The sequence below is a fragment of the Diadema antillarum genome, unplaced genomic scaffold (assembly GCF_040938485.1).
Source record: "Diadema antillarum isolate AM-2024a unplaced genomic scaffold, OU_Dant_1.0 seq00000182_RagTag, whole genome shotgun sequence".
Taxonomy (NCBI): Eukaryota; Metazoa; Echinodermata; class Echinoidea; order Diadematoida; family Diadematidae; genus Diadema; species Diadema antillarum.
Window position 1 is genome coordinate 1,423,156 of NW_027271249.1, and position 61,052 is coordinate 1,484,207.

The 61,052-nt window shown below is 39.2% G+C and overlaps 2 protein-coding genes across 2 annotated transcripts; one reads left to right on the top strand and one right to left on the bottom strand.

The window, feature by feature from the left end:
* The first annotated feature begins 19,170 nt into the window (after nucleotides 1-19,170).
* On the top strand, nucleotides 19,171-47,240 carry LOC139728520 (caspase-3-like). Its single transcript, XM_071639457.1, has 6 exons — nucleotides 19,171-19,324; nucleotides 25,307-25,595; nucleotides 27,970-28,241; nucleotides 28,963-29,138; nucleotides 43,541-43,685; nucleotides 47,005-47,240. The coding sequence occupies exons 1-6, from the start codon at nucleotides 19,171-19,173 to the stop codon at nucleotides 47,238-47,240; spliced, it is 1,272 nt and encodes a 423-aa protein (XP_071495558.1).
* A 6,020-nt stretch (nucleotides 47,241-53,260) lies between these two features.
* LOC139728521 (cationic amino acid transporter 4-like) lies at nucleotides 53,261-58,247 on the bottom strand. The gene is made up of 3 exons (XM_071639458.1): nucleotides 56,586-58,247; nucleotides 54,363-54,471; nucleotides 53,261-53,427 (listed from the first exon to the last, which is right to left on the bottom strand). The coding sequence occupies exons 1-3, from the start codon at nucleotides 58,245-58,247 to the stop codon at nucleotides 53,261-53,263; spliced, it is 1,938 nt and encodes a 645-aa protein (XP_071495559.1).
* Nucleotides 58,248-61,052: the final 2,805 nt, after the last annotated feature.

The following is a 61,052-nucleotide window of genomic DNA, read 5'->3' on the forward strand; positions in this document are numbered from 1 at the left end:
TCTGTGGGAGCATTCCATAACCGACTAACGGTTGATCACAGTGGCTAGTCTTGGTCTTCATATTTGTTATGTGCTTGTAAATAACTGTAAATGAACTGTATCATAATGTAGATAATACAGTCTGCAAGAATCTACAGACCGTCAAAATCGTCAGTAAAACATAAGTTTGTGACTATTCTGCCGCTTATACTGACGGTTCCTCCATGATTGTGCAGTGCATCTGCAATGCTTCGATTCACATTGCTGTGAATTCTGTGTGCTATTATACCTGTTTAATATTTTATATTTTTATATCCAAGCCGGTGTGCGCTAATTATGGTTTCCGAATGTACCCCAGTGGGCGGGGAATGAAGATAGATTTGATCCCCCCCCCCCCCCCACGATAAAGGGTCTTATAAAACCTATTATAGTATGAGGGAGGGGCAGGTGGAAGAGAAGGGACGGTATTTATTCCACATTTCTTTTTTCTTTTTTATGGACAGACCTGACACAAGAGAAAGTGTCTGTTTTCTTGCTCGGAACATTTTACAACCTAAATGATACTGGATACTGTACACAAATTCAAATGGTGCTTTTATTTTGATTTTATTGTCATGGGTAACAATTGCCAACTTATCTTATTCAGTTTTATCCTCTTTTTTTCTTCACAAGCCATATGAGTTGAGCCACATCGGCTGATAAAGTGGTTGGAATCATTAATTTCTTTGCAGTGTGCATGTCCTTTCACGAGAATTGCCATGTCTACTGAGGCATTCACATTGAGCGTGGGTGAATTCGCTATTGTCTGCACCGTTTTGTTTTCCTTTATATGACATGGAGTGTCGAATTGCAATTTCTTTATCAGGTGTCGCATATCCCTGAAAGAGAAAATTGATAATGTATCATGAACATTTAGAATTCACCATTCGCTTGGTGTCAGTCACACACTACCGATCACCTCTCGTTTTTACGGAGCACGCAGTAGTGAATAAGTATATAGCACTTGCTGAAAACTCATGAAATTCATGAGCGTCATCATTCTAATACTGCGATAGTTTTATCCCCCTATAAAAAAAAGAAAATAGATTAGAAGCACACTATTGCTGCTCCTACGTAAAATCATCATAAGAATACGAGCTCATTCCGGCAAGATATGCTTTCAAAATACGTAACCATGCACCCTCCCCCCCGGGAAGTTTACCAAAAAAAAAAAAAAAAAAACCACACACACAAAAACACACAAAAAACAGAAATGGATGGACGTTGCAGCCATTTCCTGGGGTAGTAAGCCCCGTCATATATATATATATATATATATATACATAAAGGGTTGGAGGCATTGATATTGGAGACTGCATCGTGCACTTGTTGCCGAAGTGATCTTTGAAAAACAATTTGTAAATCAATTGGGTGCACGAAGATGGGATGCCACCACGGCAGTCGGTAGTAGGTGGTATTCATGCTTTCAGGAATCGGTAACATGGTCCCAACCAGCACGACCAGTTTAAAAAATCCCCAAACACAACAAACACTTCAGTAGACCCTTCAATCCGTGTCTGGTTTTTTTCTCTCTTAGATCATGTTAAAAAGTAAAATAATAATGATAATAACAATAATAATGAATAAATATATCTTAAAAAATGAAAACGAAAACAAAAAGCATATTCAATAACACAAACGTTCAAATGTGGAAAAATGCAAAATGAGACTACAAAAGAGCGCATTAGTATTTGTTATTTTGTGCTCATGGTTACATGTATTGAAACAATGTCTTTCGATATGAATTTTCTTCAATTTTGTCTACTTCTGTACAAATGGATTTTTCTAAGATGCCAGCTTCTGATCTACACAATATGTGAAAAAGGGAACGAGCAAAAATCGGACCTGTCATCTACTGCCATTCGAGCAGCGACACCACCACCAGGCTATCCACTGGTTGCCGGCAGTGACACGATGAACTTGGTGTATAATGCGTTCCGGGAATGAGCTGGACTTTGTAAAGTATTTCGGGAATGAAAGTACCACGAACTGTTCAGGTTGTACCGTGGCCGGAAGAGTGTTCCTTTCTCTATACCTACGGTACAGTGCAGGTGAGTGTGACAAGTGGTGACTGGTTGTTAGATTTGTGGTATTATAAGTGTACTGTAAGGAATGTGCGAAGCTGGTATACGGAACTGTGATGGTGGAGCTGGTCGTATTTTTTTTTTCACAAGAAACAAAAGTGAATTTCCGTTTTAAAAGATTTTGACATTCGATCTTTAGGCCTGACCTGAAGGAGAGCGAGATTGTTACATTGATTGACTTCAGACTAGGCACTTTCTAAATTCCAAAACTCATTTCATAGCAAAAAAAGAAGAAGAAGAAGAAGAAGAAGAAGAAGAAGAAGAAGAAGAAGAAAGGAAATGTTTGGGAGAATTTCAGAATTTACAGATTCGCACTGTCACAATATCGAGGATGTACCTCCCTCCCCTCTCTGCCACCTCTCTCTCTCTCTCTCTCTCTCTCTCTCTCTCTCTCTCTTCTATCACTCTCATGTAGGGACATATTGTTGAAATAGAAATTATTCAAAACAACTAATCTGACAAAGTGGCTCGTTGCAATTTTGATGGAGCTCGCCAAAAATATACATTATTTTCTTTTCAGAAAGTAACTACAACAATAAAGAGGGCAAATTTTGTGTACAAATGCGTCATTGATGCCCTTGACGGTACTAGAAATGAATTCAGTCGTGTTATTTGTGTTTTGTCGTTCTACTCAATCAATTAGAAAAGCTTTGTGGGAGCGCAGACCTCCGCCAAGCAGCTACTTTCCACCAATGATCTTGCTGGTGATTTCCACCCATTCTACATTATAAAAAAATGAACTTATGATACCATAATTCTTATATCTGCATTACATCGATATTTTAAAAAACGACCCTGAGACAAATTATAACAAGGCTTTCTCTTTATTGTTCACCCGACCCGTTCATAGGTTGAATCACCACATTAATGACAGTCAACGTTCCAGAGATACTTGCTATAATAGCACAGTAAGAACTGAATTGGTCCATCGCCTAGAAACCCATAAAAATTGAAAGTCTCGTCGAGTAAAAACCATAGTGTAGCAATTTGAGATACATGAATTATCATGCGCTCCCAGGTATCATCAGATAAATTACTCAGCGATATATACAGTGGATTAATATGGAATAATTATTCTAATACAAAATAGAAAGCCCCAAAGAACTGATCATGTGTTCAAAGTAAGTGCTAGATCTTTTATTATTGATTTATATGCTATTCATTAATGCACATTACTAGTATACAAATAATGACTGCTATGAGGGGCACAGTTAAAATTATGGGCCCAAGGTGATGTGAAAACCATAACTATGCCCGAAGCGAAGCTGAGGGCATTGTTATGGTTTTCACATCACCGACGGCCAACATAATTTTAACTGTGCCCCGAATATCAAGCTGTCATTGTCTGTTTTGTATACCGAAAATATAGATTCCGAAATATAGATACCGTAGCATTCGTAATCAACGCTGATCGACAGCGCGGCGGTCGTATCATTGATGCGTACATGTGATCTATGTGTACGGGGCCGGGGTTGCGACTGTCTGTCTCCCAACGTATTTACAGGGCACAGTAAATCAACTGTGCCCCGGGCACAGTAACTCATGACGTCATTTTGATCAACAAAGGGGCACAGCTATTTTCATGACTCTCCTTTTAACCAATCAGATGAGAGGATTCTCTATATGAGGTAATACTCTATCTACATGTATAGTGAGGTGCCCGCACCTCGTCAGGGACCCGAATACCGTCACCCCGCTTAAAATTGTTTTAAGCGCACTAAGCATAAATTTATGCCCGGGACTGTGTTCAGTACGCTTGAAACTTGGCAGGGCTACCACAACCAAGCAAATTGTGGTGAAAACCGAACAGTTTTTCGCGAAAATCTGAAATTTTAATCGGAATACGTGTTATATGTATCACCACTGTCCCCGCACGCATCCTTTACGTGTACGTCTATATGAGCATCACGGTCACCCGCACACGTCTTTTAAGTGCTTTGTCTATGGAAGCGCGGGTGACGTGTTAACTTTTTCTCATCGTTCGCGTTTGACGACGAGAGCTGCAAATTTTCAATATCGATCAGTGAACTTGTGATTCCATTGGAATTTTCAGCATTTTTCCTGTATGTAAGTTGATAATAATACAGTCTGCAAGAATCTTCAGCTTACTGAAGGAGGCAGACTTAATCAGAAGAAGAAGAAGACAGACAGACAGACAAACAAACAAACATGAAAACATAACCTCCTCCCTTAGGTAATGTAGGGAATTTTGACAGAGGGGGAAACGGTGTAGTGGTAGCAATGTCAGCTCCTACGAACGAGAAACCTCTCAATGGCGTGATGAAAAAATGACATCACCAGAGCCCTATATCATGAGATATGGAATCAACTCTTGCTGGAATGTCAATTGTCATGGTAACGACAAGAATCAAAGTTGCTGATTGGCTGTTGCTATTAAAAACTTGTCATTCCAGCAAGAATTGCTACCATAACATCTTTTATGAAATTGGACCAAGACCAAGATGTCATCTCTTCTGCTCCTCTCAGGATGACTTTTACCGCTGTTATATTGAAGCAGTATTGAAGTAATATCATTGGAAAGTTTCGATGCCGTCATTGCTTGAGAAGAAGACAACTTATAATGTCATGCCTAAGCAGCAATGTAAAATACACTCAGCAAAAAAAGAAGAAGAAAGTAAACACTTTTTCAAGTTCATTTCTCATGGAATATTACTTTGATAAAATTCAGTGTATCATAGAACATATTGAAGATAATTTGATTGGCTATGAAAGTAGTAGCTTAGTACGAAGTGATATTGTACGTATGAGTGAACTCATTTGGTTGTTTTTTCCTCAAACGCACAAGTAAATATTGCAGAATTTGATATTTTGTCAATCATTTGACAATGCTCTTCAAGATAGCAAAACACCAATTTAGCATAATAAGACGCATGAATGAAACAGCAAAAATAAGTTTTCATTCTTTTGAGTATATCCTTATGTCCCCTAACAAAAACAAAGTGGAAAACTAATGGGGCAAATAAGAATTTTTTTGTCAACTTGAACTTAAAATGAGATTGGGAGTATTAAGCCGCAAAGGTGATAAAATGAGCAGTATTTCTTTATTTAATTCTTTTGATTTACAGGTATACGAATTCAAGAATTCATGTGACAAATTCGAGAACCAAATACTATTTTTAATTTTCCTACGAAATTTGAAATAACATTTAAAAGATCTTCTATTTTTGATGATATTGGTTCTTCTCTAATGAGTATCATCATTATTAATATCATTATTATTGTTACTACAATCATCGTTATTGTTTATTTGACTATACAATTGCTATATACCGCACAATGTCATGTCATTTGAATTTGAATTTGATTGAAGATTCTTAATTTTTCCTTATTGCTTTAGTCTTTTGTTATCTTCATTGGCTACAGAGACATCATAGTGATCATAGAATTATTTTTGCAAATTAATTCGTGTGTGTTAATGTGTTTAATTTGTCGTTTGTTCTCATTGTTATATGGAAACACACTAACGTTTCGATGAAAACTTTTCACTTTTGTACCTTGGAAGAGAAAAACTAATGTGTTCAGGCATGCGTAAATTCACCCTCTTTATTGCTCTATAAGGCTGATAGCCAATAAAATTACCTTAAACATGGTATACAAAACATTAATATTTAGCCAAACATTTCATGAATAATAAGAACTTTAAAAAGTTCGCCAATAACGGCGTGAAACATTAAAGGTTCATGACTTTTGAATGGATTGTCCAATCTTGTCTAATGACGAGTAATGATTCAAGGTTTTCAAAACGATAACGTATGGATAATGTTAGTCTAGACTCTTTTTACGCGTAGCCTTCATTCAGTGTACTCGACAAACCGTATGAGGGCGTGACACCCGAGGATTGCGATACTCCGAGAACTGCGATACCCGAGATGGGCGCGCAGTCCACAGAACTCTAGAGTTCTGTGGCGCAGTCTCACGATTATCGCAATCAGAAATTTGCGCCCTCTCTTGGTTTCTCGCACCAAGGAAAAGGGGACAGATGCCAGACTGGGATAATGTCTGCTAATCGGTTCAATTTGATTGATTATATAAGCTACGAATTATGTGAATACTCGTCCTTACCAACATCTTACCTTCGAACAGTTTCTAATATAAAGCTTCCGTATTCCAACCCTAATCCAACTCTTTTGATATGTTGTATAGCAATGGTATGAATACAAAAGTATGTTTTCTTTCCCTGTTTATCTTTCACTTGTCAATGCTAGTCACTGTATCAAATTAAAACAAGTGGAAGTTTATCTTCAAGACACCACACACCGAGTTAGGACCATGTTTCTGGATTTCATCTTCTTTTTGCATTACTTTGGCTGTTTTCTTTTGTTTGGGGGTTTGATTTTCTTGTTTTGATTTTTGTTGGGTTTTTTTTTTTCTTGTCTCCTTTATTTGATTTTTTTCTTATTTGTTCTTTTCTTTTTATCATTTTATTCTTAGGTTTCTTTCTATGTTTTGTTTTGTTACTTGCATTTTAGATATTTTGAAACTGTTGATTACAGTAGTGGTCATCATTTAACCTGTGTTCCCCTGCAGCAAACCAAAACGTGCCCGAAATCCTCTTTAGAATAGCCTTAAAAGGCCAATGTTTGTATATTTTGTTTGTTTTATTTGGTTTTGTTTGTTGGATTACTTTGGTTTGGGGTGTTTCTTCTGTAGGGCTTTGAAGGTTGCAAGAAACAGTAAACACGTTCGACATTTGAATTTACCACTGCCTTAGATCCATTTCCACAAGACACTTGTAAACCTGAAGAGACAATACAGAATGGATACATGAAAACGAGGTGCGTTTATGCAATCAATGAATATATTATGTATACATAATTACAACGCTCTATAGTCACCTGATGTATTCATATTATGTAATAAGAAGAAAAAGCACTGCATTGCAAGTATTACTACACTGCAATACAATATCCTCGAAAGGTTGTTGACTCGTATAATTATTATCATCCATTCCGTTTGTCCTAAACGCTGTAGAATTGTTGTGCATCATGGAGCAGATGGCGCTGTACTGATTACTGATTCTCTCAGCTTGAATGTCATTTCATATCCAGTAATACCACGCCAGAACTCGACGTGTTTGAAGGCACACACCTATACACACACACGCGCGCACACATGCACACACACACGCACACACACACGCACACACATACACACCATCACACACACACACACCATCACACACACACACACACACACACACACACACACACCCTCACACAAACAGCATGAGTCCACTATACCTATGATTCACTCATCATGTTTTGTAGACGCAGAAATATAATTCAAATTCAGACTTAATTTTCTTCTTTTTTTCAACAGAATGTAAAAAGAAATTAGAAAAATCTGACATACGTGTCGTTGAGAATTGACATAGCCAGCCTGGGATGAAAATATGCTCTTGTCTACATGATCGGTACCCAAAAAAAATGCAATCATATTTATACACTCTGTGAAAAAAAAAAAAAGTGGAGTTGCCCACTCAAAAAGCTATGCTTGTATTATGTGGGTACCAGGGAACAGAAAATAGGGAGAAGAGGGAGAGAGAGAGAAAAAAAAATACCTAAATCAGTTTGATGGATACACCAAGGTCCAATCATGAATATGATTATTAGATATATTGGAAAGTATAAAGATAAACACCAGCAAGACTTATTTATTTAAGTGGGCATGTATGGTTGTCATGATTATGGACATGCGGTTGTGTATACATTGTACTTAAACTTTCTAGACAATATCAGCCCTGTTCTACCTATATTTAATTTGTCAGAAAATAGAAGGAAGAGAAGCAATGGAAGAACACAAAGGAAAAGACGCCTTAAAAAGTGACAAGAACAAGAAGAAATTGATGATAATGCCGAATGAGTCTGCCCTGCTCATCCGCCATTTGATCATGTTATCATCGCCGATATCTTACATGAACGAGTAAAGATGTTAAACGGGAGGAAACGTGCGCAGATGGGTATAAAAGGAAAACAACAAAAGAAAAAAAAAACAAAAGCAAGAATCAAACAAAGCAGTAATGATGAAAGAGGACGAACAGAAGGAAACATGCACAGAGGGAGGCTGGTTTCCCGGGATACTTCAGACAGTCAATCTTGGATCTGTGTCATTAAAAATGGGCACGCGAATGAAAACACGCTTTCGCATAGGTTGATAAAAAGGATGATGTCTGTTGTGCGGCTCAATCTGCATAATTGTAAGACTAGATCATTAAATGTAATGTTATATGTAAGATTTAAAGAAGCACCCAGTCCACTCTCGTGCACACAGTCAGTCCATAGGTTTGTACATTATAACTGCTATGCGTAATCAGTTCTATGCATTCAGCTTAAAGGAGAAATTGCATGCTCACAATTACCTTGTTATGAAGACACGACAACTTGAGGAAACAATTTGTGTCTCAAGTACATCTTAGCCTATTTAACTGCATGCATGCTTACTGCTGACATTGCTTATCTACACAATATCTCCCGAATCTGGATCCAGAGTTTATGTGAATATTATGAAGACCTGAATATAAAAACGACCCAAGTCCAATTTTTGGCCAGTTCAGTCTGACATGGAAAATGAATGAATGAAATCTTGTATGAAATGTAAAAATGACCCAAGTCCAGGACTTGGGTCATTTTTTACATTCATATCATAGCGCCCTCTCTCATCATTCCTTGTCCAGGCCTATTCTTTTATACACACAATGAACATGACTTGCTGGACAGTGATGAGGGGTTAGGTTGGGAAAAACAAAGGAATGAGTTAGAATGGAAGTAAAATAAGAGCAAATGGCTTTAGAGCAATAAGGGAAAGGTACAAAAATTGCAAAAGAACCAGATTCCTGCCAATTGAATATCATTAAATCATTGGAGAATCATGTGGAGTAGTTCATGTTTTCAATGCGCATGTTACTATAATAGGCCTATGTATGGTCTGAATTTACGAGTGACTAGAAATGTGGCAATCAAGCCATTTTAGAAGATGGAGAAACTAGTGAAATGACAGCATTTTTACCTTACCTTTGAAGAAATGGCAAAAAAAAAAAGATTCAGAGAATTAATGTCTGGTAATACATGTGTGTATGAAACTTTATGAAGATACCTTCCTACACTGCAGAGACACGGTCGAGGAAAATTGTAACATTTTACAATTTAAACTTGACCAGTGACCTTTGACCGTCGACCTTGGGTATCTGCAAACATACGTTGATGAGGAGAGCTTTATTTACTTATTAATGCACGTGCAAAGTTTTAATTGGGTACACCTAGCGGTTCCTTAGTTACATCGTCCCACATATAATTGCTTATAAGAGACAGATGGAAGACATTTCCCCGCATTTGTGTTTAACACATGCACACACTGTATGCACATTGTACCTCCATGTACACACACAGACATGAACACACACAGATACACACACATGATGATTTAGTAAAGTGATTAGGGACATTATGCTATGGTAAACAACTACATTTTTGTAGGCCATATGGACTAAAAGCTGAAAAAAATGTAACAAAACTCTCTTATCTATAGCTTTTACCATACCATTGATATAGCAGCTTATCCTGTACGATTCAAACGACCCAAGTCCATCAAACAAAATGACCTCTCCACAATGAATGTAAATCTTAATTAAGATAATAATACATGTATTATTTTGTATCATGTTGCCTTCCCATCATAGTTAAATTGAATTTTATTGGACAAACAGAAAAGATATGATTTTTTTTAAGTTTACTCGAAATGACATCCCATGGACTTGGGTCGTTGTTGTATTCAGATACTTACCATACATACACACACATACACCCTAAACCTTATACATATACGCCAACACGCATCAAGTACAAATACACGTATACGAATTCCGCATGACTCTCCCATCGATCCCCTGTTAATCTTTCACATTGACTGTTTTAGCTCGGATTTGATGGTGTATCTCTCTGGACAATTAAACTTCCAAAATGATCCATCGAGAAAGGGTAATCATCTTTCCACCCCGTTACAACTATTCTAATCCGCTAGAATAACGACCAAGATTACGATAATGATGCTCCCAATTCTTTGATGTACCCTGTGTCAGTATCCTATGAAGAGCTTATTATGAAGTGGGGGGGGGGGGGTGTCAGGGTAAAGGAAACCTAATCCCGAATCATCGGGCGTCATGTAGGAAATGATGTAGAGCGCCTGGTTTGATTGCTTTAAAGGGAACGGCCAGGCTATTTGGAAGACTTAGGTTTTTCTGCATGGTTTTTCTGTTAAACATCGCATTATGGGCAAATGCTTTTTTGTTGTTGTTGATAATGATGATGATGATGATACTCAACCCACTTCTTGTTAAGGAAACTGCGAGTGGATTGGCTGGGGTGCTAAGCCAGAAACATGTAAATGCTAAACAAACAGTTAAAGCATCAACATAATTCATTCAAAAACTTTGTTTATTGGGAAGCATGTAGTGCTCTGCATGTATATGCCAATGTATTCGACTATCATTTGTAAAATAATGGTTCCTGTAATGGTTTATTGCATAGCTCATATTTCTATTTTTGCTTTGTATATTATACTTCAGTGAATATCTTCAGTTGCTATTACCAATTGCCTTTAGTTTCGACGTTGGCATGGTTTGGTGTTTCGGTAACTTATTTCAGTACAGACAATAAGTGGCGTGCACTTATTAATTCAACAATGATATCATGAGGGGCTGTTGTAACGCAAGGTGCCCGCAGATTATCGATACTGAGGTCTCTGATAACAAACATTATTGTTTCCTTCCTCCGGCTACGTATACAACGAGTCATAACGTAGTAATATCAAATGTAAAAATGATAATAAATCATAGATATCATCATTCTATGGAAATTTCAATTTCAATTTCAATTTCAATTTCAATTTCAATCAAGAAGGAAAAATACGTTATAAAAGTCGTCCGATAATTCACCTACTCCTTGCACCTCAGCCTTTAGCAACGCCTATTAACACAATGCATCTATATTATGATACTAAACAACAAAAATCAATTTACCCTGATCTGATCCCCACAAGCAAAGATTGAGTAATCAAAATTAATGCTTGGCCTTGAAAACGGCTCTGGAATTCCGTTACACATCTCACGCGGTTGCCATGGCAACCCACCTCATCGGCATAACAGCGAGGGAGTGGTGATAGGAGGCAATGAGACGAGGTTAAACTGATTTTCATCTCAATGATCCAAACGTACTGATGTGAAAACAAGCTGCCTAATGCCTCTGGTGCTATCGTTTGCGTGAGAAAAGAAGGGATTATCGTCACGTATATCATATGATGATATAATATATATATATATATGTATTAACACCTGTTTTACTGTTTTATATATATATATATATATATATATATATATTTATATATATATACATATATTTGGAGAGGAAGAGAGAACGAGAAAGAGAGTTTATATAATTATATACAAGTAATATATATACTTATATATGTATATATATCTATATATATATATGTATACATATGTATATATATATATGTATGTATTAACACCTGTTTTACTGTTATATATATATATATATATATATATATATATATATATACTCCTAGATGGGTCATTTGGAAGACATTTCCATTTGTTTTATATGCAAATTTTAAAATACATGTTCAATGGCAATTTACGCAATGGAGACACGAAAATTGTCTCCTTAATGACCAGTTGTCTCCCTAATGAAGACACTTCCCCCCAATATGTCTCCCTAAGGTGCCAACTAGGGATATATATATATATATATATATATATATATATATATATATATATACATATATTTGGAGAGGAAGAGAGAACGAGAAAGAGAGTTTATATAATTATATACAAGTAATATATATACTTATATATGTATATATATACATATATATATATATATTTGGAGAGCGAAGAGAGAACGAGAAAGGTTAAACTTTCATCTCAATGATCCAAACGTACTGAAGTGAAAAGAAGCTGCCTAATGCCTCTGGTGCTAATGCGTGAGAAAAGAAGGGATTATAGTCACGTATATCATATGATGATATATATATATATATATATGGCTGTCCATCGATTTCGATGATGACTGAGACAATCTATGTGTAAGGATGCGAGTCAGTTCTTGTTATGCTTCCTGACATGGCTCCACAGACCAATTCTACTTGTACTGCGGAAGTTGCAGGCAGTGCATGCATAGGGTTTGTCTGTTTCTTGTAAGCAAGAAGCATTGGCGTGTCTTACTGCTTTCTTCTCCTCTGCTGCCTGATGTCGCTCTCTCTCAGCAGAATTTGTTTGATCCCTTACTAGATTCCTCCAGTATGTCCGATTTACGGCAACCTTCTCCAGACTATCTGGTGGGATCTTGGCCAGCAAAAGCTGTCTTTTCAAGGTGTCTTTGAAGCGGAGGAGGGGACGGCCAACGGGTCTTCTGCCTGTTTTCATTTCTCCATAGAGGGTTTGCCTTGGCAGACGATTACTATCCATGCGCAAAACATGACCTGTCCATCGGAGTTGTGACCGCATGATAGTGGATTCCAAGCTCATCATACCTGCTCTTTGCAGCACTTCCTCATTAGAGATATGGTCACACCAGCGTATGCCCATGATGCTGCGCAGCTGTCTCTGTAGAACCTTGGATAGCCGCTTTATGTGACGTTGGTAAAGGACGTAGGTCTCTGACGAATACAGCAGTGATGGTAAGACAATTGCCCGATACACAGCTATCTTGGTAGACAGTTTTACACCATGTCTATGCCAAAGTTTGTCTCTCAGCCTGGCAAAGGAGGAGTAAGCTGATTGAATCCGCTTACTTATCTCGTTGTCAAGGCTGGTGTCGTGAGTTACAGTGCTGCCTAGGTATGTGAAACTCTTAGTAGTTGGTAGGGGGCGACCATTGAAGTTTATGGTTGGGTTATGGTATTCAGCTCTAGGAGGAGGTTGGAACATCACTTCTGTCTTGGAGGCGTTGATAGTGAGGCCAAAGTCTGCAGCTGCTGTAGAGAAACAGTTGAATGTTCGCTGGAGCTCTGCTTCAGAGTGAGCAACAAAGGCTGAGTCATCAGCATAAAGCATTTCCTGTACACACACCTCCTCTACTTTGGTTTTGGCAGACAGACGGCGCAGGTTGAAAAGGTTGCCATCTTGTCTGGTGCGCAGCCATACTCCTCCAGCTGGTTGGTCTTTTTTGGCTACCTCCAACACTGCAGCAAGATAAAGAGCGAAGAGTGTGGGTGCCAGGGTGCAGCCTTGCTTGACACCATTGGTCACAGGAAAAGTGTCAGAAAGTTCTCCACTAATCATGACTTGGGCTTCCATGCCTTCGTGGAAGAGCTTGATGATGTTGATGAACTTGTCAGGACAGCCATACCTGCCGAGGACTCTCCACAACATGTCTCGGGGGACGCTGTCAAAGGCTTTGCGGAAGTCAACAAAGCAGATGTATAGTGGTAGATTCTGCTCACGGCACTTCTCTGTATATATATATATATATATATATATATATATATATATATATATACAAGTAATTTTATATATATATATATATATATATATATATATATATATATATATATATATATTTGGAGAGCGAAGAGAGAACGAGAAAGAGAGTTTAAAAATAGTGTTTTGTGTGTGATAATGTGGGTGTATCTAAAATGAATTTCTATATTTCTATTCTCTTCACATACTATCATTTGAATATCGAGGCTTATAGCGGAGTACAGAGAATATATTCAAATGACTCTGTTAGAAGGTCCTAACATGCCCTCGAGCATTTTGCTAACATGAGTGTGTGCAATGCGTTTGCCAGTAGGAACATTTTTTTCAGAGCTGGAAATACAGGAAGTTGAATTGAAGACGAAAAAAAAAAACATCAGTTACTGCACTAAAATTGGGGGAAAGAAGCATATACAGGTGGCGCAGCACTTATGACCTTGAAAGAGCATGAATCAACAGAACACCAATCACATAATGACTCCTGTTGGTGGAGCGTTATGAAAAGATGAAGAAAAACAAATCTATCTATCCATCAACACTCCTGTCTGATATGGATGATAATGATGGTATATCCCATGAAAGACCGCAGTATGATGCGGACATGAATAAGTCATGGTAGGCAGTGGAATTAGGGATGAACGAATCACTCGCATCCATGTGTTTTACATTCATCTCACTTCCCAGACTCTATAAGGGATCCCAGAATGAATGCGTTCCATCTCCTCTGAGTCATCATCGCGTTGGTCGACCCCACCCTCACCTCTCGGGGTTTTTTTTACCACCTTATCTAAGTCATCCTGATTAAATGCCCACTGTGTTGAAATGGACACTCTCTCACTGTCATTTGCAAAGATTTCATTTAATTGCTCTTTCAAGTTTGACTGAAATAAAACAAAAAACCAACGAAACGAGAAAAACACAAGACATTTTGCATAATTTTGATAATAAATTTCCCAAAAATTACATCTAAAAATAATTAATCTGTGTCATTGTGATTATGATAATGTCTTTTCGGGGCGTGTGCAGTATTTCATAGGTTTGTCTTCGTCTTCTTCTACTTCTTCTTGTTCTTCTTCTTCTTCTTCTTCTTCTTCTTCTTCTTCTTCTTCTTTGTCTTTTTATCTTCTTCCTCCTCTTCTTCTCCTTCCTATTTTCTTGAACTACCTCTTCTTTGAGAAAATCCTCTGCTATTGATGAGGTCATTAATTTTCTCCAATCAAAAGGTGAGAATAGAGCAGTCGCGACAGTCAATAACGAGGGACGTGTCGCGTACCTGGCTTTACTTGACACACACGTCAGCAAGCCCCTTTCTCTGTCTGTTCTCTTCTCCATTTTTCACCACTTCTACCCCTCCCCTCCCATCCCATCCCCTCAACTCCCTTCCCCCTTTCCCTCCCCGCCAGAGACGAGATGACAAAACCGTTTTCCATTATGTATAAGCACTCCAGGACAAAAAACAACAACAACAACAACGAAGTCGAAACCTGCAATGCATCGATCCCCAGGTGCGCATACCTCTGACCACTTTTCACATCAAGGTGTGCAGTGCATGAGTCACACTAATTTGCAATGGGTTTAAAGGTCGAACTACAACTGTACGGCAAATTGGCAACCACTACGGCTGAAAGGTGAGAAAAACAGCGCTCCATCAAGAAGTCAGCTTGAGAATCAATAGACACCTGTTACTCACAGGTCATGAAAACATCTAACAAATCAACTAACACACAATGGGAATGCTGTTTGTTGTTGTACACGAAATGAAATGAAGTCCCAGTGGCAAAGCCATTGATCTTAATGATAGGAAAGATATAGCTACAGGGCTAACATATACATTGTTTTTACATGATGACCATGGCATGTTAGATTCTGAAAAAAAAAGAATAATAATAATGCTCAGACATGCGAAAATCTGAAAATCAACAGAGGAAAAAATTATTACAAATAGTTAGTAGTAAGGTTAGAGTAAAGATTAGGGTTATGGTTAGGTTTAGGGTTAGGCGTTTGGGTTAGGGTTATGATTAGGGTCAGGGGAAGGGTCCGGGGGGATTGCCCAGGGGGTGATTGCCCTAGACTCATTATTTTTTTCCTGCTGCTTTCCCTCTTCAAGTCGGAATAACTTTTATGATATGTGCATGCTGCAGCTCTAGGAGTTTAAAAAAAAAAATCGATTTGCGTATCACGAATTTAACCCTTTGTGTACGTTGAGTTCCAGTTGGCACAGAAAACCCCACAGCCTTGTACACACTGTCTAAAGTCCGTGGTACAGAAAGGGTTAAAAGGTAATCCCTTCCTTACCAGTACTTCTTCCCTTACTTCTATTCAGTACAACAGCAATAACAACTTTAATGTAGGCCTACCTCTATTATACTCTTACGCCTTTTACATTCTCATTGATTCTGTTTCTTTATTGCTTTAGCTGCTGTATCCACTTTTGCTCATTAAGCCTTTTTAAAATGTACAATGATTATTACAGTAGTTTACATGATTTCTGTCTTTACATATTTGGATTTTCTGATTATTTTCTGCCATCCGAGCTGTTTCTGATTCAACCGTGAGAAATCGACTGTCTGTATGTACCGTAGATAGAAATCTGTTTAAAATATATGCTTTCTTTTTTTTGTATATGCTTTCAAAACAGCTTTATGAATTGGTTTCATAAAAGATACATCATGCTTTGTTTATAGATCATCTTGCTGATGGACTAATACAAAAACATCCGTAAGTTTGATATGTCTTTGCTTTAATAAGATTTAAATATAGAGAGGTTTTTTTTCTGATTCAATTGGAAACTTTAAGGAGAGGTACCTCAGATGGCCCTCTTTCCTCCGTAAATATCCGATGACATCCCATCAGCACTGAGGGGGGATCAAGCGAGCGAGCACTCACCGAACGCGGTGGTGATTTTTTTCCTTGCTGTCCCTATCTGGGCGGCGAGTGACTCATTGCACAAGGTGTTTCGCGGTGTTCCCCGCTCTACTTGAGTGTCTGTCCCAGTTTTTTATTTTGTTTTGTTTTTAATAGTCCTCGTCCATGCATCTTCTCCTTCTTCTCAAACGGTGATAATTTGTACGGAGTGAATTTTTGGCCTCCCGAGGTGTATAGACAGAGACAAAAAAAAACCTAACAAAGTTCCTTGCCAATGTGTATGAGGTTTTTGCTTTGCGTCTAATGGATACGTGACTAACAAGCAATACTCTAAGGGAATGTTCGTCTGTAGCGATGACTTGCAGACACCCGTCTCCCTGCTGCCTAAAAGTGGCCGGAGAGTAATTTTGATACGATCGCATTGTCGCGCACACGCAATTTCAAAATTGTATAAAATTGCAATCTCAATTATTTAACCTTTCGTGATTATTATCACGAGGCGGAGTTTTTTTTTTCAAATTCTTTCTTCTTCTTCTTCTTTTTTTTTTGGGGGGGTGGGGGTGGGGGAGTCGTTTGTTCGTTGTTTGTTTGTTTATGTTGTTTTGGTTTTTTTTTTCTTCATGAAGTTAGCTCCGCAAAAAGCAATAGTTTATTATGATCACTTCGCCGAATACATAATCAGAGAAACCACTGAGGGCAGTTGATACAAACACGTTTTCTTTTTAATCAAGAGACACAAATGTAGATTTTGTATGTATATACTGTAGTGTTTGTATATTTGTGTGTATATATATATATATATATATATATATATATATATATATATATACATACATACAATGTGTGTTTATGTGTGTGTGTGTGTGTGTGTGTGTGTGTGTGTGTGTTCGCGAGTGCGTGCTTGTGTATGTGTTTCTGTCATAGCAGTCACAACTCAATAGAGTGTAGTGATTGGAGGTGGCGTTGTGCACTGTACCAAGAAAAATATTTTATTTCACATTTCAATTCCGATCGCTTTTGTCACTGCTTTTCACTTTGAGCCATGTATTGCCTTGGTGGCTTTCTGTCTTCATAATTATACATAGAAAGTGCTTGTAGTAGATCACAGTTACTTTGCAATTTTAACAAATGCACGGCCAAAAATACACCAAGTCGGTTGTTTATTTATGAATACGTGCTGTTGCCCAGTAAAACCTACTACAGTGTATGCTTTATAGTAGTGCACTTTATGGTGACTGAGAGGAGTCATTTTTCCCGTTTTTTTTTTGTTTGTCTCGTCGTAAGTGCAAGTATCCAGAAATTAATGAATTATACATATCGCGCACTAACACAATTTCATGGGTATTTTTATTTATGTAAGTGCATTTGTCGATTATACAACATAAGCTTTATATTTTTTAGCCGCATCAGCTTCACGAATCTAATTCCGATAATTGTTGTGAATAAATGGATTCACACCTATACGCTGCTCATACAAATATACAGTACTATATAGGCCGTTAGGGGTAAACTATACCTGTTGGGTTATCATTACGCAGTAAGATCAGTGAAAGGCTGATATGAACTTTTCGAGTTTTCCTGCGAGGGGAAAATTCAGGATGACGTGCCGCCTGAATTTGTAGACTATACCTGATCTTGCTGATGGTATATCGCTCCAAATCTGAATTCTACAGGAAACGAAACATTAATAGTGTGAGTCACAGAAGAATACATTTGATATACTGAGATATTGATTTTGAATCTAGTCAAAGGACTGAAAAACGAAAAAAGCAAACTAGAAGTGTAATCATTTTGTGCTTGGGGTCACGGAACTCATGCCTGATATACTGTCACTGATGTTATCTTGTATCCTCAAATATTTTTCATTTCGCTGTCTTTCATCAGCGGAAATTTTCATTCATGCATGCAGGAGGCGTCTGTATCAAATAGTCGTGATTCAATCATTATTTTTTGAGACATTTTCATTTGGCAAATCCAGCAGAATGGAACCGATCATACACGACTTATACCCAAGATACATACACACATACATACATACGTGTACGGGGGTACGTATTCAACATACACAAACACCATGGCATGATAACAATAATATTTTGTGTTTTTTGTAGATGTTGGCTTCAAGTATCAAAGTGTATATGCAAAGATTATTTTAGTTGTTGTCTATTTTCACTTTAACAAAGTTTAGACTCTAGCAGTTATCCTACCCCGGTGCCACTAACCATCAGCCGCCGCCCCCTCCCCCCAGCACCAGCATTGGCAGGTAGGGTTCCATATAGCACCTGTTTCTCGGATGAGTATCATCATTATGCGCATGCGCCGCCAAAGCAGCGCTGTCTTTCGAGCGCGAGTGTATCATCGCGAGATAGACTGCAAATGACATGAGCAAAGCGTGTGAAGAATGTAAGTTAGTCGCTGTTTGTGTGAGGGAACGCGATGCAGTATAATGCCTGAAGTTGACTACTATATTAGTATACAAATTGTTTAGTCGTTGGGTGTCCGTCAGCTTTTCAGCAACTGCTCACAGTGTGTCTGCGTTTCTACACGTGTGTGTATAGTTCTACTACTCTTTGGCGTTTATCAGTCCGGCGTAACAATATTTGCCTTCGTGTTTGTTCTTAGTATACAGGCATATATTTCCTGTTCTGTGGTCGGTGTTGAGGTTGGATGATAATCTTCCGTGTACCGAACATGGGGTCGAAAGTGTCATCAAGCCAGCACTTGGTGGAAGCTGAGCCGGACAGCGGGGAGGACAAATTGCAGAGATCTTTGACGATGTCGTCTGCTACAGACCTCCTAGACGAGAGGGGTCAAAAGGACGATGGAGATGGCGACATAGCGGACGGTAAGCTGTAAATAATAACGGCGTTCCAGTTTGAATTATTCATCGGACTTTATGGCCTGCATCAATCTGAGGTGGTATTTTACGCTTCTTTTTCGGCCACTAGTAGACACTATGTTCACATCAAGGCTAGATGTAAAAATGTGAGCACACATACACACACACACACACACACACACACACATAAGTATATATATATATATATATATATATATATATATATATATATATATAATGTGTGTATGTGTGTGCGTGTGTCTGTCTGCCTATCTGTCTGTATTAGTGCATGTTCGCGTATCAGAGACTGATATATAATTGAACACATTTTAAGAGACTTTCTGTGCGATCGGCATCATTCTGACCTTGAAATAACAAGAGCACAATTTTTATAGCCACATGAAATCAAACAATAAAATAGTTATTGTTTTACCTATGTTCGTTGTTGTATGTAAACATTTACAGTTAGGCCTATATCACATTTTGTTAGCTGACATTTTATGAACAGAATTCCAATTGGACCAATCAAATCGGTTTGTCGCTTCACCCGAATAAGAAACATACTTTACGACATAGTGTAATATAAAGTGTGTTCCACTGACTAAAATGGGGCAATGTTGTTGTATAGCGTGGCTGTCAGTTTATCGAACGCAAATATAGTTTATATCTCCCTCCTTGGCCAATACAGTGGGCATCTTGCGTTAGTCTCCATTGCACCGTAACTCTTTTAAAAAATTTATGTTAAAACCAACGACCAGGAGGGAGGAGAAAACAGCGTGCTAAAGGAGGCGTGTCGCCAATTTTCATGAAAGCTTTACGAACATTAAGCCGCAGCGTGCCACCACGGACTGGGGCGCGGAAAGTGATATTGGCTTCGCTAAAAGGATTGAGGCTATACGTGGAGATGCATGCCACTTGAACTTGCCGTTTGTTGCGTGTGTGTGTGGGTGTGTGTGTGGGTGTGTGTGTGTGTGCGTGCGTGCATGCGTGCGTGTGCGGGTTTGTGTTTATATATGTGTGTGTGTATGTGTGTGTGCTTAATCATGTACGATGCGTGTATGTGTAATAAGTACCACTTCATACACCACCTTTAACGGAGAAACAAACACAATATGCTATTAGTCATCACAATGAAATGATACCTTCTTATTCTGTTTAACACCTGGATAGCATTTTTCTCTTTATTCTTCTTCAAAGCTGATTTCAAACGAAAAATCAAAATTCTTTATGTAGTCATTCCATGTCATCGTAATCATGACGCCGTATATAAGATCACAACCCCAATTGTGACGTAACATTCAGGGAAGAGACAGACCAACTAAATGTTCTAACAAAAATAGTGTCGCGTCATTATCTGATATTGTTTCAGAGGCTAAAACAGCAGGCTAATGGGGTTTTAGGGTAATTCACCAGAATTCAATTGTATCGGCATGTCAGTAGGAGGCGAAACTGTTGATCATCTTCGCTTTGTTATCTTTTGCGCCGCGTGCTGCACAAAAACCTCACGAGGAATCTTGTCTACAGCAAAATGTTCACACTCGTACGGGATTTCCCGAATTTGATGAGCTTGCTTCAACTTGCAGTGTTGGGGGGGGGGGGGGGGAGGACATTGGCAGAATGAGAAAATATGTGGCGCCTTTACAAAGTTCATCAGGGTCAAGTCTCTTGCAGTGCCATTAGTGTTCTGACAAACCCAACGCCCGCATGTACAATCCATCCTCGTCGTGTCGTTGTGTCCGCTCGCTTTCATCGCTTTACGTACATTATCCTGTCAACAACAACGACAACAACAACAAGTTCTGGCTGAAGTATTATCTCTGTGGTGTAAACGCATAAATAAAATGGACACACACAGCACACCACACACACGCACACACCCTCAAGTTCTTCATACGCGACGTTGAGGGCGACATTTGAATACAAAGTACAACGCTGTTACAGGAACGTAAATGTACTGTAACACAGCGATTTCGCTTTATACGGTCAATTAGGAATCGAAATTCTCCGGCAATTTTCCCGCCTGGCGCCGCCATAGATCACGAAAAATTACGCTGCTGTGCAGATCGCGTATAAGAGTGTCCTCGGTTGCTTAGCAACCACTTCAGCGCGGGGAACTCGAGAGTCCACAATTATCCACCTCCCTCATTTCTAAGCCCGCAGATGAAACTGCTTGGGTTGGTCCAACCCTCTCTTTATGTGCCTGCGACTCTCCTCCTCACCTCGATCACAACTGCAAAAGACAAGTTAAAAATCACCAGTATTCTTCGCTTCATTTTAATGATATCATCATCTTATATCCTAGATCCAAGACGTGTATTTATACAAATATCTAATGTATGTATGTTTGCATGTATGTATGGATAGATAAATGAATGAATATATATATATATATATATATATATATATATATATATATATATAAATAAATATGTATACAGTATGCATATATCTAAGAGAAGAGAGAGAGAGGTGCAATAAGCAAAGTTGATTATTTACTTTCGCATACTCACGCATGCTTATTCTTATAAGACACTTGTGTTTTGTTTGCTAAAGAGTAGATCTTCTTTTTCACAATCTCTTATTGAGGGCAGGTTATGCTATGATTGACATTCATTAAGATGTACATTTCCCTAGTGATGGTCCTTTTGACCGCACTGCCCAATATCATTTTTGTTTTGTTTGTTTGTTTCTCTGGGGGTCATTTCTTTTCAAAAGTTCTCAGTCAGGTGTCTGTGGTCCCTATTTAACTTTTGTGTTTGTTCTAACGTAACAAAATATGCAATCTAGACAACTGACTTTGTTATATCTTGTCAATACCAGGTATACTACCACTGTGCTAGGGGCTACATAAAAGTAAGTTTGTTAAGCTGCAGGTCCCGTTCGAAAAATGGATGATGGGAGATAAGGGGAAATGGTTAAGCATTTGTTCACCGAAAAAAAAAAATCAAAAGATAAAAAGGACGGTTGAAGACGTATAGTCTTAGGTGGCGATGTATTAGGCCATTTCTCGTGCACTGAACCTCTGACCGCTAACTTCGGACCAGTTGCCGATAATTGGCTCGAGCAATAATTTCATTGTCCCTCTATGGTGTCATGAATCTGTAAAGGGATAACGATGGCGATGTTTTGGTATATGTGTATATACGTGCAGCCCGTGCCTCTGTCGGCCTGTGGTAAGGGGTGTCTCGGCTGTACAAGCCCTTTTTTGTTTAGGTGGCGGAGAAAGCCTTTAACCGAGACTATGTTTGACCGAGCAAATGCACACAGAGCGAGGCGAATTTGATGTCTATTGCAATCAGCTCTCTCTCTCTCTCTCTCTCTCTCTCTCTCTCTCTCTCTCTGTCTCTCTCTCTCCCTCATTCTCTCTCCATCATACACGTAAACACACACACAAACTCTTCCAACTCTCTAAATTTTAATGTCTCTCTCTCGCACTCAAACACACACATATCGAATTAGACTGCATGCAACTTGCCTGCTTTCTTCTCCATTCAGTGGAGATAATACAAGGAAATTGTAAAGCAAAAAGAAAAAGATGATTTGAATTCCGATGGAAAAGCAAGAACCGATGAAAATAAAGACAAAAATATCATTTGACTTTTGGCTTTCGTTTTCAAAAATATGTATATACTGTACGATAGATGAATAGTAAAAATTTACATACATACATACGTACATACATACATACGTACATACATACATATAGATAAATAATATACTAGTAATACATACATACATATGTACATAACTCATACGTACGATCACACGACATAAAATGTTTTTATATTCTACTGGACTGCATGTTCTGAAAGTTTAAGAAAAATACATACTTTAATATACGCATTCACATTGCAGTAAGATATATTGAAAACTAATCTTCATCAAACTCGGCATCAAGATATTTCCTTTTATTCAATCTGCCAATTTTTATTTTATCATTTAGGCGTACGATGAACTTTTATGTAGCCCTATACGTAATGAGTTTTGCGATGGCTCTGCTGACATACACATTTGCTTCATGACCGACGCCCATGATGTATCAAGTTACAAGTTCTAGTTAGAACAAGAACGAGGATTTCGTTAAAACAAATTACATTCCATCGTTACGACATTGCCATCAACTCGCGTCTACTTTCGTATGATCATTCTGTTATTTCAGCGGCAAAGTTGTGTGTTTAATATGAGACAATTATTACTTATAATGTATTAAAATGCCGACAAAATAACAGAGGGCACTGAGGGAATGGTCTTGCCTTGACACCGTATGTGTTTGCAACTCATATATTGACGATATTAATTCTTCTCACATCTCTTAATGATCTGTAGAATATTTCCCTGTATCAAATCTTATATTATCGTGCCTGGGCCAAACAGCAAGACATGAATATCAAATCTGCGTGTACAGGATACATTACTTAAATTGTCAAAGCCTGTCATAGTGAGCATGCGGGTTGAAAGCGTAATGAATACTCGCAAGAGACGGGACATATTTCGGCTCTGCATGGCTATATACTGCTGGCGGCGCCAAAATCGACACTCGTTTAATTTGAAGGAAGCTTCACTGGAATTCAAAAACATCCAACACACCCTGAGCATCTGATTACGAAAACGACATAAGCTTCGCTATGGTGAATGCCTATTCTATACATAGGACTTGGGTTTATCTGTCTCCTCTTCTATAATTATTGTGTGACTATAGTACAGATATATCTGTGTACCTTGTCAAGCTATAACACAAGGGATCCATTGGACATTGTAGGAGTAGATGAGATTTACGTCTATTGGTGGGCTAAGGTCTGGACATTGCCGAGGGTTGAACTCTTCAGAATCTTTACCTCTTGCGCTTTCTTCAATCATTTCATCATTTCCCTCCTATGTGCGTACATGCAGGAGAGTATACCATGTACATGATGTATAAAATTCTGCTGTATATTTGACTCCGTAGGTTTCAGACCTTTTGTTCAAAGGGCTGAGCATGCCCTGCATGAATTCTAATGGTTCAGGTCTCATAGATTATATATTCTGCTAATGTTGCCAATGGAATTCTATCGAAATGAATTTTGTTTTTTCTACATGAATGATTAGCCGCCTTATTCTTGAACACACGAAACATTTGGATAATATTGTATGCAAACTCATAATCCATACCGAATATATTGCCTCGATGGTGACATGTTGTTAAACTTCCACTTTTTAATATTCACCTAGTTATTACCGTCTATAATCATATATATGTATACTCTTGTACACCGCCCCTTAGTAATAATGATATCCTCCCTCTCCAAATTACCCAAAATGTGATCTCTTCGAGTGAAAATGGGGATGTCATTATATTCATCATACCTCGATTTTCGATATTACAATGTTCCGCTTTTATGCTGCGCCATTTTGTATTGTATATTCTGTATACGTCTCATATGTATTGTCTGCATTTTTCCTTTTGCTAAAAAAAAAATAAATAAAAGGAGTGAAGATTGTGTTATGTCGAAAGTTGAAAAATAGAAATTGAATTGAATTGAATCATTAATGTACCACTTTTCAGAGGGTTTGTGTGTATGTGTGCGTGTGTGTGTGTGTGTGTGCAGCATTATGACCAGGGTTACTATGCGACCTATACAAAATCTCAACTTTAATATGCGTTATTTGTTTTTATTTGATTGAAAAACATCGTTTCAACTAGAAACTGTTTCGGGCAAATATTGAAATGAAGATATATTTGGGCACTATTTTCATTTCTATTGTGAAAATCGTAGATGAGCCTGTGCGGAAGGTTTTCCTAGATATTGACAAAGACATTCAGAATGACGGAGAACAGTTAATTCATATGTTTCAAGTTACACAACTATCAAGTATTTGAAAAAAAAAAAATCGTCAAACTCTGAACAATATCACGCACTTGACTTATAATAGAGCCAAACCATGAATGTATTTGGCTTTAGGCATGTACAATATTATACCATTTCTCTCCTGTGCGTTGATATATTGTAGACATCCAGAGAGGTCCTTCTCTGAATAATGGCCTCGGCATACAGTCCATCGATGTCGTAGCCATCGATGGATACACGAAGGGGCACGACGAGGCCTTCGACATCAACGAGAATTTCGATTACGACTCGGACCAAATCACCATCGACTCCGACATCATGACCATGGACAACATCCAGGAAAGCATCCACGTGGTCGACATCGGCATCGGGAAAGGCCGTCACTCGTCGAGGGAGGCCGTCTCGGGGAAGGAGGGACTCGGCGATGAACCAGATCTCCCTGAAAACGTAAGGTATGATCACTAGAAAAAGATGAATATCAGGCGGTATGATTATGTATCTGAGGAAGAATGTTGAGCCTCCAGGGCAATGTCAGACTGTGTAACACAGCACGTGTGCAAGTGAAAACTTTGTCAACGTTTACGTCATGCATAGTATTATATGCTAAGCAGGCTTTGTAACATTGAACATTGAACATTTTCTTTTTTTTCTTCTATTTTTTACTTTGCCTTTGGCAATTTTTTCGACATATGAAATAAGATATCGAGGAAGAGTAAAGACGGCGACAATGCTATATATATGTTTTGCTCACGTTGTTTTTCGGGGGATATCGAATATATTCTTTGAAAGGTTTTTGTTCAAAGTCTTTTTACTGAACTTTAACCGACAAGGCTCCTTAAATTACCGCGTTGATAAACATTCCTTTTTTTCTCCCTGAAATTACAAGATGTAATTATGCAGGAACTACTATATGTAGCTGGGAAGGATTAAGTTTCATCCTCATTAGACTGATAGGGGTGATGCTTTTGTCTGCGAGCAATATCGGAAATATAAAAAGCAAACAAACATTTTGAAGAGTCCCCAACAAAAACATGAGATGTCCCTGAAGAAATACGAGGCGATCGTGTAGCCCTGTCATTGCGGCCATTTGTCATTTCAGTCTAGGATTTTGAAAGGCACCCTAACTCGATACTTCACTTGATGTGTCGTTTTCAACTTCCCTGAATATAAAAACATCCCTCAACATGAGTTGACTAACATCGTATCAATTTCCTTCCGTTTAATATGTTTTCTTCTTATCAAGTAAACGGGAAAAGCTTCTATCCCCACAAGTATCCGATGAAGTTCATGCATTTCTCATTTTCAGATGCGCTGGCTTCCCCTGAGGGCTGAATATTGTTGAATGTCTATTATTGTTGAGTCAAAAGAAACTCTGTAAAGACAAATGCCTCCCTTTAGCTTCTTGCTGAGTGACTAACAAATTTTGCCTTTTCCGCGAACAAAATCCTAATCCCAAAGGTCATTTACCATTAGTTCATTCGATTGTGTGTGTGTGTGTGTGTGTGTCTGCCTGTCTGTCTGTCTGTATGTATGTATGTATGTGTGAGAGAGAGAGAGAGAGAGAGATAGATGGAGAGAGAATTGCGATTTTTTTTTTTTAATTATACGACTTATCATAATGTTTTGCTGGGGGGAATACAAAATTAAATTGGTGTGCTACAGCTGCTTACTTCACCACAATATCTCCAGAATATAAATTTCCAACCAAGCGTTTACTCTTGACTGATTACCGCCTGTGATAGACAATTAGCCTGCGGCCAATAATCCATGAACAGAATAGCGCCCAGAAGATTCATGTTGGGCAGTTTTCCCAGGGTTGAAAGTCCCGAATAGAAGTGGTCCCCGGAGCAGATGCCCCACATATTGTAGTATAGAATAGCAGGTCTGTCGTGAAGTAACGGTTACTCAAACTTTAATGCTCCAGAAAGGAAGGGGGGGGGGGGGGTAATCAAGCACTATTATGGCTCACATTTTATACCACAAAGAGAAGTGAACCGGATATAATTATGTTGTCGTCGATCTGTAGTCTGTATCCAGATATGGTCTATATCCACATCTAAAGAAGATGAACACACGTACAATCCAATAGAGTACCGAAACTTTCATTCCAAGCCAAACTATACGAGTGTAATTTTTGTTTCCTCAGGTTGTACATGTAACCATTTGCAATGTATTTAGCGAATGATGCGAAAGATTGCTTAAGTTGGTAAGTGACAAGTGAAACTTGGTAACACCAGCTCAATCGTAATATGTTGCACCCAAAATATTCCGGGACTCCGGAGTGAGGACTGTTCTCACACCAGCCACCGAAATAGGTTTGCACATCATTTGTTGTTGTTATTGTTGCTGTTGTTGTGGTGGTTGTTGTTGTTGTTGTTGTTGTTATTATTGTTGTTGTTGTTGTTGTTGTTGTTGTTGTTGTTGTTAATGTTGTTGTTGTTGATGATGATGATGATACATAATGGACGCGTAAGTGTTTTAAATGTAAAGCAATTGCTCGTGACGCGTCTGGCATATTTGACATTATCTCAAAGGGGGGAGTTTTCAGAACGCATGAATGCAAGTTTACCTGACACAGATGGCCCTGCAAACTGGAAGAAAAAAAATTAACTTGAAAGTGCATTCAATGCCACCTTCTGTGGTACGCCTGCGCACATAGAAATTTCCTCTGGTATATTCCTTCAGTAAGATTGTTTTTTTTTTCTGCTCTCAGAAGTATTTCGACTTTCCTTAGAATTGCCTATTATGAGCTTAAAGTGGCAAAAAGTTGCTGTGATTATTGCACGTTTAACGTTATCAAACGTTGGGCGTTGATATCCTCCACAGGTCTATGCGCATGGACGAAATCAACGTCAACGTCTTACAATCTTCATCGTTGCATCTCACCAGCCAATCCGTCTACAGCATGAACCATCCAAACAGGGGCAGGGCCGTGATCGTGAACGAGACCCAGTTCGAACCGGTCACCGGCGTCGATGACCGGCAAGGGACGAACCCAGACGTAAGGGGACTCGAGCGCGTGTTCGGCAACCTGGGATTCGAGACGGAAACGCACACAGACCTAACCGTGTTCGACTTTAAGGCGCTGATATGCAAACGTAATCGAACATTTTTCTGCCTTCATTCATTCCAGTCTTGAAAATGCCTACATGAATGAATATAGATTATATAAAGTTGACAAAGCTATTACCCTGAATTTAATGTATATATATTATTGGTAACAGTATGCATGTATGTATAATTATACACTGTATAGATATATATATGTTTACAAATATGATATGTAACTATGGACATCATATGTGCAGTGTAAGAGAGGAACAGACAGACAGAGAGACAAATATTCAGACCAACTGACGGACATGCAGACAGGCAGATAGAAAAACGTAAAAATTATTTATTGTAAATTGTTCAGTTCATATCCGTCACTGTATTTAATTTGACAATCCGGAATATTCAACTAATCATCAGCGATTATGTAATCTTACTAACATTACTTAAATCAAGGAACTGTATCGAAATGTAAGAACTACATAATGATAGCTCATCCGAAAGCAAAATAACTTTCTGGTGAGTAGTGGGTTTTTTTTCAGCGATCTGTACCCAGACAATTTCAGTAGTTACCACAGTGTATGCCCTGTATATTTCATAATGTTTACATCTCTTTAGAGCACGATGGTAACTAAACGAGATCAATATTTCAAATTCAAACTTGAAGCAGGTATAGCTCACCTGCTGAAGTTATCCATCAAAATTAATGACCCTTGGTTGTTTCTAATAACTGTTCATTCGACAACCTCCTCTCCTTCCGGTTTGCAGTCATCGGGGAAGATTTCAGCCGAGACGATTGTTTCGTCCTCGTCGTCATGAGTCACGGGAATGACGACTTCCTGTACTGCAAGGATGGCAGGGTGGTCATGGACGAGGTCGTCGACGCCTTCAAAGGAGACTCTTGCCCGGGACTCGTCGGCAAACCTAAGCTGTTCTTCTTTCAGGTCTGTTTTCCTCACCCCTCCTCAAATCTCAACATACCACCGCTTCTGTCCACCTCATTTTTCGCGCATGATTTATCACTTTTCTTCCTCCATCCACCCCTTCCACCTCACCTTGAGTGTGAACTTCTGTCCTTTCGGAGGTCATTGCCACTTCTCCATCCACTCTCCACCTGTTCCTTTTCCAAACCCTGCACCCCGAAGATTCTCTCCATACAATTCTCCTCTCTTTCATTACCCCTCCCCACACCTACACCCTTCCTCTTATGCACGCTTCATCTTCTCCCCTACCTTACTCCATCAATCTGTCGTTTCTCAGACCCCCCCCCCCCCCTCCTTCTACCGAACCCCAAACTTTCATACCTCCTCCGATCCAAAGTAATAATTTCGGTCCGGAGGTGATTTCATAAGCCCACAATTGAACTTTGAATTCTCTCTAAAGGAATAGTCTGATACCGTCTGGGCTTTCTCTCTTCCTGTAACCATCTTCCTTCCACTCGAATAGTCTGATACCGTCTGGGCTTTCTCTCTTCCTGTAACCATCTTCCTTCCACTCGATCTTTCCAGCCCTCCTTCACCCCCTCCAAACTCCTTTCATCCACCTCCAGCCACCTCCCCATCGTGCCTTAATACCTGTCCATATAGTCCATCTTGTTCCCATCTCCCTTTCCACATTTCTTTCAACCTACTGCACTCCTGCTCCGATTTTGCCCTTCATAGAGGGATACCTTAATCCTCTCCTCCTTATCGAATTCTTATCTCGCCACACAGTAACCCTTTCGGGTGATGTTCGTTATTCCAAATGTTCGTTAATCCGAGAATGAAACAAGTTTCGTCATACCAAAACACTCAAATCCCGTATACCTAGATGTTCGTTAATCTGAAAATGAAACTGGAATCGTTAATCAGAACATATTTTGGCTTTATTCCGAAGTTCCATTATTCTCAAAGTTTGTTAATCTGAAAATGTAATAAGATTTGTAGTTCCGAATGATCATTAATTCGAAAATGAAAAAAAAGTGTTGTTTGGAAAGTTCGTCAGTCTGAAGATGATAAAAGGTTATGTTATACATTTCTAACGTTTATTCATAATGAATATGAAAAAAAAGATGTGTAGTAGCGAAACTTTAGAATCACTACTCTTATTTCGTTTTCGGATTAACGAACATTCGCAATGATGTAGTGTAACTTTTTTTTATTCGGGTACAGCTTCATAGTTTCAACCCCTTCACTCTGTAGGAATAATTTAATTAGATTTCTTCACAAATCACATCACTTATGTTTATTTTCATTTTACTTTTAATTCACATGCGCATGTGATGTAAAAGAAATTAACCGAAGTAGACAAATCTTTACGTTCCAGAAATGACGTCCATTGCAGCATCAGTAATATGATAAAAAATGTGTTTTTCTCTAATCAGTCATTTTTAAATTAACTACAGGTTATTCATGAAAGGAAATCAGATTTTGTGCTCATCATCGTTTTGACGAAACTTCAAGGTATTAACTTCGGGGTTTTGCTCTAAGTCATGATAAATTCAGAATAAGTCTAAAGCTCAGTACGTTGATTTTAAAGGCTACATTAGATGTCGGAACGTGATACGCAAATTTCAAGGTATTTCAATGTGGGAGCTTATTAAAGTAATCTCGAGGCTACTGCGGTTGGAAACTCACCATAGTTACTTTCTAGGCAAGGTCGGAGTTCATTAAAATAATTTCAAGGTAGAATCAAATTGGAAACTCATCAAGATCGCAAGTGAAATTTCAATCAAGGTTTATAAGATATCATGCTTTGTGAGATTTCGATAAGGTTAACCTTTATTTCTTTATTGATGAATCTCGCATACCAATGGCTTATTGTACTGTTGCTACAAAAAAAAAAAAAAATCCCGCACATTTATACAATCATGCCAGCAATGAAGAATAAAAAGTGAATTATGCTCTTAAAAGATACTTAAATCCAGATGAGCAATACATATCAACTACTGGTCTTCAAATATCTTTAGGGAGAGATTGAAATGGATACGAGATTACTTCAGGATGGGGACAGCATCATTGTTTTATTCTTGAGAGTAAACGACGCTGTCACATGTTACCTTAAAGGACAAGTCCACCTTCATATACATGTGGATTGAGTAAATACAGCAATATTCGTCGAACACATTGGTGAAAGTTTGGAGAAAATCGGACAATCCGTTCAAAAGTTGTGAATTTTGACAGTTTCTGCTCAGTCACTGCTGGATGAGAAGACTACTACAGTGTATGACATCACATGCGTAGAACGATATAAGGAAAATATAAAGAAAATCCCACAAAATGTAATTTCTTGGAAAAAAAAAAGGTATACTCATTCCCTCGACTCGCTACTGGCGTATGTTAAGGGTAATATTAATCCCCCTGCCTATGAAAGAGGCAAGTCAAGTGTTCTTTTATTATGCGAGAAAAGTGAAAATATGTTTCTTTGTTCTTTCTATGTATTTCTTTATATTTTCTTTATATCATATCATTCATCTTCACATCACATGTGACATCACAAGCTGTAGTAGTCTTCTCATCAGCATGTCTTAAGGTTCATTATCATGGTCAAGAAGTCTTTAAGTAAAAAACAACTGTATAAAAAGGTTCAAAGCATCATAAATAGCTAGTAGCAAATCTTCGTTTAAGTTAGGCCTATCGTGGTGCAAAAAAAAAGGCATATCTCAACCAGTCCTGGAGAGATAAACGGTAACGTGAACACTGGTGAATGATTTCGCCACACAATAATTTTAGTCCACGGACAGTACTTGACTACCGTCTTTCCGTGAATCTGAAGAAGTACAGTATGTCCCAAAAAAAAATTACAACGGGGCCCTGATATCTTTAAAAATATTGCATCAATCTAAATTCAAAATCAGGGTATGAAACTATAACTCATTGCCCACATCTCACAGAAAATCCCATTCGATTTGCTTCAGTGGTCAAAGAGAAATGAGGAATTTTGTAGAGGATGTCGGGAATCTCTTCTGTCCAAAAATTCTGTCTATTATTCACACACAAGAGCATTGAATTGCTAAAATTGGAAGAATCAGACTCATGACATGCTTTATAACACACCACATTTCTCTGTGACCGCTTCACCAAATTGAATGAAGTTTTCTGCAAAATAGAGCTAAGACGTCATATTTCACGACCCTGAAGTAGCACTTGAGACAGGTCGATCATATTGGGTGTTATGAATTCGAAAATCTAATTGTAATTTTTGTGGCGACTTACTGCAGTATGTCCCCCCAAAATTACAATCAGATTTTCGCATTGATAACACCCAATATAATTCTTTTTAATGCTACTTTAGGGTCTGAAAATAAAACATTTTAAAACTATTTTGCAGAAAACCCCATTCAGTTTGGTTAAGCGGTCACAGAGAAATGTGGATTGTTGTAAAGCATATCATGTGTCTGATTCTTCCAATTTTAGCAATTCAATGCTCCTGTGTGTGAATAATAGACAGAATTTGGACGGAAGAGATTCCCGACATCGATGATTCCGTATTTCTCTTTAACCACTGAAGCAAATCGAATAGGGTTTTTGTAAGATGTGGGCAATGAGTTACAGTTTCATACCCTGAATTTGTATTTAGATTGATGCAACATTTTTTAAAGATATCATTGCGGAGGGCCCCGTTGTATTGTTTGGGGGGACATACTGTATTTTTATAAAGTGATCCTGTCTCCACTCCCCCCCCCCCCCCCCCAGGTATTTAGAATTAACCATTATAAGAAATCGTCTTCCTGAATATGACCATTACATAATCATGATTATCAAGAAAATCAGAGAAAGCTAAATATATGAAATGCAAACAACAACATACTGGCCCCTTCCTGGAATGCAATCGTAAAAGTTGCCAGCAGTGTCATATCTGCGCTATAACACTTCCCCCTTATTTTCTATTCTGTTCATTTATATCATAACGTATGTAACGTAAAAGGTGCTTTAATTCCCTGGTCAAAATGTCAGGATCGAGTATTCAAAGGACCATAAAACGAACAAAAGTAATACATTAGTGCAATTCTCAACAGACAGGCCCTCTTATCATGCTTAGAGTAATCATTGACGGATAAAAAGATATCAGTGTCTGATGGTATAAGTAAACGCAAATTTGTAGCAAATTCAAACTTGGTAGCAGATTCAGTGGAAGAAGGTAGTTAGACAAAGCTTAGACAGAAAGGATGGTGATTGAGACAGTAAAGTAAAATAATGACGTAGTAATCATAAATAGAAAGTAAGACGTTGTCCTATAATCCAATTTCGAAGGAAACTCCTGCTCCATTTATGCTCAAGCACAAAAATGCATGGGCCCTCCCAGACACGAGGAGGAGTTTATATATTCGTAAGTTTTAACAATTCCCAAGGCCTTTTGGAAGAGTATTCCATATTTTCTGAACCTAAATCACAATTACTTGAGGGGAATTAGTATAATGCATAATCATTCGGACAATGAATTTGTCTGCTTACCGTTCGAATAAAACTGACTAGGTGACCAAGTATAGGTAGTAAACTTACTTGCCAAAGTGAACAAATTGCTGACAACTGTAACTTGAGTTTCGAAAGGGATACGAGAATAGATTTTGTGCTTGTGCACTCGGAAATTTCCATAATTATTTTGGCAAACGTTCCCATTTCGTTGCGTAAAACATAGCTTAGATTACCCGGATCTAAATTAACTAACTCCTTTTTGTTGAAGGTATGCTAATCCGGCAGTTCAGCCACTACAAAAATCTACTCGTAGGGGGCGTTACAATAAAGTTGCAATCAATTGCAAAATTATTGCAATTAAGATCTTGGGAAAGAAATGCTGCAATCGATCGCTAGTTTCGTTTGACACTGTTTGATCTATCAACTGTAAGATTTGCAATTGGCATTCACAATCGATTGCAATTCGACTTTCTTGCAACGCCCCCGAATCGAGTGACTGCTTGCCAGATCATGCTTGTGTTGCTATTGTTGTTGCTTTTTATGTTCGGTAATACGTTTTATTTGCAGCAGTTGGTTATATTCATAGCTGTTTATGTTTTTGGTTACGTAGCACTGATGTACGGTCAGTATCACAGGACAGCATATCCGTGGTACCTTTTGATAAGTAAAATGCCCCTTTTTTATCCGTTTGGGATGCCGCACATTTACGTCTTGATTTGACGTATTTTCATAAACATTCTCATATATCTCATAATTATAATGAGATATTTTCTAGGAAGTACACTTGAACAAACGTAAGTTTACAATAATATCATATAATCAAACACAATATGATTTCTCATTAGACTATTTCAGTCGATCCCTGACGTCTTTCGCTTCCTTGCTGTCGTTGCAGCTGCCGTAGGTGGCGCGAGCATGATTGTCGTCTCCTGGTAGTTCAGCCTGAAGCTGTCGTCTTTGGCCTTCCTTGCTATTGCAAAACCCGTAGAGGGCGTATATGGTCGTTCCTTGGGATAGAAAACACAGTCATGTGTAGTGCCAATAGCGCATAGCTTACAGTAGACTGATAGATGGATATGTAGCAAGTTTGTTTGGCGTCATTACATTACCTAGAAGACGTCAATAACATAAAGAGCGTTTGGGGGATTTCCTTTAAACAAATTGTCTGTAAGGCAGGTCGTGAAAAATCTGACCCGTTTCATTTCATGTAATTTTTTGCAATATCAGTAACAGATCTGTTGTGCGTCCAAACAACTGGTATGAGGAATGTAAGATTAGCATAGCACAAATAATTTGTGATTATATGAATTTCATGAAGTATGGTTTGACATTCATCCAACTTATTCAATTGCATCTTCCTATACAATCATTGACAATTGATTCTACGAAACAAGATCAGTGTAATTTCACTGGAACAAGTACATGTATGATAAAAAAAAAACCACCATTTGCTAATTTCGGGAGAGAAGCAGTTTGCTTTAATGCAAAAAAAAATTAATGAAAATAAGTGTACTCAATCGTTCGATAAGTGGTGGAATCTATAGATACTTATAGTTGTTTCCGAAAGAGCGAAAAACTTCGTTTTTGTCTACCGAAAACAAATATTACATATTGGGGAAAAAGGGGGTTATATGGTGAACAAATAGTATTACCTATTGCGATCCAGATAAGAAATCGGAACCACGTAACAGCGTCGAGATGAAGAAGCAGCGTCAGATTAAAAAGGATGCTTAGACCTGGGACGAACGGAACCCAGTGAACCTGTCACAACAGACATATAGACCAGAACGTAATCATGTTTCAACTTTCTCGTTGTCTGTATTTGCGCCTCAGATTACAGCTCTTTAGACACAGTTGACCAAGTTATGTCACTGCACGATATTTGAAAGGATCCGGAGTAAGTAAATGCAAGTATGAATCTAAACAGGTCAGGGAGTCGCAAATAAGTGACATGTCTTTGACAAGTTACGCTAAATTCGCCGGCAAAATGTCACAAAGTGTGTTTTTATTTTCTTCTTCTTCCTTCTCCTCTTCCTCTTCATCTTCTTATTATTGTTATTACTATTACTATTATTTTTATTATTATTATTATTATTATTATTATTATCATTATTATTATTATTATTATCATTTCTACTACTGCTACAACTACTACTATCATTACTATTTATGAGATAAAATACAGTCATCAGCATGGTCTTTCTGGACAATCAGCTTTGAAAAAAAAAAACTGCTTCAAACTGATTGTCGCTTTGATAATTGAAATGTGCACCAATACTCCTCTGCACACCAAAAAAAAAAAAAAAGTATACATGATCTTTCCCTTTCTAATCCAGACTTTGCGATCAAAAAATCGAGTGACATGAGAATGACAAGACACAAACTAGGGGATCATAGAAGCCAACAACATGCAGTGCAGTTTCACTATAAAACCATAGAAAATACACTATGTGACGTGCTTAATAAGTTTGAAGCGTTGTTAGTATTAAAAACAAAAATGGTCTAGTCCTCACCCTGTAATAATCTCCCGATGCTTGATTTTGTTCGTGTAGCGGTATTACAAAGAAGCTGACTAGACCGCCGACAAGGAAAAAGACGAGAAGAAGAATTGCCCACCAGTCAGCAGCCAGAATATTCTGGAATCCATACTTGAGAACCAGGATGACGCCACAAAAGAGGACCACTGACATTCCAAGACAGGTGTTGACGACAACACCGGGTCGAAACTTGGCTAAATGTTTAAGGAGGGGCAAGTTTCTAAACTTCTCTTTCAGCGTCCCCGGTAAAGTGGAAGAGGTGTCGGTGAGAAGTCGCTCTCTGTCACTGGATTCTCCGCCATGGCTGTCTGAAGGTGCTTGGACCCTTTGCTCACTCGGATGTGATGACATCTCAAACGACATGCTGTCTCCTCCAGAAAGCAAGTCGGGCTGGTAGCGCAATGTGATAACTGCGCTGGAGACAAACGTGCAGCCGGTCAAGACGCCAATTGATGAGAATTCGACCAGCTGCACCAGGGAAAAGAAAACAGCCAAGATGACCACTATAGTACACGAGCAGACGGCAGCAATAATCGGGACTCCTGTGGTTTGGTTGACTCGTCCCAGACAGCTAAACAGGAGTCCGTCCACAGCCATGGCGTAAAATGATCTCTGGAGACAGTATAGACTCATTAGAACACACGCGAACATTCCACACAGAGCTCCTATACTAACAACCCACCTCGCCCACCCCACACCAGTCGCGACGAATGCCCCAGCAAAGGCGGAAGACTCGTCCAGCATCGGGTAAGGAACCATGAGAGTCAGTAGGGCGGAACAGAGCATGTAGACAGTGGTTACGATCAGGAGACTGATGAACGTGGCCCTCGGTATACTCTTTTGAGGGTTGACCGCCTCCTCGTTGGCATAGGATATTGCATCTAATCCAGTATAAGCGAAGAAGAGTTTGGCTGCACCTGTAAATATACTTCCGGGTCCCTTGGGAACAAAGCCGCCATAGTCTTGCCAGTTTTTAATGTCTGCCTCCGCGAATCCTAATGCAATGATGATGGATACAACCGCTGCATTCAGCAACACAAATACGATGCTGACTGAGGCGGACACCTTTGATCCCAACATGACAGCAACTGTGATCAGGGCAATTAACACCGCCGCAAATATGTTTGGAAACGGAGCGATATATGGCAGTGTCCAAACGTTGCCTCCTAGTATTCTGTTAACCACGAAGTCTGACAGAACTTTTCCAGAGAGAAAATCCAGGTAACCAATGAAAGCTGTTGCGTCTGAAGCTGCCGAAACGGCATACTCAAGGATAAGGTTCCAGCCGACGAAAAACGCCCAAATCTCCCCGATCGATATGTACGTGAACGTGTACGCCGATCCAGTACGAGGAATGCGACAGGCGAATTCGACGAAACACGCAGCTGAAAGCAAAGCGGCCACTCCGCTTATAGCGTACGATATGACGATAGCCGGTCCCGTGGTTTCCTTGGCAACCACGCCAGTTAACACGTACAGACCACTGCCGATCAAGGTGCCAATTCCCATTGGCACAAGCTGGAATGTCTTAAGGTTCCGTCGAAGAGGTGTATTGTAGAGGTCATCTGCACTTCCCAGAGACTTCTTCCGGTTCAAGAGTGCGAGGAACTCCCAGCAGCGAGAAGTTGCCATGGTTGACGATGAAGAAGACTCGCGAAATGTTCTTGGTTCATTTAATGGTGGCGCCACCACAGTTGAAGATGTCCATTTTCTGAGTCACAAAGAACTTCGCAGGGAATCTAGAAGTGACAAAGAACGACACATCATTTTTCCAGACTACATTTTCTTTACTGACTCCAGCTGCCTTTATCTGCAGATTATTCAATCTTATTCAATGTTATTATGACTGTGCTTTCAAAGAGGCATTTCCTATCCATTCCAGCTTAACATAGTCTGTGTCAACATGAAAACTAATTTGATGTTATACCTGTACGTTCCCTGTAATTTGGCAAAAATGCTTGATACGAAACCTCTTCCTAGCAATAGACGAGGAAAATCAATGCCAGTTGATGCTTGAACCGAGAGAGGTTCCTTTTCTCCTGACGGCATACAATGTCACCAGTAATTTTAAGTTTGCTTGTAGAAAATATTGTTATAAAGAAAGTTGTTTTCGATGATCAACAAACTCTCCGACCATGAAGAATAAACCGTGACGCGATGTCTCCATCTTCTATGAATGTGTATAAACACTATAATTCATGCGACACTTTCTTTGCAATCCTCGTTATTATTTTCAGAAGATTTTCACCGATATAGCTTACGGCTTATGGCTTGCATTTTCCATCAAAATGGCTAAATGAAGTAACGAAGTTCGTAACATTTCCTGTACAACTACATTTTCAAACTGCAGTGAATTGATTTCCTTGCGAGCCAATAACTGTATGTATAACATTAACATTGTCTATCCTCCATGGGTAATATGAAAATATGGTATCACAATTATGATGTAATCTATCATGACAACAACTGAAAAACTAATTCGATGTAGTTGGATGCTTGGTTGGTGCTTTATGAACGATGAATGTTCTACAGTGGCATTCTGCATAGAACTTTATTGTACCTTACAGCGGTTCCGGCCTAAAATGAATCCCTCATCGAGGAACTACAGGGTCTACAGTATGTACATTGCTGTTAACGTCAGCCTTCTTGGCAAGTATGTAGCGTTCGGTTCAAGGTTCGTGTGAAAATACAGTGCATCAATGAGACAGCGATCCTTATAAACAGCTTGCTGAGCCCGCCCACATCGCCGAAACTGATTTACCAACCCTAAATTCTTGTGAATCAGAAAGCTACAGCTTTGAACGCACGTCATGCGACATTTCGCCTATTCTAAATAAGCTTCCACCTCCTAGCGTCCTTCAGTGTGGAAGAATGGTCCTTTTATGATTGTGCGAAGTCGTGCAGGAACAAATTGGAATGGGCAGAAGCTGATTTTTCTCTCTTTTTTTCGTTAATTGGCGAAACGTCGCATGAAGTGAGTTCAAATCCGATATTCTGATTCTTAAGACTTTGGAGGTTACACTTCGACTGGATGAATGATAACGTACATCGGTTTTCTCACTTACCGGCCTTTACACCACCTGACGACCAGCAATAACGTCTACATGCAATGCACCCTGAAAAGCTATCTAAGCGCTCTTTCGGTCACGTTTAAACGAGTGTCTAGTTCTTTGGACGCAATACAAGCCGAACCTGGGCAATCTTTTAACAAGAGAATGCCATGCTTTTGTTGCAAGCATATATGAACACAGGGAAAATAGAATATTTTCTTCTTTCACAACCCCAAAATCTCCACGTCATGCTGTCAATAAGTGCAATATATGCCTGCCACGGTCACGGGTGAACAATTCTTGACAAAATGTTTTAAGCTTCACATCCTATCACAGAAGCTGGAAAGCAAAATGCCTATTTAAAGCTCAGCCGCCAATGATTACCTGACCATGCCATTTGAGGTGGAGCCAGTCCCGGCAGTCAATCCCGGCATATTGTTCAGTCTATAATAGTGAATAGGTCGAACGATCTACAGATATTGACATAAAAGTCTTTAGTACCCCCCCCCCCCCCCCCCCCCCCCCCGCTGACGAGAAGGGGCGGCTGAACAACAGAAAAATGCAACAGAAGAGCGTGCAGTTTCGTTTGATTTTGGTTTTTAAAAATCAAAATCAGTAAAAAAAAATCCACAGTTCTGTCCCTCTTCCCGAAATTTTCAAACCTCCATTTTGTTTTAGACGCGAATAATAGACAGATTTTCAAATAGCTTGATCGGTTAATGACAAAGTCATGCCACAACTACAAAATTCAGTTTTTGTGTGTTTTCTCTTATATCTTCATCTTCTGTTGATTACTAATTTTCGTGTTATGCAATAATTATGAGACTACACTTGTGTGTATCGTGCTATCTGTGACCATTAATTCCATTCCCTGTCGTTTATTTTGTCATTGCCGGTGAGTGTTATATCCGTCTCCGTAGACTTACAGCTGTAGTAGGCCTACACAGTGAGGGACGCGGAAAAAGAGGAAACAGAATCCCTATACAACAATTTAGCTATTCACATTTTCCCTAAACATTAGTCCCATGTTGTTGTTGTTGTTGTTGTTGTTTTACTTTTGGATTGAAAATTGGTCAAATTGTCCACCAAAATGCGCATCCGCTCGTTCATTTTCAATTCCGAAAATGCAAAAGATTCTTCTTCTTCTTACTATTATTCTGCCTCCTTCAATCCTGAAGATTCTTGCATATTTTTACATGTGTGTCTGCGTATCACAAGGGTACCTGAGTGTGCAGTGCCCCCTATGACACACACACACACACACACACACACACTCACACACACCTTTTCTTGTGTGGAAAGGAGTATCCCCTTCCACCACCATGACACCCATCTGTCTGCGCTTAGAGTATCACAATTTCAAATAATAGAATTCATTGAATAAGAAAAACCACGCAACAATTATTACAGAGTTTAGTTTGGTTGGCTTTTTTATTGCTATATATTTGAATTAACGACCATCTTACGGTTATGGTCTTACTTTTTGATTAAAAATTTCCCAGATAGTCCACCAATTTCACTTGACATCAAAATACATCCAAAAAAAGAATACAAACCAAGTAAGATACAAAATATGTCATACGTCGGGACATGAACAGAATAAAGTGTGTCAGCATACATAATGTACATAAGACTATTCTCTATAACTTGTGAAATATGATGGAACCGCAAAAGCAAAGCTTGTAAACGCAGGTTCCATGAAAAAATACCGGTGTAAATTTGCTATGCAATCAATGGAGATAGGACACAAAGTAATAATGACGAAACGATTATGAAAGCTAAAATATCAAAGTACAAAGGGAAAAAGAAATAAGAGAATAAAAAGAAAAAGTGAAAAAACAAAACAAAAAACAAGAACCCAAAGAATAAGAACTGAATGAAAATATGGCATATATAATTAGGTACACAAGTATATACATGCACATTATCTATAATCAACTTCATAATGAGTTCAAAATGTTAATACAAATACGGGTGCAGTGATTATAACGGAGCATAAACCAGAAATATACAAAGTGCGCACCAGACCGAAAGAATTTCAATTCTACACATGCAACAGATCTACCCCGTGTGGGAGTGGGTATCCCCGTCCCACAACCACCCCTAAATTTCTTGCTTACGAGACTGTATCCCGCTATCCGAGGAACAGATTTTTAGGAGGCTCTACAAGAGGGAGCGACATAATAAAATACGTCATGATGTAAAAGCACGGCTGACAATCAGTTTCAAAACAATCTGAAATATATGTCTGCATAATTACATTCTTCCTCTTCTTTTCTTTTCGAAAGTACAGGAGATATAGTTTTCTCCCAGGTTATAGGGCTAGGGTTAGGGTTGTGATAGGGATTTAGGTTTAGTTTGATGTGAGGATTAGGTTTAGGGCTTTATAGGGTTTCTTGTTGGTTGGTAGAATCATGAAGGCTACTTCCGTGGTATAAATCATATTTGGCTTTCATAGTGCGCAGACATTTCATGGGAGCAATAATTGTAGCATGAGTAAATGTCATAGAAACGTTCGACATAACTAGGGCCTATACCTACCTTTGTTTAGATGTCAAGGTCGACCCTTTTTTACGCAACTCGCTTCTCTCAGTGCAAATCTTACGTCCACGGTACACACAGCGCTCCTACAATGTGCCTCTGTGGTGTTCCATGCGCTTGAAATGCACCCTCACACAGTCACAGGGATTAGGTACAAAATCACACAGTCACAAAGGCACAGTCACAGGGATTAGGTACAAAATCTCACACCAAGAAATTTAGCATTACCTCCTTCTCGCAAGAGCAGATATGCTTTGTGAAACTTCCTGCCAGAAAGAAAGAAAATTTGGGCGCCATATAGAAAGACCAAAGAATAGCTTTGCCGGCATTCACCGCCGTCGTATGCAGATGAGTAGGCCCTATACTGTATAATGTTTATGTCGTCCGACACAAACACGCGTCAATTGTTTAAAGATTTTATAGTACACAATGCATCATTAATGGCACTAGAGCATTTTCTTTGTCTTTACAACAGTACAAGCTGAGGATTGGGTAACTATAAAAGAGAAAGCAAATAGAAGAAAATAATCATGAACAGACTCTACACACGGTCTGCACTAGTAAGAGACATTTACCCGAATCATTTTGGGAGGCAATGGGAATGATTCATTTCATTTCATTTTTATTTCATTTCCGACGAGAGTTTACAATAAAATATGACATCTGCATGTAAACAAAGTAAGGTACAGTGTGACTTTTGCATATTCAATTGAGATTTAAATAGACGTCATTTGTTTACAATGAGACAAAACATAATTTAGATTAAGAAATGCACGGACAAACTGTAACTGAATAGTAACAAACAAAGTCGGAAATGAAGGGGAATGCTAAAAAGCCTACCTTGTAGAATGCAGTCCCCTGGTGAGTAGTTAATTGTAGTAATAATCAAATGAAACAATGAGACATATTCCTCGGGAAGCAGGGCATAAAGCAAATACGCACACAAGTATAACAAAGCAGCTTTCTTACATACGGGTGGAAAGAATAAACAGGAGGTCAAAGGTCAGAAAAGGGACAAGAAGAGGATACATGCATTCCCCTTATGGTACGTCAGTAACAAGTCAGATGATAGTGTACTTTTTATAAGAATGAAATTTTGTGGAATTTTACTTTCTTCATATCGTTACCCTACTCTGACATCATGAATTGTCGTAGTCTTCTTATTCAACGATGACTGGATAAATTAACTTAATAAACTTTTGGAGGGATTTTCCAATTTTCCTCAATGTCACTGTTGAATACCATTATCATGTCTACATGTATACTGAATCCACACATAGTCTTATCGCTTCGTTTGCCCATTACTATTAATTGTTACTCGTGAGGGGACTTCATTCTACAAGCTTAGTTTTTTTTTTTTTTAGCAGTTCCTTCCATTTCCGACAACTTTATCTGATACGATTTAGTTACAATTTCTCCATGAATTGCTCTAAACTATGTTTCGTTTTATTGCTAAAAAAATAGCTGCACTGATTTCGCTTGTATGTGTAAATGTCGTATTGAATTTTATGCTTCTGTTGGAAATGAAATAAAAATGAAATGAACTGACATACTTTTTTAGTAATCATTTTAATCATTTTCAATAGGTCATGGCGACATACTTCATTAAATGACTTGGAGACAGCCATTTCAAAAGCACGCTTGCGATTTAGACAGTTTTGTAATTTGATATCAAACTACCGATATCTATCTTACAGCTAATGTGAATTTTGATAAGAGTATTCTTGCTGAATTACTCCCTCTTGGCAATTTCAGTAAGGTAACATGGTGATGGATGGATACATATTTGTATAATAATTACGTCCCCTTTACTTTCTCCAAAAAGGCGTGTCGAGGTACTAGGTTGGACAGAGGTGTGCAGTCGACGAATGCCGACAACTTTGACGAGACGGACGCGGGCCAGGACCCGAGGCAATATTACACCATTCCGGTCGAGGCGGATTATCTACTGGCTTACTCCTCGCCCCCAGGTACACCTTCAGGGGGTGTTTCATCAATTTAGTCAGCGCTGACAAGTTGTCAGTCACTTACAATTTAAGCAAAATCCTTGGTTTTGATTAGCTGACATGCTCTGGTCACTGACACTTACCATGGTGATTGTCAGAGGCTGACAACTTTGCCAGCGCTGACTAACTTGATGAAACACCGCCAGGACCCCGTTTCATAAAATTTTTATCGATAACAAGTTACGATAGTTGTTATGCATAAGCTACAGAAATCCTTGCATCTGTTTGGCTGAGAGCAAATTTGTTATAGGAGGGCGATGTAGCAGTTGCTACTGATAACAAGTTTTATGAAACGGGACCCAGGTTGTTATCAACCCTTCAGCCCTTGGTTCCACTTACGACCTGCTTGCAGTCAACGTCATCGACATTTGGATCATTGGGAACAGGATCCCGTTCCATGAAATTACTGTACTTAAAGTGAATAGCAGTATTAATATTGGGTTACTGGCATCCAACAGTGATTTCTTGGCTCTGATTGGCTGTGGAATGATGTTGTTATGGTAGTTACCACTGATTGCAGAGTTACCAGTTACCATTGTTTCGTGCAACGCGGCCCTGATTAAGCAGCACTGCGTCACCGCAACTCGGCTAGCGCCGTACCCCAGTGAGGTTTCCATTCCTCCGTTGTTTAAAGCCATAAGATTCATTTACCGAGTACAATGGGACGTCGTTGTAAAGAGGTTGGGTACGATAAAACCCTCTCATAACGAGGTGCCTTTGCAGGTCCCAATTTTTTTTTATTTTTTTTTTTTGTACCCTGATCATCGCTGATGTATATGATGTAACAGGTAATTAACATGGGTTTTCCGTCCTCGATATAACAAGGTTCCCCTGTAACGAGACAAAAAACCCCAGATGGAAAGCAACCTGCAAGCACTGCAACCCCCCCCCCCCGCCTCCCCCCTTCTTTTGGCAATTTCTTGTCATGTCATTTCCTATTGGTTTTTCATGTTTTTAAGAACTTTTTGTCACATTTCAGTTTGATTTCTAAATTGGGCATAAGATTCATTTACCGAGTACAATGGGACGTCGTTGTAAAGAGGTAGGATATGATACAACCCTCTCATAAGGAGGTGCCTTTGCAGGTTCCAATTTTACATTTTTTTTTTTGTACCCTGATCAATTGCTGACGTAGTAAGACATCTGATGTAACAAGTAATTAACATGGGTTTTCCGTCCTCGATATAACAAGGTTCCCCTGTAACGAGACAGAAAACCCCAGATGGAAAGCAACCTGCAAGCACTGCAACCCCGCCTCCCCCCCCCCTTCTTTTGGCAATATCTTGTCATGTCATTTCCTATTCACATTTCAGTTTGATTTCTAAATTGGGCATAAGATTCATTTATCGAGTACAATGGGACGTCGTTGTAAAGAGGTTGGATATGATAAAACCCTCTCATAACGAGGTGCCTTTGCAGGTTCCAATTTTACATTTTTCTTTTTTGTACCCTGATCAATTGCTGACGTAGTAAGACATCTGATGTAACAAGTAATCAACATGGGTTTTCCGTCCTCGATATAACAAGGTTCCCCTGTAACGAGACAGAAAACTCCAGATGGAAAGCAACCTGCAAGCACTGCACCCCCCCCCCCCTGCCTCCCCCCTTCTTTTGGCAATTTCTTGTCATGTCATTTCCTATGGGTTTTTCATGTTTTCAAGAACTTTTTGTCACATTTCAGTTTGATTTCTAAATTAGGCATAAGATTCATTTACCGAGTACAATGGGACGTCGTTGTAAAGAGGTTGGATATGATAAAACCCTCTCATAACGAGGTGCCTTTGCAGGTCCCAATTTTACATTGGTTTTTCATGTTTTTAAGAACTTTTTGTCACATTTCAGTTTGATTTATAAATTGGGCATAAGATTCATTTACCGAGTACAATGGGACGTCGTTGTAAAGAGGTTGGATATGATAAAACCCTCTCATAACGAGGTGCCTTTGCAGGTTCCAATTCTACATTTTTCTTTTTTGTACCCTGATCAATTGCTGACGTAGTAAGACATCTGATGTAACAAGTAATTAACATGGGTTTTCCGTCCTCGATATAACAAGGTTCCCCTGTAACGAGACAGAAAACTCCAGATGGAAAGCAACCTGCAAGCACTGCACCCCCCCCCCCCTGCCTCCCCCTTCTTTTGGCAATTTCTTGTCATGTCATTTCCTATGGGTTTTTCATGTTTTCAAGAACTTTTTGTCACATTTCAGTTTGATTTCTAAATTAGGCATAAGATTCATTTACCGAGTACAATCGGACGTCGTTGTAAAGAGGTTGGATATGATAAAACCCTCTCATAACGAGGTGCCTTTGCAGGTCCGAATTTTACATTTCTTTTCTTTTTTTGTACCATGATCATCGCTGATGTATATGATGTAACAAGTAATGAACATGGGTTTTCCGTCCTCGATATAACAAGGTTCCCCTGTAACGAGACAGAAAACCCCAGATGGAAAGCAACCTGCAAGCACTGCACCCCCCCCCCCCCCTGCCTCCCCCCTTCTTTTGGCAATTTCTTGTCATGTCATTTCCTATCGGGGTTTTTCATGTTTTAAGAACTTTTTGTCACATTTCAGTTTGATTTCTAAATTGGGCATAAGATTCATTTACCGAGTACAATGGGACGTCGTTATAAAGAGGTTGGATATGATAAAACCCTCTCATAACGAGGTGCCTTTGCAGGTTCCAATTTTACATTTCTTTTCTTTTTTTGTACCCTGATCAATTGCTGATGTAGTAAGACATCTGATGTAACAAGTAATCAACATGGTTTTTACGTCCTCGATATAACAAGGTTCCCATGTAACGAGACAGAAAACTCCAGATGGAAAGTAACCTGCAAGCACTTCACACCCCCCCCCCTTCTTTTTGCAATTTCTTGTCATGTCATTTCATATGGGTTTTTCATGTTTTTAAGAACTTTTTGTCACATTTCAGTTTGATTTCTAAAGTAGGCATGGCGTTCATTCTGTAAAAAGGCATACTCTGAAAACTTGTCAACATATCCGTACGCCCACTTTTAAAGGGTAGGCCTATAATGTCCTGTAAAGCTAGCAATGATTTTAGAAAAATGTGTAAGCAAGTGGGATTTTTGCTTCGATTTGGGTTTTTGTGGGGATGGAATTATTTGGTAATTTGTTCAGACAATCCGACAAAGTGCAATGCTTGTTTATGCCAGTGCCAAGTCAATAATACCATTCACAAACACAATTAACATTTTGCATGAAACGAAATCTGTTCAGGTTGTAACGCCACTGTGTGTATGAATCCCCCTAAACACGCAGGTTACTACTCGTGGCGTAGCCTGAGCGAGGGATGCTGGTTCATCCAGGCGCTGGTCAAGGTCTTTGAGAAGTACGGCACGTGTATGGAACTGGTTCAAATGATGACGCGCGTGAACAGGACTGTGGCGTACAGTTACGAGTCGAGCACGAGAGATTCGCGTCTCAGCGGTCTCAAGCAAATGCCGTGTTTCGTGTCCACGTTGACGAAAGAATTGTATTTCACTCCGAAGAAATGACGATGAGTTTGTGAGCACAAATTCCCACTTGAACACGAAGATGAATACTCATCGCAAAATGTGACAAGTTTGTGTGTCCACACGGAGAACGTATGTAGGCCTGCACTTGCTCCAAAAAACTGATAGGTCTATAGATGTGCTAAATGTAGCCTCTTCAACGCCAGCAGCATTGCTGTTCCAAGCCGGGGCCTTGCCATCATCAGTACCCAGCATTGCCATTTTCAGATTCCAAGTCGAGAGGAACTTGATACAGTGTACATTCTACGTCGTCTCCATGGGTCTCCAATGAAGTATGCGCATTGAGCGGGATCGGAGTTCAGGATTCAGTCTGGTGGAGCAGTGACCCGTAAAGACAACGATGGATTGATGATCGGAAGTTGAACGCATATATTTATACTTGTATCATGTTTTTCTCACTTGAAGAATCGTGGTGCTCCTTATGCATTGCTTGATTTTAACGAGATATTCTCAGTGCAGACTCGTGTTGGTGATGGACATAGAAGTTGAAGGAAGTCGAATGAAACACAATGCTGTACTGTCCGAGAGTAATGTAGGTTTTACTAGTAGTGCTAGCTGCCCTCGTTGAGCAGTATTTAAATTCGATTGCGCAGCATAACCTCATCATCGTGATCCATTCAAATCTAACATTCAAACTGTGACCTGACAAAGTCACCCAGTACGTTAAAGGTGTGCTGCAGTGTCTATCGGATGTGCTATCTGTGTAACCTTTGGGCCACCATTTCCACTTCATGCGTCACTCTTTCACTACATACGTCACCTTCGGTCAAAAGTTGAAGTATAGGTACTACTCTTTGTGACCACATTCCCATTTTCTCCATGTGAATAACTAAAGTGGGTATCAAAAAAAGTAATCCAACTAAAGAGTTCTACTTTTCCATTATTACATTGTATATTGCCAACTACAAACAGCACAATGACGGTCGTGAGGAAAGGAGAACTCTTCTTCTTTCAAATGGTATACCTAATCGTATTAACAAATGTCATGTATAACTGAGCACATTAAAAGAAAACAATGACAAGTTGCACTTTTACCAAGTTTGAGTGTTATCATGAGAGAATATTGAAATCTTCAAAGCCGGATTGTTGCATAAGGCAACTGCTTCGTCGCAAATGCATCCTTGCATCTCATGGAAGCGACGAGGAGTCACCACGCACGGTCACATACACCTTATTCTTCAAGTAGCCCCAGAAAAAAAAAAATATGACTCAAGGTGTGTGGTCTGGTGATCTCGGTGGCCATATACACTGCAAAAAGTCCGGTGTTAAATAGTGAACACCGAGCTGGTGTTAAATTTTCGGTGCTCATTTATGGTGTTAAATTAACACCTCTGGGTGTCATTTCCAAATTTTAAACTGTTTTTTTAAGAGTTTCTTAGTAACTGCACTTCTTGTTGATTTTTAATTTAAATAAGACGATCAAGAATTTTACCATGTGGTGTCATTTTTGAATGAACACCAGTACAGTGTCAAAATAACACCAGGTACAGTGTCAAATTAACACCACGAAGTGTCAGGTGAACACTTTTCAACACCATCACAGTGCATTTTTAACACCTGTGGGTGTGGTCCTTTATTGAAGTTTGATCGGTGTTAGATTTAACACCCGTGGTGTTAAATCTAACACCGATGTTTTTACAGTGTAGTGTCATGATTGAGGGCAACAATGTTTTCTCCAAAGAGTTCTGTCAAGCAATTACTGACCGCCACAAGACAATGAGCTGGTGCACCATCCTGAACCCACCAGAGTCTTCTGAATGTTCCGTAAGCCTGTCGCTCAAAGTGTTCCTCAAGTTGCATTACCATGCTTTCATTTAGAACAATGAAGGTATACATGTTACCCTTCACTTTGCTTTAGAAGAAAAGGGTCCGATTACCTGGCAACTCCCAAAAAGGCCAACCCACAAAATTCATTTTTCTCTGTTCGATCGAGACAAGGCCCGGTCGCTGCGGACTATGTGTTGAAAGGGCAAGTGACCATATTGAAGGTTATGGACCATTAACATGTGAATCAAAATACATAAAAGTTAGCCCTAAACACAGACTTGCATTGGTGCAGGCTGGCCTTATTATTTGACTATGTTCATTGACAGATCTCATCCATTTTAGTGAGACATTCAATATTTCTTCATGATAGCAGTCAGACTTGGACAAAAGGCAACTTGTCATTGTTGTCTTTAGTATTATACGATGTGCTCAGTCATGTATGATATCTATCAACACACTTAGGTACCAATAGAAAGAAGAAGAGTTCCCCTTTCCTCACAACTACTGAGTATCATCGGACTCTCTGTAGTAAACAACTATGGAATAGGAGCCCTCTAAAGTTGGGTTACCTTTTTTGGATACGGACTTTGTAACTATCCTCAGGAACTTTCATTATCTGAGAGCGTCCCTGACAGTAGCTCGACATGCAATATGTGTGAAGTCAGCAAGACAACAGCTGGCCAGGAAACTCTTATGTGTGAACTTGTATTTTTTTCAATTTTGCAAACTGCAGATATTTTGAGAAACGGGACCATGTAGCGATAGCGTGCGGTAAATGTTATTGTTACGCAACTTTGTGACTTTCTGGAAAGGCAACAAATAAAGTTCTTTAAAACTCCGTTGCAACTTTTCCAGAGCCTAATTCCTTTAAAGGTTGCGATGATTGTTAAATATCAGTTTGATTTGTTTTTGTTTTTCCTTCAATTCTGTCTATTGTATGATCTGATATATATCTAAAGCATATAAAACTTTCGAAATAGATGCGGTAATATAATTTCGTAAAATTTGCAGTCGATTTCAGGTGGAAATGCTTGAACGCATAATCACTCGGATGTCCTTTAGGATTGTCTGACTGATTGAACTTTGCTTCAGTGTAAGTTATCGTACTTCAGTTCAAAGCATATTTCACTACATACATCGATCATTCACTTCATTGGATTACGTCACTCTTTCACGTCATACGTCACCCTTTAACTTCATACATCACTGTTTTATTTCACATTCACTCGCGGGATATTTTTGCGCTACACCTGGACTAGCTTGTATGTCTCTCAATTCGGATTTTAGTACATGTATTTCTCTCGTGTTTTTTTTTTTTGTAATGCCTCCGCCACGAAGTGTCGCCGGAGGCATTATGTTTTCGGGTTGTCTGTCCGTCTGTCCGTCCTTCCGTCCGTCCGTCCGTCCGTCCTTCCGTCCGTAATCAATTTTGTGGACGGCGTAACTAAAAAACCGTTTGAGGTATCCTAATGAAACTTGGCATGTATATGTATAAGTGGGCGAAGTTGTGCCTATCAACTTTTGGGTGCACATGCTAAAGATCAAAGGTCAAAAGGTCAAGGTCAAATACTCAAAATTTCACTATTTCCCCCATATCTATGCAATGCCTGAAGATATTTTCTCGAAACATAGTGTATACGTGAACTGCGAAATAAGGATTTTTCAGAGAGAGTTTGGGGTCATGAGGTCAAAGGTCAAGTGAAAATATTAAGATTTCACTTTTTTCTCCATATCTCGCAAATGGTTCAAGGTATCTCCATGGAACTTAGTACATATATGCATGTACTGACAGGCAATGATTATGTTGGGAATTTGGGGTCATGGGTTCAAGGTCATGGGCCAAAGGTCAAGGTCAACTCCTCAAAATTTCACTATTTCCCTCATATTTATGCAATGCCAGCAGAATTTTTCTTGAAACAGAATATATATAGGCCTATGTCTTACCCAATAGAGATTCACTTGGAAGTTTCTTGCCAAAAAGGTCAAAGGTCAAGTGAAAGTGCTGAATTTCACTTCTTCCGCCATATCTCGAAAGTGACTCAAGGTATCATCATGAAACTTACTAAATATCTATGCATGTTCAACCCGACAGTGATTCTCTTGTGAATTTTAGGGTCATGGGTCAAAGGTCAAGGGACAAAGGCCAGATTAAAATGCTAAAACTTTGCTATTCAATACTGAAATTACACTTTTCTCCATACTTTGAAAATTACTTAAAGGCATAATTTACCATTTGCAGATGAAACAAAAACCCAGCATTAGTGCTTTAACACAGTTCTAAAATGTGAGTTAGGGATAGAAACAACCACTGTGCAAATGTGAATCCGTATTATCGATGTTAAGTATTGTTAAATACACAAAATGTGAACAATAGTTATGATAAAAATGTTTCCAGACTAAACCGTCTACCGTTATGGTTTATTAAGAAAAATACCGACATCTCCCTATATTTTACGCTTTACTGCAAAAATTTTATATGGTAGGATGTTTTGTGATACAACAGACCTACACATATGCATCAAACACGTCAACTTTGATATCTTGAAAAAAAAAATTTAAATCACTGCTCCCAAAGGTAAACTGGACCTTTAATGCATAAAGTTATCAAAGGGTCAAAAGTCAAGTAAAAAATCCGCAAATCCCCAAATACCAGCACTCTTAAACAATATAGCCATTCATCCAATTATACCTAGTTCAAGGAAAATGAAAATTCAACACATTTTGTGACAAACCTGTCATTTTGATAGTTTGCCAATTACGTGAAACTGTCATCACACATTGCCAAGACTTTGTACTATACACGTATCAGGAGAACCATAGAATGCATTTTGGCGGAGGCATACCAGTCGCCATAGCGACATTTCTATGTTTTCTTCTTCTTCTTCGTTTCTATCGGCGATGTTCCAATTAATCAAATCAGTATCTCTGCTCTGCTAGGAGTTGATACTGGTTCGTCAAAGCCTTTGTCTATCCTCAAGATTGTAAAACGGACCTCTTGTACACACAATGTCATTAGGACACAAACATATCGAAGATCTAAAATTTCATCTGCATGTATTTCATTTCACCTAATTTTCAGGGTAACCTTGTGGCTAATCAATGGGGCTGGATATTTCGTGTCATAAGAATATCCCTGTACATGTAATATAATTGCCACATAATCAAATAAACATCATAATCCGTAACATCACCAAAATGTTGGATACATCTAACATCATACGTTCCCGAGAAAACTTATACACGTGTTAGTGTCTTTTAAGTATACAAAAGCCAATAGACACACAAAGGTACACTGTAGCATCGCGCTGACGTGTAAATAATCACAATTTTGACATTTTCATAGAACACCGGAATGAATACTTTGTCGATATAAAAAAAAGAAACTGTCGAAGTTCATTACCGGTTGAAAACAAAAATCTTGAATTCTTTCATGCGTCTTTCGGGCATTGACGACTTCACGACGAGGAGTGTCGGCATACGAATTAAGCCTTTGTGTGCCACATTTATAACCTGTCCATAGGTTTGTATGTGAACTTTGTGCCCTTTCGACTCACTGGCACAGAAAGGATCAACAGAGCAATGTTTGTGGTCCAACTCCCGATGTGAGTTGAAGAATGCCAGCAACAGGGACACGTAAGTACCAAAGCCGGAAACAGGGTGGGAAAAGGGACAAGGATACCACCTGTTCGTTCATCTTTGATAATCGTTTGTCAAACCACGCGCCAAAATCCTTACCAGAATGCACACTTATTTTCCCAAACAAGCAAGCAAACCTTTTTTCATCACGAGTTAGGCACGCTGATTCGCTTGCTTATCATGACATCACGATTGAATATATTCCAAGCCTTTGAATCATCCTGTAAGTAAAATGTAGTCCGACTAAAGGCCACCACACTCTTATACGACTTTCGATCACACGACTGTCCGACTTTGGATCCGAAATAGGCAAGCGTGTTTTTTCTGACGCTATTCGGATTTATTTCAGATCTTAAGTCGGTCAGTCGTGCGACCAAAAGTCGGATAGGTGCGGTGGCCTTCAGGTAAACTGAAGACGATATATCAATTAGATTTTCTTGATTTCATTTCAGCACAGTTCCGATCGCCATTGTCATCCTGTCTCTACAGAATCTTCAAGATAATTCAAAAGCCCACTTAAGTGTTGATGTCCAATTCGTCCAGATGCAGATCGTGATCATATTAACATCACTTTAGGTCAATCAAGATTAAGCGTATCCTCAGTTTTGTCCAATACCACTGTTTGGAGTGTCAATATTGCCCCGTATACTACCGTAGGAGGCGCTGGCTTGACCTGGATTAGACTGGTTTGCTCGTGGTTCACTTTGTTGACGCTCCTTCCCCTCTTTACTGTGCCGGAATCCGTAGAATAAGTATATTGCCAATCCTATGAATATATCAAGAGAACGCTAATACGGATCATCAGTGCAGTGCTATATCCATTCAAAAGAGATTACGTAATGATGGCTGTCAGGGACTGTAGCATACACACTATTTTTACTACTAGAATGCAGAAAAATAAGAAAAATTGGCCGATTCCTCATATTTTGGCTTTTGTTTTATTCTTAACATTTACATGAGAACTTTTGATGACGTATTAACTATGTCAGTACATAATCACTTTGGTTCACGTGACATAACGTTGCTGGGGTGAAAAAACCTTGTATGAAAAATTTTGGTGAAAATCACCTTTTTTTAGATCAAATGTTTACATAATCGGTTAAGTGAGGCCCTGTCCAAATCCTAGCTGTCTTACCCCAAATGTGAAGCCACCATAGCATCTCAAACGAAAGGCGATCCCATTTGTTATAGTGCTTTGGCTGCCATGTTTCTCTCCTGTCCTGAACATTTGAATTTTTTTAATATATATACACGGTTTTGTCGCCCCAAATAAGTTGGTTTGTCAAGTTTCCATGTTGGTCCTAACAGATTTATTTGATGAATTTGATTTTGGAACACCCCAAACTTTTTTTTTTTAATTGCATTTCTTGGCACTCTTTTTACGCAAGGGTAGAATCGAGGGCTGTCCTGGGTAAAACACCTTGTCCTGCAAACAATATTCGAACTCAGGACCTCCGCGTAGAACTAAGGGCCTTTACAGAGTGCTCTCTTCCACCCCCCCCCCCCCCCCCACACACACATACAACCTCACCCCTCCACCCCGAAAATAGATACATACATATATACATAGATAATTAATAGATGAACAAATAAATAGATAAAGGAAATGCGAAAGAAAGAAATACGGAAATCAAAAATACACAAATGCATTCAAATAGATCGATATTCTTTCGATTAAGTTTAGCTACTATTAAAACTTACCAATCACAACCCAGATGAGGAACCGGCACCAGGTAATAGCCCTGAGGTGAAGAACCATTACCAAATTACAGAGGATGCTCAGCCAAGGAACAAAGGGCACCCAGGGAACCTGTAACAGCAAACATGGCGCATTCTCTGAAACTTCCAATGCAGTGGCGGATCCAGGGGGAGCTCACCTGGCGCCCCCCCCCCCTTATTTTTTGTTAAAGCAAAATAAATAAAAAGAAAAAAATTGGGGGAGGGATGCGTGCGCCCCCTTTAATTTTGTAAAGGCGCCCCCTCTTTACGGAATTCCTGGAGCCGCCCCTGTAATGGCGTGTGAAAGCGACTCTCGGATTGAGGTGCAGCGTGTAATGACATCAATAATGATGATTATAAATAGACGCGTCACTTTCTTTCGTCTCTAGTTTTCATTGCAAGCGATTGACAACAGTAATTATCCCTCATCGACGTAAATATAGACACCGATTATTCAGTAAACGTGTTAGAGCTGTAGCCATGATAACAAAATCATGTGCATAGGTACCTACGTACTCTGGTGGGATTTTGAACCCACCATACAAGTCCTGATTGCTGGAAAGGCGTCATATCCACTACGCAGTACCCGCTGCTGTAAGGGATTAGAACCATTACTGGCTACCGGGTAGAATCTGCGTATAGAAGCCTCGCGGATATGATGCCCGTCTAGCAATCAGTAGGTTGTGGATTCGAAATCCTTCCCAGGATGTATCCACATTATTTTTTTCTTATCATGGCGATGTACGTTGAATGGAAAAACGAAATGGTTGTAAATGACATAACATAAAGCTGACTCCGTTTTGTGGCTCACCGACAAAGAAAAATCACTTTGGGTAACGGCGAGAATTTGCTCATCATCTAAAAATGAAAGGAGGTCATTTCCGCACAAATAGGAGATAACATAATTATATTAGCATTCGTATTATGAAGCATTGCACTCAGGGCTTGGAATATTATGATAGTCCTATTGGAGAAAAAGAAAAAGAAAATGGTTCTAAAATATTCAGTTTACTTTATATATGCATACGTATATACGTTGTATAGAAAAGATGACGAAGTAGGGTAGTAATGCATTTCAGTCCAACAGTGCTATTTATTCAGACCAAATTTTCGACGCATACATACGTCTTCCTCAGGGTCGACATGAACAATTGGACTGAAATGCATTACTGTCCTACTTCGTCATCTTTTCTGTACTGGTACCAACACGCGGACTACAAATATCATTATATATGTATAGATATACATATATACAATGTATATATATATATATATATATATATATATATATATATATACACACTCAACCAAAAAAGTAAGTTCCCCCTAGCATTTTTGGATATATCTCAAAAAGTATTTTACCGATTTGCATAATTCAAACGTGAATGGATAGGGAATTTTATTACTCATAACATAAATGGCATATCATTGCCACCAGATATCACTATTGGTGTGAAAAAAAATGCATTTTATGTCAAAATGCATGGAAAAAAAGTTGCACTTTAGTGATTTGCATTGACTTTTATACAAACAATCAAACAATTGGTCGGCCACTTCTTGGCAGATCTTTGACCTCTCCAGTTTCCTGAAACTTTGCTCTAAGTTTCCCTATAGCATTGGGCGAAACCCCTAGTCTCCTGGCCACCTCCTTAGCCGGAACCCCAGCTTCAAGGAAAGCTGTAGCTCTCCCTCTTTCAAAGATTTGCAGACGCAGCATGATGCAAAATGGCCATAAGCACATTAATGTGATCAACACAAATTGGAATTAAAAAGCACATGGCTTCGACCAACATTTTCATATTGAAAAGGCCTATTGTTTAAAAAGTATGCATAACATCTGTTTAATAGGGAAGCACATTGTACCTGAAGAAATTCCTGAGAATTACATCACAATTTAAAAAGGTCATTTGCTAATTTGCATAGGAAATGTACACAATATGCTTCAACCTTAAGTGCAACTTTTTCCCATGCATTTTGACATAAAATACATTTTTTTTCACACCAATAATGATATAGGTGGCAATGATATGCCATTCATGTTATGAGTAATAAAATTCCCTATCCAAACCCGTTTGAATTACGAAAATCGGTAAAATACTTTTTGAGATATATCCAAAAATGCTAGGGGGAACTTACTTTTTTGGTTGAGTGTATATGTGTGTGTGTCTGTGTGTGTCTGTGTGTATGTCTACGTAGTGTCCTCACCCTGTAATAATCTCCAGAGACTTGGTTTTGCTCATGTAGCGGAATCACAAGAAGGCTGACTAGACCGCCCACTAGGAAAAAGACGAGAAGAAGAATTGCCCACCAGTCAGCACCCAGAAGATCTTGGAATCCATACTTGAGGACCAGGATGACGCCAGAAATGAGGACCACTGACAGTCCAAGACAGGTGTTAACGACAACACCGGGTCGAAACCTGGCCAATTGTCTCAGGAGGGGCACCTCTCTAAACTTCTCTTTTAGCGTCCCTGGTAGAGCGGATGAAGCGTTCGCCAGAAGTCTCTCGTTGTAACATGATTCTCTACCCTCGCCGACTGAAGATAGAAGCCGCGTCACGTCTCTTTGCTCGTCCGAAACCTGCTGCATCTCCATCGCTGCATCCTCTGGCGACGGATCATGGCGGTAGCGCATAATGATGATTGCACAGGCGACAAAAATATATCCGAGTAAGAAGCCAATCGACAAAAATTCAACCAACTCCGGTAGGGAGAAGAATACAGCCAAGGGAGATACAAGTACCAACGAGCAGAGAGCCGCAAACACCGGCACTCGAGTGGTTTCATTGACTCGTCCCAAACAACTAAACAAGAGTCCGTCTATGGCCATGGCATAGAACGACCTCTGGAGGCAATAAAGGCACATGAAATTGCTTGTAACCATCGAACACAGAGCTCCTATACTAACAACCCATCTCGCCCATCCCACACCATTCGCGACGAACGCCCCAGCAAAGGCGGAAGACTCGTCCAGTGTCGTGTAAGGAACCATGAGAGTCAGTAGGGCGGAACAAAGCATGTACACGGTGATAGTGATTAGGATGGAGATGAACATGGCTCTCGGTATACTCTTACGAGGGTTGACTGCTTCCTCGTTGGCATAGGCAATTGCATCGAATCCACAATAAGAGAAGAAGAGTGTTGCCGCACCTGAGAATACGCTTCCAGGACCATAAGGCACAAAGCCGCCATAATCTTGCCAATTCCTAATGTCCGCCTTCTGCAGTCCGAGAATGATGATGATCAGTATGACCACTGCGTTTATACCCACAAGAACTCCGTTGACTGCGGCGGAAACGTTTATCCCTAATACGACGGCGACAGTGATCGATGCAAGGAAAATGACAGAAAATATGTTAGGATACGGAGCAAAGAAGGGCACAGTCCATAAGTTACTCCTCATTACTGAAATTATCATGAAATTTGACAAAGCACCACCACAGAGGAAATCCAAGTAGCCTATAAATGCAACGGCAATAGCGGCTGCTGAGATGGCGTATTCGAGTATCACGTTCCAGCCGATAAGAAACGCCCATATCTCTCCCATCGATATGTACGTGAATGTATAAGAGGATCCAGTTCTTGGGATGCGGCAAGCAAATTCGGCAAAGCAAATTGCCGAGAGCAAAGAGGCTATTCCACTCAAGGCGTACGAAACAACAGTTGCAGGTCCCGTAGTTTCTTTGGCTTCCACTCCAGTGAGAACATACAAACCGTTGCCAACCATGATACCGAGACCCATCAGGACAAGGTGGACCGTTGTGAGCTTGCGCTGCAGAGGGGTGTCACAAGGATCTTCGGCCGCTCCCAGAGTCTTCCTCCGAGTCATATGAGCTAGGTGTCCCCAGCAGCTGTGGATTAGCGCCATTGAGTTCGCAAGCGGTATGTCAAGAGTCAAATCCAGAATGTGTCAATTAGCGTTGATGTTTATCTTCGATGTTAGATCTGTGAATGAAATAGCGAGAGGGGAAAATGATAGGACTGGTAAAATCGCAGTTTAGGACTTTGCTTTGTCATCGATTTAAATTCAGGTTCTGAAAACCACACCCGTCTAAGTGACCCACGTGATCACTTTTGACGCAAAATCACAGTGCACATCCACAGAGGCTCATGATATTTTGAAAGCTGTGAATGGACAGAATATCTAAATGAGGCACTGTTTTAAAGCAGTCTCCTACTCCATCTCATTAATCATTATTCTCATAGATCGCATTGATTATTCATTCATCACTAGCGGACGATGAGTATTGTCCACGGTTCCATGACATTTGCTCCTGCGACAATTGCTCCCATGAAATATCTGCACGCTAAGTTAAACATAAATTCCACCACAAACATAAACCTAACCCTAACCCTAATCCTCACATTAAACTAAACCTAAAACCCTATCACAATCCTAACCCCGAGTCCTAATAATACCGGCGCAAATGTCGCAGGAGCAAATGTTTTATCACCGGTGTAAACATACCCACTGCGTCACTAAGCAGTATTGTTCTGATAATGAAATCGTAGGCCGCCTTTTTTTTTTCTTTTTTTTTTTTTTGTCGACGCAAAAGTGACGATACCCACGAATATCAGCCCATGTATCAATCAATAAAGAAAGAAAATGGATATTAAAGCACAATACAAATGGCTAAAATATGGTATCTGTTACCTCATGACCATTGTATAGGTCTTCACTCCTTATTATTCGTTACGCTGGAGGTGGATTGGGAGTGGGTAGGAGGGTAATGAGGGGGTACTGTCCGGCTTCCTCCAGTATGAGGGAGCTTTTGCATTTTTAGAATTGACACTCAACTCAACAATCTGGAGCACACTCTTGATGGAATATTTGGACGATTTTCAATCAAAAGTTTTGAACCTTGTGAACAGGTACAAAATCTTTTGAATATGCTGACAAAATAAAAAGATACATGTAAGATCACTTTCTTTAAAGATCGAAAAACCAAGAAAAATTGTAGAGGGGGCATGTCCCCCTCCACCGTCCCCCCCCCCCCCACACACACACTTGATTGTTCTTTTTTTTTCTTTTGAATAAATGCTTCTTGACATACCAGGTTACTTTCAATTTAAGTATGACGACTTCTGTCGTGTCTATGTTCGAAACAAACACAGTCAAATTATACGTAGCACACACATTCAGACACAACTCACAAACATAGGGGACGCGGAACGGTTTTTTGTTTTGTTTTGTTTGTCTGTTTGTCTGTTTGTATGTTTATGTGTGTGTTTGTTTATGTTGTTTGTGTTGGGGGCGCTTATGTTTTGGTGCGATCTTTGAATTATTTTTCGATTCCTTTTAAAGAGCCAAAGGTGAGCATATAATACGGTGTGTGTGTGGGGGGGGGGGATGCTGTGAAAAGACGAAGGCAAAATGATTATCATACCCTCGCCATGCTCGCGCAGGGGAAAAAAAAAGAGCCAGCTGACTGATATACCTGAATACACGATGTATATATATCACCAATTGGAAATATTATGAAGATGAAGGCGTTAATGCAAAAGATGAAGAAGATGTTAATGAGAAGAGGGGATTTTTCTGAACGTTAAGATATATCATGTAAGATTCTTTATGAATACTATGATCATTATCTTTTTGTAACAATGAAAATGAAATAGATAAAGAGAAAAAATAAAAGGGGCGCCAATGATGAAACCCGGAACTTGCCTTCTCTATTCGAAAGGCGGAAAGAAAAAATACCTTAGCGATGTTATGTCTTTATATAACATGTCGAGTAAATAATGTGTGCCTTTTTTATATAAAAAGAACAAAATTTGACAAGCTGCAAGATGAGATTTTGCCATCAGTTTCTTCTGGGCAGACTGCAGTAAGCTCCGCAAGAATCCCGAAGGCAGAGAGTTAAATTTCTTTGTTTGTATTTACAGTGTATGAAGGTCATGCATGTATGGGATCAGGCCCTCAACCTTAATTGATTGGAAGTACAGAATCAGTCCTATACGTTGTCATATCGCTGTATATGGTTCATTTGCTAATTAATTGTAATGCATTGCATGTGTACATTGTATTCGATTTGTCTCGTGCATTATACCTGATAATGTACTTAATTTACATCTTATTTACATTATTATTGTGGTTAATAAAAGTAAATTCAATATAGCTCAATTCAGTTCAATTTAAACCGTATACCCGACGTTGACGCAAATGAATGTTTCGCCAATTCGTGCATTGTATATATTACACTAGGTGTTTCAAAAAACATTTCTCACTTTTGATCATTAACAGTGCAAGAACTATTCATTTGATAAAACTGTCATTGATATGAGTAATAGCTGAATAGTGTACAATTTTGTTGGAGGTAATTTGGATGTGAAAGCATGAATCAGTTTCATGAAATCTAAGATTGATTTTGAAGTAAGGTTTCAGATTTTGGTCAAAGTTTTAACCCTCTGTACGAAAATGAACTTTGCACAGGAACCAATGATGTGTATGTGAGTGTGTGCTGACAATGACCCTGAACAATGAACATGCCTGAACCACCTGTTGACTACGCGTCAGTCTCGCGCTCCCAGGCACATGAATGCTTAATCAATAATTCATGTGGATTGCCCTGGGCACTGCTAGTTTGAATTCATGCACGGTAAAGGATTAAATGCATGCACATGGAAAAAGTAAGCACATGCTTCCATGTGCTCGCAAACACATTTCATTCCA

What these genes read in the sequence shown, in the direction of transcription:
- LOC139728521 (XM_071639458.1), bottom strand. Translation starts at nt 58,247, where the DNA reads ATGGCGCTAATCCACAGCTGCTGGGGACACCTAGCTCATATGACTCGG. An exon ending in TCTCTGGAGATTATTACAGG is followed by an intron (nt 54,472 to 56,585) that starts GTGAGGACACTA and finishes TTGCTGTTACAG; the next exon opens with GTTCCCTGGGTGCCCTTTGT. An exon ending in CCTCATCTGGGTTGTGATTG is followed by an intron (nt 53,428 to 54,362) that starts GTAAGTTTTAAT and finishes ATATATTCATAG; the next exon opens with GATTGGCAATATACTTATTC.
- LOC139728520 (XM_071639457.1), top strand. Translation starts at nt 19,171, where the DNA reads ATGGGGTCGAAAGTGTCATCAAGCCAGCACTTGGTGGAAGCTGAGCCG. An exon ending in TAAGGCGCTGATATGCAAAC is followed by an intron (nt 28,242 to 28,962) that starts GTAATCGAACAT and finishes TCCGGTTTGCAG; the next exon opens with TCATCGGGGAAGATTTCAGC. An exon ending in CTAAGCTGTTCTTCTTTCAG is followed by an intron (nt 29,139 to 43,540) that starts GTCTGTTTTCCT and finishes TTCTCCAAAAAG; the next exon opens with GCGTGTCGAGGTACTAGGTT.